The 72,089-nt window shown below is 39.4% G+C and overlaps 1 protein-coding gene across 1 annotated transcript; it reads left to right on the top strand.

Moving 5' to 3' along the window:
- Positions 1–39,157: 39,157 nt before the first annotated feature.
- On the top strand, positions 39,158–42,700 carry pou3f1 (POU class 3 homeobox 1). The gene has a single exon (XM_088327053.1). The coding sequence runs from the start codon at positions 39,200–39,202 to the stop codon at positions 40,361–40,363; it is 1,164 nt and encodes a 387-aa protein (XP_088183179.1). The 5' UTR covers positions 39,158–39,199; the 3' UTR covers positions 40,364–42,700.
- The last annotated feature ends 29,389 nt before the right edge of the window (positions 42,701–72,089 follow it).

Consider the following 72,089-nt stretch of genomic DNA (forward strand, 5'->3'; position numbering starts at 1 on the left):
AAAAGTATTTGTATTTAAGTGTTTGGAGTATAGTTGAGATCAACCCCAAATTTTCACTTTTATTTATGTTAAACTAAGTTCCCTGTCACCATGCAGATTTAGCATTCCAAAATGTAGCTCAAAAGTAAAAAAAAAACAGTGGCTATTATTATAAAAGTTAAGTTAACCAGTCCTTTATTTATGTTATTTAAAAAAGTAATGTTCGAATAAAATAATCACACAAAAATCTGACAAACTCTCTTAGTGACAAGGCAATACAAAGCCCCCCAAAAATCATATGCCCTTTGTTATCAGGCTAACGCCCCCCTAGACATCCCAATGAAGACCCCCACCGCCTCCCCCAAGTCTCCTCTGCATCCCCGTGGAATCAGCAAAGATTAAAAATTAGGGGATTAGGTCTCCCCGCTCGGCCTGTAATCCGAGCAAACAATGCTCCCTGCCCGACACCGAGTGGCAGCTCCCGAGGCGTGCCTAAATCCTCCGTGTCAGTTATTCCTTATGGAAGGTTCTCTCGGAAAAAAAAGGCGCGCCCGCCACCTTCTCTCCTCGCCGTACCCCCGCATGCCCTACGACCCCCCATTTATGGGCCGCCGCTGTAATGAGGCGACGTGGGAGATGGTATGGGGGGTTTTGTCCGCTAATAGGGTCAATGTGAATAAACTGTTTATGAGAAAAAGGGGTGTGGACGTGGGGGGTGGTCAGTGTTGGCACGAAGTTGGCGGATAAACGTTGGTCTTGTCTGGTCCAAGTCTGGAATTGGAATCGTGTTCCGATTTTGTAGCGCTCAATGTTTTACTATATTTTCTTATTTGAATTTTTAATAATTTTTATAGTGGCATCAAACGTAAAATGCAAATCTAGAGCTACTCCTCTTGGAAAACCACTATATTTGTGTATGTTGTATTTTAATCCTTAAGGAGACCTAACCCAACACGAGGATCCCTGATATAGTGTGTAACATGCAGGTTGCATCATTTCTTTCACTGAAAAGAGAAGTCCTCCAATTTAATTGTACCACTGCAGGGGTCGGGAACCTATGGCTCACGAGCCATATTTGCCCTTTTCATGAGTAGATGCGGCTAAGAGATAAAACTATACCCATGCAAATCTCATCTGGGGCGTTCCAATTCTGTTTAGTGTGAAGACGAGTCTATTCCGCGCATAGCTGACTTAGCTCGAATAGGACGAATGGTTCGGTCTAGTTTATAAAGAGCATACGCCCCACTACAGGCAACAGTCGAGGTGTCACACCAACAAACCCCATTCTGGCTGTAAGTTGCTGAAAAATCCTTTATATGGAAGCTCATTGAACAATTTAAGTTCATTGTTGAGATATCTTGTGATAAAAACCCACAGAAAAACCGTAAACAGCCAGGGACGCCAGCCAAGCACACAGAGCAATGAGATTGGGTGAGCAGTAGGGGTGGGCAGAGCTTTGCACACAGCGCATGTCTGTCTGCCCAGCGCCGTCTGCACCCAAGGTAAATATTTCAGTATCCTTGTTTGCAGTATTTTGTGACATTTTTACAAATGAACTCTGCTTTCACCCTTGTTTTGAAACCATTATTTATGAAAAAAAGAAGATCAAAATCTTAAGTAGCAGCAGGAGTTTCAACTGGTATACTTGTTAATATGGGACACAGCCTCTGGCATTATTCTTATTTCATAAATGTTATTAAAGCAAAGAGTGAAATAAAATGTGCTGAAAAACATATATATTATTATTATTATTATATTTTGCCTCAAGAGCAAAATTGGCGGCTTTGGTGAAATGTATCTTTCTCAATTGATATATTAATTGGCTTTCTCAAAAAATATATTTATATATTTTGCTATTATGGCTCTTTGGGTTATAAAGGTTCCCGACCCATGAACCACTGTATCATGACAGTAAAGGCCATTCATTCATTTATTCATTCATTCATTCACTCAAAGCCTACTAGAACTTGTAGTCTTGAACTAATCAAGAACGCTCTAAATAGAGATATGCTTGTGCTGACCTAGGATTAGTTCCTTAAAACGCGTGTACCTCACAGGCCCCCGATAATTCTCCCTTGCATTTTCATTGCAAACAACAGTGTCAGCCAGTAATAATGAGTCCAATAACAGCCCGAGAGATGTAAGGCCCTCGGAATTAAGGCCCCTCTTTTAAATATGTCAGTGTCGAGCGCTGGCCGTGGCGCACACTTCTTTAATTTCATTGCTCTGTCAGCGTTTATTAAAACCCATTCGTCATGAGTGCAGGGGGGGGGGAGTCTCATTGAAGGAAAATGTTGAGCAGAAGACACAAACGAAAGACAAAGAAGGATGATCTCCTTGGGAAAGATAACGGCATTGTCATATTTGAGGACGGGGCAGGTGGCTCTCACGCTTCGCCGTCACCTTGGGGAGTCTTTTGGCTTGAAGACGAGAGAGGGGAGTGTCCAAGGGGGGTAGCGGGAGTGATAAATGAGAAATCTTCCCCTCACCCCCCTTCGACTGTACTGGAGCCCTCGCTAACCCAACTTGGTGCCCATTTGTAACTGTCGTGGGAGGGGCCATCAGTGACCTCGTAGTGTGCCCCCCACCAAAGCCTCATTTTCCTGGAGAAGAAGCAAAAGAAGGGAATTTTGTCACATCTAAAGACCATCGTCATCATGTATATATTTTATTCATGTCTAAATTAACACAAATCATCAAACATTTTCAGAAAAAGCCTATAAGAATTTGTAGTCTTTACGAAATCAAAGACGCTCTAAATAGAGACACATTTGTGCTGGCTCAATTTGAACATAGTCATATCATTGATTGGGGACATTTTGAACAGATTCAGATGTAATTTATCATCAAAACACAAACACAGTTAAATAAATGCAAGACAAGTTATGAAACAAGTAAGACATGTGGAGACTTTTGAAAAGCGGATGACCTGGATCTACACCTCATGAAGAAGCATTACATTTGTGTCTGTTATGTTTTAGTTATCAAGAAGACCTGGCCCAATACGAGGATCCCCAAAACTGGCGTGCAACGTGCAGCTAGCCTGTGTTTCTTTACATCGCTTCTTACACCGAATGTAGAAGCCATCCAATAGTGTTGTATTACTGCATTGTTACAATAAAGACCAGCTCGGTAGCCTAGATGGTAGGGCGCCCGCTCCGAGACTGGGAGGTCGCTGGTTCAAGCCTCGGCCGAGTCACACCTAAGACTTACAACATTGGTACTCATTGCCTCCCTGCTTGGCGCTCGGCATTAGGGGTTGGAATTGGGGGGTTTGGTCACCTAATGACTCCCAACACCTTAGTTGGGTTGAGCGAGGGGGCTGGGATTCCCCTCCTCTAAATCAATCTCCCAAAAAGAGTCAGAAATGACTCTAGCCACCTCCCACTAGGGGGATATGGCTGTGGTATATATAATTTATCCATTCAATAGGCAAGAAACTGTCAAGAATAGCCCACTAAACCTAAGGACGCTCTAAATAGAGCATACACATTTTACTTATTGGAACCTTGTGAATGGATTATTGGTCATATTTTAATTAATTTCAAAACAAAACATTAAGCATATAAAATCTATCTCTCTACCCTGGTCATATCCCTTGGGAGGGGGTGACCGACAGCAAGACAAACACATACAAAAACAAAGAAAATACAAAAGGGAAAAGGTAGCAAAAAACACACACAAAAATACTCTTGGACCATGGCCAACACCCCAACAAGTTAAGCACCTCAGCACCCAAGTTGGTCATTCTTTCGTCCCTCCAGATGAAACGGGACCCAAGAAAGCAGCCATGTCACTCGGGTCAGGGTGACACAACACACTCTTCTGTTCAACAGCAGGGCCTGACAGCTTCCACTGGTTTACCCCTGCCGCATCATACAAGTGCCCTGCCCATCCCATAAAACGCCTCTAGATATCCCACTATACTTTTACAACACTTCTCCACTCATTTCTATCACCAACAAATAAAATATAAAATACCAGCATATAAAATAAATATTTAAAATGCAACTTATGCCTTTCATTTCAAGTGTATACATTTGCATTCACTCTATTTGTGCTATCCCTACTCTGGCTACAACCATCTGGATTTATCAAGATTATTTTAAAAATATTTTCTATAATTCAGTTGTGGTAATTTTGCACAATAATATTCTCTTTCCCTCTCAAATATCACCTTTTTTTCTTATTTTACCATTTTTGGAGTTTGAGAGCTGTAAGCAACTAAAAAAAATCAATAGAATATAATGTTGATATTTGTTTGTAAAATTGTACAGTTTTTGGTCAATTGTCTAGTATTATTGTTCCGATTATTGTCAAAAAAAGAGTTGATTTATTTTTCTTTTTTTTTTGAAAGATAAAAATAAAAAATAGTATTAATATTCAAAATGAGTAATTTTTTATTAAAGAAAATACTTCATCATTTTTACTGAAATAATATTTAAATCAACTTTTGAAATTGTTTGGGATGAACTTAAACAAGAAAAATATTTTAAATATGAATATTTTTTTACCAAGTACAAAAAAAGAAATATGCATAATCATTTCAAACCAAATAATATTATTATATCCTTTTACTTTTCAATGTTTTGAATAATAAACAAGAAAAGTAATATTGAGTTTTAAATCTATAAATAAAAATGTGGCATATTCATAGATAAATGTTAAGCTAAATAGTATTGAAGATAATCAAAATATATGTTTACTAAAGTAAAGGAAGTAATATTCAAAGTTAAATCATTTCTAATCAAAATGAGTATTATTTTCCTAAAACAGAAAAAAAGCTCTTGAAATAAATATATTAAGAAGATTAATTTTAAACTGAAATAATGTTGAATTTTCTCTTTCAATGCTAATCAACACTCAATTGATGATTTTTTTTTTCCAAATGTATATGTGTGTAGTTTGTGACCACTAGATGTTGCTGTAAATTGTGTCGTGCAATCAAAAACGAAGAAGAATATAAACTACAGGGACACAAAGACACCAAACCGCACAAATTTTTCTTCAATTGTTTTCATGCCCAGCCTTTTTGAGGTATTTGAGTACCTATAGCAGCAAGATGGCGGACATGTCAGCTCTCTATAGGTGAGGCTCATGGTATATGAAATAAATACACATTTCTTGACCTGCGAGTATTTTAATCATGTGCGTTTAAATGATAGTTAATGTAATTTTGCTTCATATTCAAATGAATATTGTTATTTTCTTAGTGAATTGTGTTTTTTTTTACGACATCAAGGCGCTAAATACAATGTTCCTTGTTTTGTTATTTTGGTATTTCCCAATCGTTTCCTTCTTTGGTTTGATCGTTGTTGTCAGTTTTCCCCTTTACTTCCTGTTATCACTAAATTTCTTGGGACGCATTATTACAAGCAATAAAACATACTAATTCACAATAAAACGAGATGCGGCCCCTCTCTAACACAATCTGGATGGCACTAATTGTTCAGTAAGAAGATAATTTGACATCCTATGTGGCCGTTATTTTCGTGTATCCCTAATTAAGATAAACAAATGTTGTATGTACATTTTTACTAGGCTTATTGCAGTAATTGTTCATGTGTAACAGGTGTCATCCTTCACCACGTGAAAATCACGCCATCAAAAACCTTGAAATCTTATTCCGAGACATCTTCAAAGCGTGTGGCCCACCCCCCTACCTCCAATCCCGCCCCCGCCCTCCGCACCACCTCCAATCAAAAGCAAATTAAATGATTTATCGCAACGTTGCCGCCTGCTTCGCAAAGTCAAAACATGAAAAATGAAAGACAAGAAAGGGCTTTCAGAAACACTTGTACCATGCATTTTACCCATTTGCCCTCCTTGCTCGCTCCCTAACTGAATAGTGCATGATAGTCCTCAACAGGGGTGGCAGAGGAGGGAGAGAAAAAGAGAGAGAGAGAGGAAATAAAATGAAGTGTGACAACATATGAATTTCAAATTTCTCGGGCGACATCAAAGTGCGCCGCGCGGGGCTTGTTTTCCGACAAGGACACTTTCTGATTTTTAATTCCGTCCTCTGATTGTATCGCCGGGGCCCTTAACGAAGGGGCCCCAGAAGCTGCCGGTGGCATCGGGTGGACCGAGATAGAGCGGACGGGAAGGGGAAAAAAAGAGGAGAAGATGCGAGATGAGAGGAGGGGTGATGGAGGAGGAGAGTAGAAAGGAAAGGATCATCCAATAGGCTTTGTTGTCGGGGCGATCAGAGCAGGGCTTTCATCACTATGCAAGGGTTGGGGGGTTGGATTCAGAAGACCACCATCCTGATGCGGACACTGGGGGGGCGAACGCCTCTCGACCTTCAAGAACTCGTAGGGGTCACGTCGTTATGGGTGCGGTCTCAACAAGTCAGATATTTCAATACTTTCGACATTCTTATTGATTTCGTTGCTATTTATTGGTGGTGCCTTGGCACCAAACCTGGCGAAAGACACTCACTGAGGCCTGAAGTACCATTGTGTCATATTTCATGAAAATTAGTTCAGCCATTTCGAAGCCTATGAGCCACAAACAAACACTGAAACACAAAGTGTCGATTTATAAAGAAGCTTATCTTAAACTGAAATCAAAGGTTTATTTGAATATTATTTTAGTTAAAAATAATAATATGTTCAATTAAAAATGTGTAAATCAATGGTAAAAAGAAATGGTCCTTTTTACACAAATTCTGTGAATATTATTTTGTCTTATCTTAATTTTGCTTTTATTGGATATTTCATCCATTTTCTGCGCCTCTTAGCAACACCAGGGTTGTGGGGGCACTGGAGCATGTTTTTGGAATGTGGGAGGAAGCCGGAGTGCCCGGAGATACCCATGCAGGCATGGGGAGAACATGAAAACTCCGCACGGGCAGGCTGCGGTACCTGGAAATGAACCCTGGACCTTTGCACCATGGGGCTGTGTGCTAACCGCCCATATACCTGAGATTATTTAGTTAAAAATGACTATGTATTTTAAAATAAAATCTTATAATAGTAAAAAAATAACTAAATTTGATTTTCTGGTTTCAATTTAACCTCTTAATTTTTTTTTTAAAATGTGTTTGTTAAAAGTTATTATGCTTCGAATCGGTGATTGAGTGGTTAGCGCGTCAGCAGCACAATTCTGATGTCATGAGTTTAAATCCAGCTACCAGGCAGTATTACAGATGACATATGAGAAAGCATTTGAGTTCACTCACAGTGCCAGAAACAAATGCTGGAGAATAGAGAAAATAGAAAGTCATCCTGAAAGATATAAATAGATAGAAAAAAGTGCGAGAAACAACTCTCTGCTATATCTGATGATGAATTGGACATTGCGTTTGTTTCTATCTTTCAGGACAACATTTAAGTTTTCTTCATTTTCAAAGTTTTTTACACTATGAGTAAAAAAAAAGTGTGAAATTGAGGTATAATGTAATGATTTTTGTTTGATATCAGTATCACTGCTCTAGTGATTAGGCGCACTCACTGCCGTGACCTGGGTTTGATTCCGGTTGTATTGCAGTTTTCGGAGAAATACTGTGTGCATTCCCAATTTTATCCACTGTATTCGCCTCTAAATGAGGTGCGCTTTCCCATTTCTGACTAATTTGGGGTTTTTAGTTGCGCCTTGTGTTCTGGAAAATATGGTATATTTTACTATCTCTTGAGTCCAAAATTGACAACTCACAATTTGATTTGACCCCAAGGTTTACTCTTATTCGTAAAGATAACCACCAGGTTAAAATCAGCACTCAGCTTCTTTTCCTTTTTCTCCTTTTCATTTATTTCGACTGATCGCCCGCTAGCGTTATCAGCGGGAGGCTACAAAGCCTCCGGCAGCACCGGGTGCCAGCGATGCCGCGAGGCCAGCCAGGGGTCTCCCAACCCTGAAGGGCCTCTCCAAGTCCCTCCGAGTCCCTCCCCCTCCGCACCCGCGGGGGGCGCTCCCTCACCCAGAGGCCCTTTTGCCAGCGGATGCCAAACTCCAGGAGGGAAAGTCGGCGGAAAGAACAGAAAGGTCATACGAGCAATTCGGAGATTGGCGATGAGGTGGATGCCCCGTGAGGGTCGCCTAGGAACCACGATGCAATCGGTTCGGGTTTGCCTTTTTGCTTTGACGTGGATAAAAACATCACAAATAGACCAACTTTTTCATCAGGACAATACCGAAAATATATTGAGACATCATAAATACCCATGCCAGACACCGATACTGCTACTCCTTTCAATTCCTTCCCAAAATAGGAAAAAATACTTAAAAAATGACTGAAGGTCGATCTAAAAGATTATTCATTTGCATGATACCTTTTATTTGAGAAAATAAGAACTTTAAATGAAGCATGCTGGGATTTAAGAAAAATATTTGTTTTAATAAAAAATTGGTAGAAAAATATTGAATTAGTATTAAATATTATTTTACATATAATCATATAATTTTGTATATATATATATATATATATATATATATATATATATATATATATATATATATATATGTGTGTGTGTGTGTGTGTGTGTGTGTGTGTGTGTGTGTGTGTGTGTGTGTGTGTGTGTGTGTGTGTGTGTGTGTGTGTGTGTGTGTAAAATAAAGTAAAGAAGAAGGAAAAATATTTAATTTGCATGGTACATAAAATAAATAATATTCAATGTTTAATGTTCAATGATGTGATTACAAAAACTAAAAAAAAAAAAAAAACTGGTCAATTTTGTCATGATATGTTTTATTTTAAAATCAAATATTTTTAAATATACAGAAGTAAGTTGGGAATTATAAAAGGTGCATTTGTAAATATATATATTAAAAAATATTTATTCTGCATCTTCGGAGGGTTAAGAGTATAAGGGTATGGAACACATTTTGTTGAAGAGAATATCATTTTCATTATATGCCATGTTTGACTGAAAACGGTCGGCATACCATGAAGATCTCCTGGGCCATAGTTTGGACACCCCCTAGGTCATGTTTAGGGAATCGAGATGGGATGTAATATTTTTCGAGTGCTATCAAAGTCATATTTTTAAATGTACTACAAAATCTTCTTAGGGCAAAGAAAATGGTCATAAACTATCAAATATTTTTCTTTTTTTAATTGCTGCATGCTGCGTTAAATTGCCTTTTATACTGCACTTTTTTATGTAATGCGCAATACTTTATTTCATTTGTTTTTAACTGCTCGATAAAATAAACTGACTTTATTAAAACTGTTTTTACCAGAATTACAAATTAAGACAGAAGGTCTCCCACAAATATATAACCCTTCCCCCCCTTGAACGGCCAAGCAGCTGAGAGCCTTGCCGCCACAATGGCCCTTTAGGGCGAGACGGTCCTAATCCGGCCCCCAAAACACTCGGTCGGCCCCCACCCCGTCCGTCCTACTGCGCCGGTGAAAGGGGGCCTGTCAATCATATTGCAGCACCCTCGGGTCCCTGAGATGAACGTGCACAGATTTGAGGATTTACTGTACCCCTTTTTCGCCCTGCCTGAACACCCCCCACCCCTCTTCTCATCTTATTAAAAACCTTCTTGCAGACGCTGCCCACAGAGAGCACGCGCCCTCTTCATACGAGTTGAATTCGTTCCAGGATGGTGCTCGTAGCTTGAATTCCTTGTGTAGCAAGAGAATTTTCCCGACATGGATTAAGTAAAACGGGTGGTTTTAAGTCCAGAGCTTTGTGGTGGAAAGCACCCAGAGTGTCTGGCTGGGTATTTTATTTTTATTTATTTTTATTTTTCTCCATTCTGGCCCCTGTGCTGTGGAAGGCTCTGCCCTTTGAGATTTGAACAGCAACCTCAGTTAAACCTTTTAAATCTAGGCCTAAAACACACTTACATTCTATAGTTTATGAAGGACCTATAATTCATATTGACGATGTCTGTGGATTACAACCTGGTCATTGCTTTCATTTTTATTTTTATATCATGCTTGATTATTTTTCTTATTTTAATTATTTTTTATTTTTTTATTAATGCAACATCCATAGCAGCCTGGTCATCTTAGAAGGGGGATTACCTCGGTCCCTTCTCAAGGTCCTTTCGTTTTCCTCATACTGAGGTTTTTGAGTTTTTCCTTGCCCTCATGTATGCTTAAAATTAGGGGTTGGTGTAATAATAGTTTGTAGTTTGCAATATTCTGTGGTCTGTGAAGCACTTTGAGACTCCTTGTGAGTAAGGGCTATACAAATAAACACAACTTGACTTGACTTTTACCTGTGATGTAGCAGGGATGTCCAAAGTCCAGTCCACGTAGCCAGATATGGCACATTGACAAATTTGACTGGCCTACGTCATAAAACTAATAACATGTAATAATAATAATAATAATTTCCTTTGTATTGTCATTCTGTGTAACAATGTACACAGAACGAAATGTCGATACACCTGACCCGTTGTAGCGAGCCGATGCAGCCGCAGCCAACAGAGGGCGCCGCCATTTTACCAATGTTATAAGTCTTTGGTATGACTCGGCCGAGGCGCGAACCAGCGACCTCCCAGTCTCAAAGCGGGCGCCTTACCATCTAGGCTACCGAGCTGGTATCATGTGGCTCGCCAGTAACTAAAGTAGAAAACAATATTTGTACCCCAAAAATATTCACCATTTCACCAGATGGTGGCAGTAGCTTGGCCATGTCCCATTTCCTATTAATTAAAAAAAATGAAAGTTGACTATGAAGGGCCCAGCCTTCAGGACAAGTGGAAATCAGAGTAACTTTTCAATGAAATCTGAAACAACTGCGCTTCCAAAATTTTAAACGGGAGCACACACATTAATATGCATTAAAAATCGGGTCAAGAGAACCTTAAACGTTAGCGTGCATCAAGCAAAGCATATGCAGCCAGTATTGATTATTTGGTACTTGAAATGAAATTAAAGTAAATTATTTTTATTTTATTTTTTACCTGACTGTCCGAATAACTGAATGCGGTTGCTGGATCCATCCATTCATCCATTATCTGCACTGCTTATCCTCACTAATTCTTTGGGGATGCTGGAGCCCATCCCAGCCATCTCCGGGCAGTGGGCAGCGGGCACCCTGAACTGGTTGCCAGACAGTCACAGGGCACACAGAGATGGACAATTCACTCGCTCATTTAAACGTAGGGACATTTTGTACCGGCTAATTAACCTAACATGCATGTTTTTGGATAGTGGGAGGAAACCCACGCAAGCACAAGGAGAACATGCAAACTCCACACAGGAAGGTTTGATCTCATGACCTCAGAACTGTGCCACGGACGTGCTAACCACTCATCCGCCGTGCTACCCTTGTTGGTGGATCCAATGAATGAAATTAAACCTATAGCAAGAGTTGTGTGGAGAAACCAAATAACTAAACACCGCTAGTCAAATGAAAATGCTACAAAGGCGAACTACGAGGTCGTGACACTGATCGCCAAGCACTACAAACCTTCCACAGATGGTGAATTTATCAAAGTTTTTCAAAATTTGATCGGCCCTCGGTTTACAAATTCTGGCCCGCTTTATGAAAAGTTTGGACACCCTCTGTGATATAGGACTTTCAACATTGTTCGGGAGTGTCACTTCCCATTTGGAAACATCACATTACACTTTGTGGTAAGCCGAAACACTATTCCTATGACATGCCCGTTTTTTTCTTTCTAATAGAGAACACACACACACACACACACATACAGAAGAAGAATTGAACTTATTAGACAACGACGCATTCTATATTCAACATTTTATAATTCAACCCTACACTTTACAGATTAAGCTGTGTCGCCAGACCTTTATGGTTGCAAACCTTTTAATAACTTTTTGGTGTTGCACTTGGTCAAGCACATCTTTTTCATTTGCCATCACAGCCAAACTCTGGAGACAGTATCTTGACCAGTGGTCCTACTAAGCCAGGTATGGAGCCGACATAATGCGCTGAAAGACCTTTTGCAGCTGCAGCTGTTTGTTAGAATTGTTTGAGAAATGCCTTCAGAGTTGGAAACATTGAAATATCCTATTTATTTGTTTAGTGTTTTTCATCACATTAAGGCTATTCTATCCTTTATCAAGGAAACGAGAGTTTTAAAATCTGGGGGGTATTTGGGTTGAATTTGGGGGTGCTTGGCCCCATGGCAAAAAACCCTTTCCTCGGAAAGGTATCTCTATCCCTTTGATTGCATCCATCGTACCTTTTTCAGCCGAGGGATAGGGAAAATGGGAAACATGGCTTGCTTGGGCCATGTTTCCTGGGTGGGGAGACGAGGCTGTAGCCTTCGGCCTTCTCTATCGCCATTGTTCACAGGCAGCCCACGCCAGCGAGGCCTCCCGCCTCTTCCAAGCATGTGTGAAGGCAGCAGGAAGAGAAGAAGAGACAGTTTGGAGCTTTGCACCTTTCTCTTATAGGTGTGGGAAGTCCCGGTCAAGAGGTGAGGTCTTGGCCACTGTTAATGCTTTCCCAAAATAAAGTTCTCCCACTGTTATGGAGAGTCAGGTCACTTTGTTTGAATGGATAGTTCTGTAGGTGGAGTCTGCTGGCGGCATTGTCTCTACACAAGGAACACTATTTTTATGATGGGGCGACAGCGTTGAACATGGGAAGGGACGGAGAATGATGATTTTAGATGTGTTTCATACGGTTTTACACGCAAACACACAAGCACACATAAACACACACTTGCAGTTATGCTTCAGCTGTGAAGGCAAACACACTCTGACCTACACAGAGTAAACACTTATTTAGAGGTGTCACACGCCGTGTGTAATATCCTTTGGCACGGGGGCAAAGTATATGTGTGTCTGTGTGAGCACTTGTGTGTGTGCACGTTTCTGTTAGCTGTCAGCTGAGCCGTGCACTGTCCGTCTCAGTTGTGTGACGGTGATCAAATCTAACACAAAGAGAGAACTCCAGTGCACTTTCTGCCTCACGGACATTGGGCAATTTGGTGGTTGTGGGGGCAGTGTGTGTTTTTGTGTGTTTGACACAAATGTGTGTGTGTTTTTGCAGTTAGGAGTGATTGGGCAAGAGCGAGCCCTCTGACCGCCTCCGGCCACTATTATCTTCTCGGTGCGTGACCGCCTGTTTGCGCCAGTGTGACAGTGTAGCAAACTAGTGTTTACTTGCAAAAATGTGTGTCTGCGCAAGAGTTTGTGCAAGTGTGTGCGATTGTGTGTCAGTTCAGGCATCAATATGCTCATGCAAGTGAGTGAGAGACACATACATAAGTTGGCGGGGGCAAAAGTCACGTCAGTGCATTGCCTGCAAGAGGCCTGTGAGTCATTGCATCCTCCAAACGCACACATGCAAAAAAAAGGGGGATAAAATAGCGGGGGGAATTAAATATCGTGCTCAATATCGGGTGACATAGATGAGAAATAAAACATTAATTTATTGATAATTGAGTTGCTAGCTATCTATCTATCTACCCTTGAGAGGGGTGACTGACTGCAAGACAAACACATACAAAACAAAGAAAACTAAAGGGGAAAAAGTAGCAAAAAACACACACAAAATATTTGGGACCATGGCCAAACCAAATGCCCAAACAAGTTAAGCACCTCGGCAACCAAGTCGGTCATGCTTTCGTCCCTCCAGATGAAACGGGACACAAGAAAGCGGCCATGTCACTCGGGTCAGGGTGACACAACACACTCTTCTGTTCAACAGCAGGGCCCGACAGCTTTCACTGGTTTACCCCTGCCGCATCATACCGGTGCACTGCCCATCCCTTAAAACAATTGAGTTGCACTAGTTGATTTTCAGGTTGAAGTAAATTCAGGCTTAAAGGATTCAGCCCGACCCGACCCGAGTCGCGGGTATATAATCTGATAGTTTGGCAAGCATTTTATTTATCGACATAATTATTTGAGTAAAAGAAAGTTAATGCTCTACAGATTCTTCATGAAGAGGAGAAAAAACATGAGAGAGAAGCCAGCCAGCCTGTCTTCATGATTGTCATTTTTAGCCCAAAATTCATGCCGGGTTAGGTCAGGTCCCAGGCCCAAAATCTCACCCCTCTTTTCAGGACTGTTTTTTGTGTGTTTCAAAAAAGGTATGTAAAGCTTGGTGAGAGAAGCGAGATCCACTAGTCAGGTACATGAGACCAGTGTCGGGCCCATTTCTTTAAAAAAGTAATCAGTTATAGTTACTCACTACTTCTTCCAAAAATGAACTAAGTTAGTAACTGAATTTCTTTGCAGTAGAATAAACTCGTTACCAGGAAGTGTAAGTATTAATCAAACAGGATAGGGTGCATGTCAACATGCTCAAATTTGCAAACTTTAAGTGCGCTCAGTGAACACAAAACTTGACGAGAGAAGCGGAATCAACTTTACAATTAGTAGTCAAGTAGAGCAAATATGTTTGGATAAACCTATGAGAGAAGGAGCTTCTGTATATATTAGGAGTTAGATTTGAAAAACAAAATATTGGGTCATTACAACATTAGATCATTTTTTGTAGATTTTTTTTAGATAAATGCAAAAACGAGAAAATGATACAATACAATGGTCTTTATCGTCATTACACAGAAGTACAATGAGGGCTACTCTTGTATATAATAACTGTTAATTGTTTCTGGGTATATTTTGTCAAATTGTGGTTATTTTAGACCTGATCCTGATTATTTCAAACCAGATGTTGGTTATTTTTTTATCTGTTATGGATTATTTATCATCCATATTTATTTATTTCATGAGTCTGATTATTTTGACCCAATTCGGGTCATTTGTGACCTATTCTAATTATTTATGAAACCATTTGGGTTATGTTTGACTGAAATTTTACTATTCATTTCTTTTTATCCAATTTGAGATTTTTTTGCCTGAATCTGTTTTTTACCCAATTTATTACCAGATTTTGATAATTTTACTATGTGTGGGTTATTTTCTACCCACGTGTTACCATTAAGTGTCAATTATAGCAAATCAATTATTCTTGTGAGAGAGAGAGAGAGAGAATGAGAGAGAGAGAGAGAGAGAGAGAGAGAGAGAGAGAGAGAGAGAGAGAGAGAGAGAGAGAGAGAGAGAGAGATGAGCAAATCAACAAATGGAAAAAAATATAACAATATTACCCACTTGATTAAATATAAAAACTTGCCTAAACAGTAATTGGTTGACTCTTAATCTTACCATTAACATCATACTTTCAATCTCCCCCCCAAAATAATTCAATATATAATGTGAAAAAGTGTGCATGAAATGACTTGACGGTAAATATAACCCAAAAAGTATACATTTTTATATCTAGTACATTATTTTTGAATGAATTTCGATAATGAGAACCAACAGTCAAAATTTGCCGAAAAATGAACGAAGTGACAACAGACTGAGTTTTTTTACCCTGAAGCCAGTGCACTTTATCTGCCCCATCCTTATTTCTTGCTTTTTGCCCCCCTTTCCCTTTTCTGTCTCCTCCTCAAACTAACCCCCAAACCCCCTCCCTCTAACATTGCTCCTTTTAATGGTAAATCAACAAAGGGCCAACATGAAAGAAAGGCTAGCTCTCTGCAGCTTTTTCTTTTTTTTTTTTTAGCGGTCGAATTATTCATCAGCGCCAGGCGCGCGTTGGCACTGCGGGCGAAAATCCTGCAGCGGCGGGCGCTCCCGTTTTAATTGCCAGAAAATGGCTGTAAATGATATGGGGAGGGGGCCGAAGGGGGTTAGAACAAGAAAAAGAGGAACGACATCCCCTGCAACCCCCTTCACCCACCCTACCACCTAAAAAAAAAAAGATTAAAAAAGTGGCAATCACAAGTGAAGTGGCTCTCTACCCCGAGCGGCCCCCCCGAATCGACAGATAGTGGCAGGGGGGCCATCAGAAAAAAGTGACGGGATTAGGTCTGAGAGACAGTTTACTACGCTCTTTTTGTGCGGCCAACCTGCAGGATTACAGATAACAAATGTTAGACCGGGACGGGCACCTGCTGTGAGCTGAGGAGGGGAGCGAGAAAGGGGTTGGGGCCCAGGAGGGGGGCACTAAAAAAGCAGAGTAAGGAGAGGGGACAAAGAAGGACGATGCTGCAAAAGGAAATCTCCTCTCGTCATGTCGCTGGAGGTCAAAGGCAGGTGGCTAATCGGTGACCCCATTGAGCTAGGGATATTCGATACCACTAATTCCATAAATGATACTTAACTTTTAGGTCGTAATTTATGACAATACCAAAGAAAAATAACACTAGTACCTAAAATGTCCTCTTGTCGCCCCTCAAAAAGTGATGTTTTATTTGTTTTTCCGATGGATATCGATATTTGCCAGTTATCAACACCGATATCACATACAGACCCAGACAAAGTCATTCTTCTTCTTTAAACCAATATCTAAACTCATCTCTTAAGTACAAAGGTACCTCTATATACGAGCGCCTCTAAATACGAGAATTTTGATACAACTTTTATTTGGGGGCGGACCAGCAACAGTGTGGTTAGCCCCACGGTGCAGAAATCCAGGGTTTAATTCCAACTATCCCGCCTTCAGTTTGCACGTTCTCCCTGTACCTGCACTCTGGTTTACTCGCACATTCTAAAAACATGTTAGGTTAATTGGGTGGTCCAAATTGTCCCTAGGTGTGAATGAGTGAGTGAATTGTCTGTCTCGTGTGCCCTGCGACTGGCTAGCAACCAGTTCAGGAGTTTCCCTGCCCACTGTCCGAAGATAACTGGGATGGGCTCCAGCACCCACAAGACCCTTGTGATGATAAGCAGTGCAGAAAATGGATGGATGACAGTTTTATTTGTAGGAAAGCAAATCCAAGCTACGAGCAGTCCCAGAGGCTATCATTAGAGACCGCTCAACGCCGGCATCAGCATTCCAGTTTGGGAATGCAAAATACTAGACAAAAAAAAAAAAAAAGTTCTGTAAAAAAAATTGGTATATATGTTCATTTAAACTTACAGTAACTTTGATTTTAAGAGTAAAGTAAATGTTCATGCATCAGTCAATCTCATACCTGTCAATCTCAGCCAGTTGCTCCCTGTATTAATGGTTACAATACCCCTTATTAAGCGGAATACACCTTACAAAAACAACACGGCACCTATTTACTCACATCAAGACAGACTATGTAGAATACCGCAACAATAGTAGCAATCAATGACGGCGATGTCGTCTACTACCATTGACCAAAACGGTCTAGATTAAAGCCAAAATCTTTTTTTTTTACATTTTTTCCCTATAGAAATTGTTATGCGGCATAGACAATCGTAAATTATCAAAAAGTTGACAAATATTCAATCACCGTTACTCTGTGTAACGAGGAATTTGACTACGTGTATGTAGAAGTCCCACTGTATGCACTGTACATAAGATTCACTTATCCAACCCCTAAAAACGGATGTTTGAAACAACATTTTCAGATCAATACCAATATTTTCTAGTCATCGATAAAAACATCAGATACAGACATGGAAAAAGTCACTCAACTTTTTAGGAACAATAAAAAAACTATCTCTTAAATCACATAAGCTCCTGAGCAGTTTTTCAATGGCCACTGAGATCATCTTGATAGAATAGAATAGAATAGAATATACCTTTATTGTCATTGTTACAAATGGGCTAACATATTGTGACAAAGAAATTGGGCATGACACTCCAGTTTTACACATTCATAGTGAGGTATGAGCAAGAAGATAAAGGAACAGAGAAGATAATGTTATAAGACAAGGGGGATAAGGCTATAGTTATAATTTACATGGTATTTACACAAGAAATGTCGGCATGTGGGATGTTACATACAGGGTTGTCGTGATAACGTTGGTATCGTAACGGTTGGGCAATATTGCATAGATTATTGTATCACACACAATTATTGCATATTTTTTCCACAGAATGATTTTTCTTTAAGAAACTATTGTTTATGGTTAGTTGATTCTTGCACTTGTTTGTTTTTTCAATACGGTTTGATGAAACCGATAAAAAATTGCAAATATATATATATATATATATATATATATATATATATATATATATATATATATATATATATATATATATATATATATATATAATATATATATATATATATATTTAATTTTTTTTTTTTTTTTTTTTAATTTATCCCACTTTTGCTCAAATAGAAAGGACAACATTAGCAATTAGCTTTGCATAAGCAGCTCGCATCAAAGATACTGTCACTAGCTGTGTTTGCATTATTAACTAGCATTGGCATCTAGTGTTGCTCAATTCAGAAATTGGAACATTAAATCGAATGCACTACAAATTAATTTTTTTTTTTAATTATTTTTCTTTGATGCTTGGCTGTTAGTCTGAATTGAGCACATATTTACCTTTAGCAGTTAGCTGATAGCTTTAGTATTGTCTATCATTGCTTTAGCATTCGTTAGCTGCGAGGAGCACAATATTAGCAACTAGTATTAACAGCAACTAACCTTTTAAACATTCAGGCCGGCCCCTCGACTTGTCGTCAAATTTTCGATTCAGACTTCCGTCCATTTGATTTTGACACCCCTGTCTGAAGTAGTTATTGACACTGATACCAGATGAGATACCAGAAGTATATATGATGTCTAAACCCCCAAAAACAATGGGCAATACCACTTTATTTGATTGATAATTATATATAGTCAGTGGTATCAACACCAAGCACGACATAAAACCCCCCCATCACGGTTCACAGATCCCTTAACCGCCTGGGTCTTCGGGGCACCACTGAGGATGCAACTCTGGACACCTTTCTCCACTACTGCCCTGAGTCTGGGTTGTAGCACCAGTCCATCCATTGATGTTGGCATCCACGCACAGTTCATGACAGTTTTTCGTAGGGTCCAATGTGCCCCCTGATTGTCTTCCACACCGTTTCGTTTGTCACATGGGCTAAGTATCTGATGCCTAGAAATTGCTTCTCCATGGCCTGGATTTTCTTTTCCTGCTTTAATATGAGAGTACAGCCAGCGCTTGTCTAATCTTTGACTTTACTGCAATGTTATTTTTCCTCCAGATAGGCTTAAATCTGGTCAGCGCGGCTGTTGAGCTATCCTGGCCATGATTTCTGGTATGACAGCTCCAAGATATTCAAATTTCGTTACAGGTTCAAGCTCTTGGTGGTTGATACTGATGTTTGTGCTGATACCTTGGAGGTTGTTAGTCATTACTTTTGTTTTCTTCGTGGCTGATTTTAATCCCATTCTAGGATGATGATGGTCTAGGCGATTGCCTAGATCTCTGAGTTCCTGTTCTTCTGTTAAGTCCAGCAATATTATCAGCAAAATGGAGGACTGTAACTTTATGTTGGTCCAAAACGTCTGTCAAATGTTGGAGAATTTTAGAGAGAGAACCGAACATTTTCTTCCATTGACTGTGGCTTGGAACCTCGCTCCAATGGTACCATTGATTAGAAGAAGAGAAGAAAGTTTTTAGTTTTATTGTCATTCTTTGTAACCATGCACACAGAACGAAATGTCGACACACCTGACTCGTACAGTTAAACTATAGCGAGGCGATGCAGCCGCAGCCAAACAGGGCGCCGGCATTTTTAGACCCGACTGCTGTGTTGGGAGTCATTACGTGACCAAACCCCCAGTTCCAACCCTTAATGCCGAGCGCCAAGCAGGGAGGCAATGACTACCAATGTTGTAAGTCTTAGGTATGACTCGGTCGAGGCTTGAACCAGCGACCTCCCAGTCTCAGAGCGGGCGCCCTACCATCTAGGCTACCGAGTTGATTAGTACTATACTGTTGGTATCGGCATACAGCTGGTGTGAAATAGTTTCTGGCCCTAACATATTTGTCCATAAATCTGCTAGTTATGTTCATGTGATTTTTAATTAGTGATTATCATTGGGTCATCAGATGGCAGCAGATATTGGTACTGCCCCTTTCTTTAAAAAAATGGGGGAAAAATATTAGACCTCCCTATTAAAGAGGGGGTTTTTAAAGGGGGGTTAAGAAAAGACTCAGACTGGTCAGTACTCAAGCTAAAGTCCGTCTGGAGCCACAAACTGGAGACAGGTGACCTGAACATACCCTATCTGGAGTACATGTTTGAGAACATGTAGTCGGGGCTTACGGCTCAAAAGTCATAACCCCCGAATGCCCCACCCACATACACAGACATGTCTTTTGCATCCTCATCGGCTTTCGGGCATTTGCCCACTTCCAACTTTCCTTTGGAGAATTTGTTTCAGGAGTTTCTTTTGGTGTGGGGTGGGAGTGGTCTCTGGAAAAGTCACAAAATACAAAAGGCATCCGATATATCTTTGGGGAGGGAGCCGTTAAACGAAGCGTAAAGACCCCGAGTGACCGAGGGGAATTATTTGGCTCCATTAAGCAGGCATTAACATGAATTACTATCTAATTAAAATTAAACAGCTCATTAATAACTTTGCGGCGGGGGCCTTAGTGTGTGTGTTGCGGGCCGAGAGAGCAGTCAAGTGGGATAAAAGCCAGCAGCTGCTCCGCGGGAGGTTCCTAGGGTCTTTTATGAAAGGGGGTCGCTCACCTGGGCTAACAAACGTGTCGCTAAGCTAATTTAGTAGATTTTTTTCTTTGTAATTGTTTTAATGAAAGTTTATTTCTCGTGCAATTTATCTTGAGTGCAAAACATATACCTTAGTTATTCGTGAATGACATGCACTCAAGTACAACGCACACCCCTAGTTTTTTATTAAAGGTTGACATAAAATATCTTTTAGCGCTTTCTCAGCTCAAACTGAAAATCATAAACGACAAACGTTGTTGAACACATGCGGCCATGATTAGAATAAGTTATTGACAATGTAAACTATGAACACAATACCAACAAAAAATGTACAATGTATTTATACACAAAAGAGTTGGTTTTCTCTGCAAGCTTATTTGCGTTCATTTATATCTTACGGGAAAACTTTCTGTATTCTTCATTCTATAACATTTGTCATTGGTACCATGAGTGAAAATAGAGTGATCATTAGATTATGTTTTTTTTATATGTCCTTTATATCACTGGTCGTCTAGTGGTTATTATTCGACTCGCTCACTGCTGCAACCCGGGTTCAGTTCCCGTTGGATTCCTTATTTTGCGGTAGTGGTCAGGGATATTTTTCCGACCGATCAATCATCGCAGAAATACGGTAATACCGTAAAACCTCGTGAATAATGAGCACCCAAGCTTTGAAGTTGTTTTTTGGGTATGAAAAAATGTGCATTATACACGAATATATATTGAATAGATATTCTTATTTTTCTCATGGATGAGCCTCCAGTGGTATTTGGAGGGGGGATTAACTAAACTAACTTATTGCTCTCTTTGTAAATTTTTAAAGTGAAAATGTATTTCTTGTGCATTTATTTTTAGTGCAAAATATTTATTTTTTTCCATTGAGAAAAATTGATTTTGTTCATGAGGGAGGCTCCAAAAGTCTTAAGTGGAGGGACAGTCGCTCCAGGAGGAGTAGCAAACATGCCTTCTTTTTACCCACTTCTTTTTCTTTTGTGCAAAAACTGTATTTTTTTTATTTCATTGGAAGATGTTGCTTAGCTGAGGTGGCCCAAAAACAAACTCAAGTTTGCATTTTACAAAAACAAAGATTACAAATTAGAGTTTATTTTTCGTGTAATTCATATTTAGTGCAAAACATATATCCGCCTATTTTTCCTTTGCAAAATGATTTTGCTCATTTTGAATATTGTTTGTCTCAATGTATTTTAAAAGATACTCCACAAGTGGTCACTTTAAATGAGTCAAATAATATTAGAAATTATATTATATATTGGCAAAAGTGTCCTTTTTTTAGTTATTTGTTTACTTTAGTGGAATGTACTATCTTATTAACTTTTTATTATGGTACTATTCTCATACAGTTTTCCTGGAAATACACTTAAGTAACAATTATGTAATACTTTGCATAGTAAAATTAAACATTCATTTAAAAAATGAAAAATCATAGCAGATGGCATATAGTTTGTATTTTATTTGTATTAAAAATATCTAATAAGTTGATTATTTTAGTAATGTGTTTTCTCTTATTTTTCAAAAAACATAAAAAGTTGATTACTGTAGTTAAAAAAATGTGTATTCTTTTGTTACTTTGTTAAATTAATGTTTTCGTTAATTTTTGTAAAGAAAAATAAAATTAAAATAAAATATTGATTTTATTAGTAACTATTGGTTTTACCCCTCTTTGGGTAAAAATACAATTAAAGTTGCATTATTATTATTAGTTGAGTAATTTTTTTCTTTTTTTTTATAAAAAGAAAAACTCAAAAGGTAATTATTTTATGAAAGTTTTGTTTTCCTCGTTTATTTCCCCCCAAAAATGAAAAGTAGTTTAATTTTGTAAGCTTTTTTTTTTCCTTGATTTTCACAAAGTAGTGATTATTTTAGTTATTTTTGTAATTTTATTTTTTACCTTATGTATTGTCTACAAAAATGTTATTATTTTTAGTAATTTTTTTAATTCATTTTTTGGGAGGCAAATATAAGTACAAGGAGTTATTTTCGTAAGGTTTTTCCAATTTTTTCGCAAATAAAGAAATTAAAGTTGGTTTTGTGAGTTGTTGTTGTTTTTTCTTTTTTTTTAATCTTGCCAAAAAACAGTTAGTTAAATATAAAATAGATTTTTTACTATGTATATTTTTTACTCAATTTGAAGAAATAGTAATAATTATAAAGGGTAATTATTTTACTACATTTGTCCCTCAATCTTTGGTCCCCAAAATGTTGATTACTTAATTAATGATTATTTTCCCTAATTTGATTTGTTCTCCAGGCATCCCGATTCTCATTGGTCCTCAAAAAGCAACGGTCGAACGGGTTTGGGCATCATGCCAGCTGGCATATTTCGGCAACGGGCATCGGATCGCTCCCGTTGAGTCCTGTCGGGCTTGTCGACTCGGCCGCCCGTCAGCCTGGCGGGATCTGTCAGCGGGAGACAGAAAAAAATAGACATCGGGTTAAGTCAGCAAGAAGACGCTATCACGAGAATCAATGTGGAGGATCATACCCATCTAGGTACTGCACTTCATATTGTTAGAATATCTTACTTCCCAATTTCACCTGTACCTCAGCCCTTCTAGGCAGTGTATTAGAAATGTGTTTTACAAAGGAAGTCTCCACTTGTTTTAATGGACAAAAAAAACAATTGCTTTTATTTGTTTAGGATGATTTCGAAAATGATCAGGATGATTCAGATGGTTGTTCAGAAAACCTTACTTCCTTTACAATTGGTACATCATCCTATCTAGGCAGCAAAAAAAGTCTATCTATTCCGTATCTCAAGACACTTAATCCCAAATGCCCCCAATAAGCAGGTTGGCGCCTTGCATGGCAGCATGGCCGCTATTGGTGTGTAAGTGTGTGTGTGAATGGGTAAGTGTGAAGCACATTGTAAAGCGCTTTGGGAGGTCTTCATTGACTTTAAAAGCGCTATATAAAGACTATTTACCATTTTCCCAACTTCTTTTTATATATTCTATAACTTTAGAATTGCTCCACGTAAAACTTTTTTTTTTAATTTCTTGTCTTGTTTCCTTCCCAGGTTCACCTCTACTGCAGCCCATTGAGGCAGCCGATTAGAAATGTGTTTTTCACAGTCCTACTCACAAACCAACATGCCTTTGGTGCTTTAGTGAATAAATGAAGCCAGCAAATGAACTCCACCTCTCACTGTAAAGTACAGAACTATTGCAATATTTTTTGTTCAGGGTGGCCATGTCATGCCATTTTTTCTATTATAATTGGTACAGCAGCCTATCGAGACAGCTCATAATTCAGCCATATTGCATTTCTGCGTAACCTGTATACCTACCTTCTATTTTGATTCTATTCTATAACTTTAGAATGCCCGGAAAAAATAATATTATTTATATTATATTTATATTATTGATATCATATTAATATTTCATTAGGGCAGCACGGCAGCACAGTGGTCATGAGATCGGACTTTCCTGTGTGGAGTTTGCATGTTCTCCCCGTGCTTGCGTGGGTTTCCCCTGGGCACTCTGTGTCCTCCCACATTCGAAAAACATGCATGTCAGGTTAATTGGCCGGTCCAAATTGTCCCTAGGTGCGATTGAGTTGCGTTGTCTGTCTCTGTGTGCCCTGCGACTGGCTGGCAACCAGTACAGGGTGTCCCCTACCCGCTGCCCGAAGACAGCCAAATGAGGATAAGCGGTCCGGATAATGGATGGATGGATAATATTTTGTTATCTCCCATTTTCATCTCAACCGCAGCCCATCCAAGCGGTTCATTGGAAATTTGTTTTACAAGGGGAGCCTACATGTGTTGTAATGTATCAATAGTTTTTTTTGTTCAGGTTGGTTCAGAAAAATATCAGGAACGTTAAAATGCTTGCTCGGAAAAGATTCTTTCCAATCGGTACGGCATCCTGTCCAGGCAGTCTTTTCTACACCCCTGTTTTACCGACCTCTATTTCTTATAATCGATAAGTTTAGAATTGTCCCACGAAAACCTGTTTTTTTTTATTTCTTGTCTCATCTTCCTAGGTTCACCTCTACAGCAGCCCATCGAGGCAGCTGATTAGAAATCTGTTTTATACAGTTCTTCTTACAAGCCAACCAGCCGCTTGCCTTAAGTTCTTCAGTGAAGAAATGAAGCCAGCAAATGAATGTGAAAAAGAAATGGATATTAAGTAAGGCCTCACCTACTTCCCACTTCCCTGGCCAGGAGCTGTTTACCGCTCTATCTTTTCTGTTTTCTATAAGTAGAGACCCAATCCATATTCACCGGCCTGAAATTCCTCTGCTTATCTTTACCTGACTCTTTAAAAAAAAAGTGCACGTTCTCACACATACACACTCAAAAACGAAAAACGAACGCATACATAAACATGTCTTTATGGAGGGAGGCGAGCACGGGGGGCCAGGAGGAGGTCGAGGATAAGAATCAGCTTGAATTCAAAGTAGAGGATTTCGCCTCCTCGCTGCAAAAAAGGACGGACATGCCGGCCACGCTGAAGGTGGACCCAGGAAGGCTTCCAGGGAGGCAGCATGCACTTGGCGGTATTTCGAGGGTTTGTTGAGCTGTGCTTTGGAGGAATTTAGTGTCAGGGTGAAAGATTTAGATTTAGAATTTATTTTGGTGTAATTGGTATGTAGGTTACTGTGATTCCGGAAAAAATGGACATCACTTGTTTGAACTGTTCCTTTTACTACACCCTTTAGGACCAGCAAATCTCAAAGTAATATATTGAAAAATAGCTTATACTCTAGGCAATAATCGCCCTCAACACTGCAAAGTGAAACACTGGTTAAGTCAAGTCAAGTCACATGTATTTGTATAGCCCTTAATCACAAAATGTCTCAAAGGATTGCACAGGTTACAATTACACCATCACCTGATCTTCAACCAACATGCAGGCAAGGAAAAACTCAAAACCTCAGCACGAGGAAAAAAGAAACCTTGAGAAAGGGCTTCACAAGTGGTAATCCCCCTTCCAGGATGACCAGGGTGCATGTTTGGACACAAATGTTCGATGATGACAAGGGATGATTCAGTTCTCTTTTTTTTATATCATGTTACTTATTTTTATACCATTACCTTTAACTTATTATTCAACTGTACCATTTTATATTATAAATGTTTTTGCACAATCAAGATGGAACTTTTCATTTCCATTGTGCATTTCACATGTTGACATGTCAAGAAATGTTATTATATTCTATTCTCAAACATTTTATAGGGCCTTTTCTTGAATTTGTGGCTCATGTTTTGATTCTAAATGTTTTCAATTTCGTTTTTTTGTCTCATCGGTCTCAAGAAAGAAAGTCACATCTCATTTTTTTGTGTATTTATTTGTACTTTTTTTTGCATTTTGGCAAGTTTAAAATAAAAAATAAAAAAATTGTATTTATATATATATATATATATATATATATATATATATATATATATATATATATATATATATATATATATATATATATATATATATATATATATATATATATATATATATATATATATATATATATATATATACCACAGCCATATCCCCCTAGTGGGAGGTGGCTAGAGTCATTTCTGACTCTTTTTGGAAGATTGATTCAGAGGAGGGGATTCCCAGCCCCCTCGCTTAACCCAACTGAGGTGTTGGGAGTCATTAGGTGACCAAACCCCCCAATTCCAACCCCTAATGCTGAACGCCAAGCGGGGAGGCAACGGGTACCAATGTTTAAGTCTTAGGTATGACTCGGCCGAGGCTTGAACCTCAACCTCCCAGTCTCGGGGCGGGGGCCATACCCCCAAGGCCACCGAGCTGCGGTACTGCACTCCCTTTGGAAAATTAAAATACTTAAATATTATTTTATCCCTGACATGTTAAAAATGTTGAAAAATGCTCAAATAGATAACGACAAAAAAATAGAAATACCTTACCATATGACTTGTATTTGATGTACAAAAATGGCCAAAATTTAAAAAAAGATTTTAAAATGGAGATGAGTCTTTTTCACGAAATGTGTTTATGATGCGATAAAAATGCAAAAAAATTAAAAAAGGCATTTTTCCAAAATCAAACAATGCAAACATTTACAAAATCAAAACAAATATATGCAAATAATAGAGATAGGTCTTTTCACATGACATATGAACAATGTAAAACAATTGCAAATATACAAAAAGTTACAAAAAATAACAAAAACATTGTAAAACATGAGGTTTTAATGATATTAATGACGTGGTTACAATGCATAAAATTGCTAAAGATAAAAAAAAAAGGTCTTAAATGGATATAGGTCTTTTTGACATTATACGCTTGTGGTGTAAAAAAATAACAAAAGTGAAAAAAATTGAGCTACAGTGGTTTTGATCAACCCTTCTTGCGAATATAAGTGTATCCGAAGTTTGCATCATACTAAAATTTTTCTCTTTATACAATTACTTTTCCAGTACTCGAAGTCAGAGACAACACCACGAAAGGTTTGCGCAGGCACGAACCAAACAACATTCCGTGTGGTTTATTAGCTAGGTGAGACCCTTGCACCGCCCCTGCATTAAACTGCCAAATGGTTTAGTCCGTCAATTCATTGGTTCATTTCTGCCATTACGCATTGTTAATAGCTATACTACAGTACAATTACATTTCCAGCTATGTGTCCTGCGTAAAGAGAGAAACAGGGCTCTACTCAGGGCCGTTGCCAGTCATTTAGGTGCCCTAAGCACAAATGCTGTATGGTGCTTTTTGGTCATTTTCTTCTTTTCTTTTTTTCAATTTTGTTGTAGTCTTGACTAAACCACAATCAAACTCATTTTTGTTTCCGGTGGGTTTTTTTTTCTTATATACACACACTTGTTTTGGTATCAAAGGCGGTTGCGTGAGACTGACATCCAAAATGCCAAGGAGAGTGCGCCCTTTAAAACAGTGCGCCAAATGGGTGTGAAAATACGTTACAAAAATGAGCTTTTTTTGTTTTAACATCGACTACCGGCGAGCGACACATGAGCTTCATCACGTTTCTTGTATTTTCTTTTCGCCGCTCCAGACTCTTGTTGCCGTTTCAAGGCCATGTTCGCAAAGGTGTTCACCAAATTGCGAACGAGGCATAATCAAACATACCCCTGGGCGGGCAGGGGGGCACCATTAGACTGGAGATAGGCCGGGGCACAAAGCAAATTCACCGCTTTTCTCTGGAAATTTGGCTTTTGCTGCTTTTGTATTGTTTAACCACATTAGCGCCTATTATTAACACTTTTAACACTTTACACTTTTTATTTCACCACCCTGATTTCTTTTGGTGCCCTCCTGGGCACTTGATGCCCTACGCAATGCATGTTATGTGCCTTTGCGGGGCTACAGCCCTGGCTCCACTTACGATCAAAAAGAAACAAAATATTATTGCAAAATAAGAATAAGCGTGAAGCCCCACGGTGCAGAGGTTCAGGGTTCAAGTCCAGCTACCGCAGCCTCCCCGTGTGGAGTTTGCATGTTCTCCCCGTGCCTATGTGGCCACTTCGGTTTCCTCCCACATTCCAAAAACATGCATGTCAAGTTAATTGGCCCGTCCAAATTGTCCCTAGGTATGAATGAGTGAGTGAGTTGTCTGTCTCCGTGTGCCCTAAGACTGGATCAGGGTGTCCCCTGCCCATTGCCCGAAGATGGCTGGGATGGGCTCCAGCACCCCCGCGACCCTACTGAGGATAAGCGGTGCAGCTTATGGATGGATAGAAGAAAGTGAGGGTAAAGTTGTAGGTTTGGCAAAAGAATACGGGTGAAGCATGTCCACGATCTTCTCCGTCTGAGGACAAAAGAGACCCTAAAGTCTGCGACAGTGGGTAACACTGCTTTATCAAGATGGAGGAGGGTAATAAATGAAGATATGGAAAAGCTTTTTATGATTTGGATATGAGAAAAAGAGCTCGCTGCATAAGCTGCACTCCAACAATGACAATGAACCATAGGAGCTGTTATCAACGGCACAAATTAAGGAAGCATTCGCCTGGTGGGAAAAACTGCAGGCTTTTATAACAAAAAGACATCCCGATAAAGCCAAAAGTGGACGGCCAATGGAAATGTTCAATGAAAACTGTCTCTAACACTTTTAAAAACCTTCAGAGATTCAGACAGAAACAACAATTGCTGGATCGCTATTTTGTGCGTCGAGCAATCGAACATATAACTGACTTTTAACACTTAAACATTTTTGTTTGTTTAGCCTTATTTATTGTTTTCACGTATACTCTTTGATATGAATTATGAACATTGACTCACCATTAGTGTACGTACAGGGCAGTTACACTTAATGTATTGGGGGTTTGGTTGCATTGAATTACCTTGGAACGGATTAATCCCATTTCAATTAATTTTAATGGGAAAACATGTTTCTGTTTACAACTGTCTCATTATACAACGTCACAGCTGGAACCAAATAATTTGTAAAGTGAGGACCACTGTTTTTCTTATTTAAAAATGCTAAAATAAAAAAGAAATGTTAAATACAATTATACAATTCGAAAATGGAGATACTGACGCACTAGCCACTCAACTGCCATTAAAAAACATTGTTCTTATTTTATCAAAGTGACACTTGAAAAGTTATTTAATAAAATATATACAAACACTATTCAACTAAAAATGTTATAGATGATTTAATATGGCAGTTGACGCTATCATGAGATTTTATTTTACCTCTTTTAGCAGAATTTACTGTTTGTTAATGCAACATCCATTGCAGCCTAGTTTTCCTGAAAGGGGTATTACCTCATATGCGGTCCCTTCTCAAGGTTTCTTTGTTTTCCTCAAACTGAGGTTTTTTGAGTTTTTCCCTGCCCTTATGTAGGTTTTAGATCGGGGGATGGTTTAATAATAGTCTGTAGTTGTCATGGTTGCCATGGCACCCAATTGGCCGCGCCTGTGTGTCTCACGGTTGCCGTAATGCCTAATTGGCCCGCCCGTGTGTGTCACGGTTGCCATTGTGCCCAATTGGCCCCGCCCGTGTGGTGCCAGCTACGGCTCGTTGAGAGATAGACTTTCTGTTTGTATTAAGCTCAGCGCTCTCTTGCTTCAGTGTCAGCCCGTCAAACAAACTTCTGCCCCACAAGACGTGGGTTCTGTCTTCGTCCTGTTTTCCTGTGATATCTCCAGTCCGGTATTGTTCCTGTTTATCGTTGTCCTGTTTAATTTCGGGTGCCAGTTTATTTTCTGTCTGTTTTTGTCCTGTTTATTATTTCCTCCAGTTTTTGTTCCCGTCTAGTTTCTCCTGTTAATTTTTTATATCCTGACCCGTTATCTATCCTGTCTGTCACTTCCTGTCTGGTATCGACTCCATTCGTCCGATATCAACTCCGGCAATTGGAATCGGTCTCGTCGGTCTCTGGCTTCCGGTCTTTTCACGCCAGACCGGCTACCTAACGTGCATGACTCCCCATTTCCCGTAAAATAAAGGCTTGTGTGAGAAAGTCACACGATTGGGTCCTATATCTGTTCTGGTTCTGACAGTAGTTTGCAATAGGCTTTGATCTGTGCAGCCCTCTTATACTCCTTGTGATTAAGGGCGTCACAAATAAACATGACTTGACTTCTTCACAGGATGTATTTACAATGTAACTAATACAAAAATATTTCAATAATGACATAAAAAAGCTTTTTTAACACGGTATTTGTAGATTTTTTTACATGAACTCCCCAGTGATATATGCTGCCGTTTTGGTAGGTTGTTTACTGTAAATTAAGACTTGTATTGATTGTAGGAAAGTTTTGTAGTAAATATGAAAGTAAATATAAGTAGAAATACCAACTTTAGAATTTGCAATGTAGGCCCCATTCGGAGGTGCCGGAGGTGCTTAATTGGATTAGGCCGATTCCCAACATGCCGGTTTACATCAAGTGGACTTGGGTGGGTGGCAGTGGTGAGAAGGGGGAATCTTAGACGTAAGCGTTCCGAGTGGGGGCGCCTCAAAGAGTGCTCGTGCCTCAAAGAGTGCTCGTGCTTGGGGTCTGTTGATGTAAGGGGGTGGAAGATTCGCCTCCTTGTTTGGAGCTCGGAGTTGGGAACTCTGACGACTAATTGCGCGCCGGTGCCTTGCATGAATATTCATGCTTGTGTGTTCAGACCTCCGTTTAATTAGTGGAGAGTTTGAGGGAGAAGAAAATCGCACCTTGCATGAGGGGGAGCGTGCAAACTACCGGCACAACCCACATTGAAACCCCCCCAGTCCTCTCCATCTCTCAAGGGAATGCTGGCAAAGTAGCCGGAGTTCATTAGTCAAAAAAAAGGAAAGAAAAGTTACCTGAAAAGCGTATATTTGGTCTTCAAAAATGGACGTGAAAACTGACTTTTTTGTGCATATTTGGGGGCCTATTATGCATGTCTATCAAAGAACAGCCACACACAATTATCTATTGGAGAATTTAAAAATGTAAACACGGGAAAAAGAAAACCCTGTGGGATTGAGTGATTTGGGCGGGGGGCGGGCGACTGCCGTTAAATATCTAATGAGACGCTTTCAACAAAAGTGTTACTTTGGGTGCACCTGTAAAAAAGTACTTTTAAAAAGTACTTTTGGAAAATATCTTTGTCTTTGGCATAATAATAAAATAAGGCCCATTTTTATATGTTTTGTTTCTGTAGCAAATAATCCTAAACTACTTTAAATAGACACTGTAATATATTGCTGTATGGTAAAGTTCAACTCAAAACGAGTGCTACAAAGAAGAAAAAAGAATATAAACTGAAGAGACTCAACGCGACCAAACTGCACCATTTTATTTATTATTTAATTGCCCAGCCTTGCCCAACGTCTCAGGCACTTAGGCAATAAGGTGTTTGTGTCTTTGGGGTACCCGTAGCAGCAAGATGGTGGACAACTTGTCTGTTCCCTCTAAGCGAGCCTCACATTATGTAAAATAAATACAATTTTCTTGATGTACAAGTAAAAAAATACATACAGTTCATGTATTTATGCTTGTTGTTCAAATCAATATTGGGATTTTTTCAAGGTTTCTAACCTTTTAATAGCCATTGATATTAAGCTCATTTTTTCTATATTCAGGCCACGAGCGGTTAGTATATTATAGTCTTTGCAATAAACAAAGAGTTTCACAACAAAATAACTGTTAATTGAAGTAATCAAGATAAGACCAAAAAAATATGCAATTAAATATATGTTTTTTATTGTTTTTAAATCACTCTAAATAATTTACAAAATTCAGTTATGTCTTGGGCAGCATGGCGGCGCAGTGGTTAGCACGTGTGCGGCACAGTTCTGAGGTCATGAGATTGAACCTCCTGTGTGGAGTTTGCATGTTCTCCCTGTGTTTGTGTGGGTTTCTTCCGGGCACCCCGGTCTCCTCCCACATTCCAAAAACATAAATGTTAGGTTAATTGGACGGTCAAAATTGTCCCTAGGTGTGGTTAAGCGAGTGAGTCGTCTGTCCCTATGTGCCCTGCGACTGGCTGGCAACCAGCCCAGGGTGTCCCCTGCCCACTGCGCGAAGATAGCTGGGATAGGCTCCATCACCCCCGTGACCCTACTGAGGATAAGCGGTACAGATAATGGATGGATAGATGGAGTTTTGTCTTTCTATTTGTGTGCAAATATTCTGTTGTTTCCTTTTGTCAATTATTGGTTGTTGTTGTGCTCTGCCCTAATTGAAAGCTGCAAATATTGTGCTAAGCGCTATACAAATGCAGTCCATCTACCTTTTACCTATGCTCCATTACAACGTTGAACAACGTGCCACCTTGAATAAAAATAATGTGTTGATGAAATGAAATCCAATGTCTTTTCCTGTATCATCGACAATCCTAATGGCCTGGCGGTCAGGATTCGACGCTCTCAACGTCACGATCCGGGTTAGATTCCTGTTGTATCCGATGCTGAGCAAATTATCTTTTCGCGATATTTGACGACTCATTAATCATTGCTTAGTTACGTTGATGTACTACTGTAAATCATCGGTTTAATGTTCACCCATACTTAGGAAGAGGAAAAAATGCGTGCACACACAATACGGTACAATAATCCCTCGCTTTATCACGGTTTACTTTCTGTAGTTTCGCGAATTCGCGCATTTTTATCGTGCATTGTGTTTTGCATTCTCACTGGCTGCTTGTCTTTCTGCGCGTCAATGACATTTCAGTCTGAGTTGTACACATGCGTAAAATAGCTTGAGGAACCTACATTATGTATGCGCAAAACTTTTTCATTTACTCTAAAAGCTATGATGTCAACAAAAAGCTTTGCATGGACCCAGAAAAGCACCAAAAGGCAGAGAAAGATGCTTTCTATCGCCAACAAATTTGTACTTCTCCACCCTCAAAACTTTCTCCAGACCATATGCAGGTCTTTGGCACTCAGTTTTATTTGTTAATCAAATATTTGAGCCTGTAAATTGGGTTTGTTTTTGAGAAGTAATTAAATAAATTAATGAAATATAAAGGTTTCTATGTTGCTGTCAGGACCAGAACGGAAACAGGACCCAATTGCATGATATTTACCAAAAGTTTTATTGAAAGAAAGAAGAAGGGCTGTGCCCACGATCTGGTGTTCGATGGACACGGGAAGCAAGTCGCTCTCGGATTCAGACTGGGATCAGAACACGGAAGTGGATCTTCCGTAGCAAGCGATGGCGGTGTCAGGGACGGAAAAACTGGTCGGTAGCCGGGACTGGGAGAGCAAAGCGTGGTCGGGGTCGGAAACGAGTCGTAGGCCAGAACGGGAGAGTAGACGTAGTCGGTGACAAAAGAGATCGTAAGCCGGGACGGAAGAGCAGACGGTCAGGATCGTAGCCCGAGACAGACGTGAGCAAAAACGGGACAGGTGGGAGTCGGAGTCGAAAAAGGCTTGCCTAGTATACACTGAGGTTCGCAGACGGACTGACAACAGGGGATTGACAGGACTGGCTTCGAATAGTGAGCCAATCAGAACCCGTAGCGGTTGGCGCCAAATGAGCGGGCACAGGTGAGTCATCATGACAGTTGCGGTTTGACTGACGTGGGACATTTTTGGAATTCAACCCCCGCAAAAAAAAAAAAAATGAAGGATTACTGTACAAGCAAAAATGAAGTCAAATTCTGTGCAGCCCGATACCAAACAACCCACGGCCCGGTGGTTGCCAACCGCTGGGTTATGGTACGGTTGTTACCTCGAAAATGCTCGAGGACTCCCCCAATTCTTTGGTCAAGGAATCCTCAACAACGCCCCATCCCTCATTTTTTGGTCACATCCTGCACCATGACCTGATGTCAAGTCATGTCATGCAAGAAGCTATAAATTGACACGATGGAAAATTCGCTCCAACAAAGAGGAGCTTCATATTGCAAGGGGGTTGTTGAAGCCTCATTCCTCAAGACTCACCATCACCCATCACCCCCCCCCCCCCCCCCCCTCTCTTTTTTTTAACTTCTCCTGCACGTCATCTTCCGGATTCGTAGTCATCCTCGGTGCACACGGCCTGTCATTTATCTCTCTGGGCTTCCTTTCACAATGTGCACCATAACAACGCGGTTGGCCATGGCAAATATTCACCAGGGGGGACGCGGGTTCGAGGCCGGGGGCCACGGTTTTCTCCACAAAAACACCCCCGACCCCCTCACCTCGCCTCCACCGAGCATCTGGATGTGGATTTTCCTTCCGCACACAAGAGTTACTCTGTGCCTTGTGCTTTTTATAGATAGAGACCCCCCCTCCTAAGAATGGGAGCCAGCTAGTGACCCCGAGATAAACCCCTTAAAAATCAATAAGCAAAATCGTATTTAAAACAGAACTGGTATGGGGACTAATTTTGGGAAATGCATAACGTTGATTAAAAGTTTTGTTGATCTCATATTTACTTAATTGCACAACAATTCCATACTAATGACCTACTGTCAAAAAGGACGGGGCCATAAACCACGCTTTTCACTGCATCATAAACACTCTACTTTCTCTTACAAAGGGCATGCACCAGCTTTATCTTTGTCCTTATGTGCAAATAAATTAAATGTTTTCTAAGTTATTTCATAAAAAAGGGAAATAATTGTTACTCGTTGTGGATTATTTTTAAATAAAAATAAATACAAAGTTATAGCAGGAGAGGCAAACACACACACACAGAAAATATTGTTTGAGATACAAAAATGTGAAACATAAAATGTTTAAGTCCTAAAACACTTTGTAATTACATCAGTAATAAGCATTAACAACCATTTTAGCAATTTCACAAATTCTATGATAATCAAGTCAAGGATGGGTGGCCATAAATGTCCTATACTCGATCCAGAGAGAGATGGGAGAAGAAAACCACACCATCAAAAAATAAAAGGTGTGTAAAAATGTGTTTGGATGCTTATAAATTGTAATAAATAACGAAAAATCATACAAAAAAACAATAAGAAGAAATTACAATAATGATATAATAATTAACTCAAGGGTGGGTGGTCAAAAAATATGCTTTTCACCACACCAGAAGAGAGGGATTGAAAAAGAAACACACAACTTCACTGAATATAATCGGAGTTAAGACAATGTTTTGAAGTCTTTAATATGCATGGTCAAAAAAATGTTAATTGTAAATGATTGCACATTTATAAAATAATCATACAATGGAACTGTGGCTATAAATCACAAATGTCACCAGATCAGGAGTGAAATGAAGAGACGAAACGCGCCATTCCAAAATAAATGTCAGTTGACAAACTCTTTTGAAAATAATTGTAGAAATTAGACAATTAAGTCATGGGTGGTTGGTCATAAATCACACTTTTTTCTAGATGTTGATGACATGAAATCTGTTCTCAAGTTGTATTTATCACGTACTAAGTGAACAAATTGTTTATTAGGTCCAAGAAATGTGTGACAAAACACAATGATAACTATACTCTAAAGATTAGTACAAATAGAAGAAGTTAAGGACGGATGGCCATAAAGCATTACTTTTGAAAGATAATGATAAGTACTTGTGTTTTCAAAGTGCGTTTACCAATTTATGCAAACAAGTATTTTTATTAGAGAGTCTGACAAAACTCTTAATAATGTCTGTACTATAAATATTTGCTAAATCGTGTGATAATTAAGTCCAATATGGGTGGCCATAAATGCCGCCTTTTCCTAGATGATGATGATGATGATGATGATGATGATTATAAGCACTTTTGGAAAATGTGTTTTCAAAATCTGTTTTGATATTTGTTTTTTTTACTTTTGACAAAACATTGTATATTAATTCTAATTAATAGTATGATCATTGATAGTGGCATAGATTTGGAGTGTTTTTTATGTCTGGCAAAGCAAATTAAGAGTATTTTTCTAATGTGTAAAAAAAAAAAAAACACTTGATAATAATTGTAAGAAATAGTACGATCATTAATGGTGGCCATTCATCACACCCTTTGCTCGAAGACTATGAAAAGCAAAGTGGGTTTTCAAAGTGTGTTTACAACGTTTTTGGAAACAAACCCTCGTTACTCGTTATAATTTTACAAACTTTTTATAACTATTGTAAGTAATACAGTGATCACTAGTGGGGGCTATAGATCACACCTCTTACTAAATCATGACGACCAGCACTTTTGGATAATGTGTTTTTTAAAGTGTGTTTACCATATATTTGTTAACAAATTCAGACTATTAGTTTTTAATAAAACACTTTAGAACTATTCTAAGTAGTAATATGATGTTCATGGGTTAACATGTATCACACTTCTCGCTACATAATGAAACTCGTCAAAGCTGCCAATTGCAACATATCAAGTCTATGCAAATAACTTAAATTGCCCCTCGAGCATTTGCACAGTCAAGAAGCAAGGAGGGGCCATAAACCACGCCTTAAACCAGAGGATGACCACCTGTAACCATCAACCCTCTCAATCCAGCCCCCTTTTGACACACCAAACAAGCACTCAGCCTTACCTTTTATAATGTCTCCAAAAATAATGAAGCGTGCGCCCCCAGCACACAAAAAACTGTTGGCGCGGGGGAAAAAATGAAATACAAAAAAAAAGATTTCAGCAGTTTAAGCGTCCGGAATGGAAGAGCTCGATGAGGGGAACATGCGGGCCCATTGCCGACTTTTAAGGCGAATGCAACGCCGGAGATGTAAGATTTGTTTAAAGCCCCACATTTCCATTTAAGAACGTGATTGTGTTTGCAAAAGATCCCTTTCAATCTTTGCACCCCCACCACCACCACCACCACAAGCTCACTCTCTCACTCTCTCGCAATGTGTGTGTGCACGTGTGTGTGCGTGTGTGTATACCCCCTCAGCGTCTCTGAGGCTGCTTTGCAATTCATAGAATTGGTAATTTGCTATTGGGACAAAACGTGAAGGGAAAAATAATCAGATCAAGCAGGGGAAGGAAAGGAGAGGTGTGTGTTTGTGTGCCTTGAAATGGTGTGTATGTTTGTGGGGGTGTGTAGTCATAAGACAAGTGAGTGTGTGTGGGTTGTGGAATGCAGTACCCCAAAAAACACAATCCCCAAAACATGTACTGTATTGTTTTTATTTATTTATGTTTTTGTTTTTTTGTTTTGTTTTTATTGTTGGTGTGTATTGAAATGACATCATCGGTTCTTGAATTGGAATATAAGGAGCTACTTGGTGTGTTGTAGTGAAGGCTCGAGACCCCCAAAAAAACAACGAAAAAACTATGCCGAAGTTTGAAAAATTGCACAAAAAGCACACGAAAATAAAAAAAGAAAAGAAATGTAACCTCATAATAAAGTGTATGCACTTTGGAATTGGAGGGCAACCATGGTGGGGTTTTAGTTGGGTAGGGGGTAAGATTTGTTGAATTTTTCTTGTTTATTTTTTCAGGACAACTACTTAGTAAATTGACATTTTTTATATATATGTACTGCACTGAAAACATATAAATAGACTTCTGGGGGGCAACCATTTAGTATTTAGTCATCTTTGTATTGTATTTTTAGTGCCCTGAAGACGAAGAGACGGACGGACGAACAGACATGCAAATGTAAAGAAAATTAGATGATAGCGTAGGATAGAGAAGGTAGAAAGAGATAATGATGGAGAAGGGGGTACAGAAAAAAATGGGCCTGTCGGCAAAACGAGAGAGAGGAGTAAAGGAAGACGGGAAGAGATAGAACAGATAGAGAGGTAAGAAAAAGCAGATAAAAATAAAGCTGTAAAATAATAAAAAGAGATATAAAGAAAAAGTAAAAGAGAACGAAAGGTGAGAGAGAAACAGAGAGAGAAAGAGAGAAAGATAGGTGGGTAAAAAGGAAGAGAGGGATATACAGAAAAAATGAGTGATAGAGAGATAAAGAAAGACAAGGAGAATATGGATGTAGTGGAAAGGATAGAGAGACAAAGAAAAACAGAACCGAAAAAGAGAGACCGAAAAATAGAAAGATGGTATGAGTGTGAGATAAAGAGGGAGACAGAGAGCAACAGAGAGAGTGAGCAAGAAAGAGAAAGAGAAAGAGAAAGCATGAGAGTGATTGAGAGGGAGAGAGAGAGAGAGAGAGAGGGAGAGAGAGAGAGAGAGAGAAGTGGAGGTTAAGAAAAACAGGTAGAAATAGAGCCTGAATAAGATAAAAAGAGAAAGATAGAGAGTAAAAAAAATAGATAGATAGATAGATAGATAGATAGATAGATAGATAGATAGATAGATAGATAGATAGATAGATAGATAGATAGATAGATAGATAGATAGATAGATAGATAGATAGATAGATAGATAGATAGATAGATAGATAGATAGATAGATAGATAGATAGATAGATAGATGGATGGATGGATGGATGGATGGATGGATGGATGGATGGATGGATGGATAGATAGATAGATAGATAGATAGATAGATAGATAGATAGATAGATAGATAGATAGATAGATAGATAGATAGATAGATAGATAGATAGATAGATAGATAGAAGGGTTAAGAAATTGTAATTTTTAGTACAAAATTAATAATTTGATGCACTAAGGCAGCCCCATGGTACAGAGGTCCAGGGTTCAATTCTATCCACCATAGCCTTTGGCCAGTCCAAATTGTCCTGTAGGTGTGATTTAGCAAATGAGTTATCTGTCTCTGTGTGCCCTGCAACTGTCTGGCAACCAGTTCAGGGTTTCCCCTGCCCTCTGACCGAAGACAGCTGGGATGGGCTCCGGCACCCCGGCAACCCTATTGAGGCTAAGCGGCACAAAAAATGGATGGAATGATTGATGGATGGGTGGATGGATGGATGGATGGATGGATGGATGGATGGATGGATGGATGGATGGATGGATGGATGGATGGATGGATGGATGGATGGATGGATGGATGGATGGATGGATGGATGGATGGATGACATACTAAGGTAATAAGGGCTTTTACATGCTTTAACTTTTAAGTATAAATCTTGAATGCCTACAAAAAAATGTGTGTTCTTGTGTGCGTGTGTGTTTGCACAGAATTGTGCTCCATATCATTTTTATTTAATTGTACCTTCCACGTGGCTTATAATCTCATTTTATGTTAATAAAATCAATTCATCTCCACACTTTAAAGGGGAGACAAACATTGTTGTTGACTGGAATCATATTACGCACAAAAAAAATGGCATTATCAACTCATAAAGTGCATATAATGTTGGTGTGTACATAAAGCATCACTGGTGCTCCCTGCACTGTTATTATTATTAAAATTAATGTAGTTAAAAATGTGTCCCCACGCGTTTGGAGTTCTAGAGTGAAGTAACGCTTATAGCGAAGGTGGTGAGGGAGGAAAGAAAAAAAAAGCCTGTGCGTAAAGAAGTTCACACCCCCTCGCAGAGCGCACGGAGAGGGAGCCAATGCTTTCCTCGCGGAGGCGTGTCCTCTCGCCCGGCCCCAAGACCTCCCAGAGCATCCGCCGACGCCGTCCGGGGCTCTAAAGCCCGCAGACCTCCGCGGCGGACGTCACTTCTCTCCGAGTCGGAGCCATGGCGACAACAGCTCAATACATCCCGCGGAATAACTCGCTGCCGTCCAACCCGCTCATGCACCCGGACTCGGACCGCATGCACCAGGGCACGACGTACCGGGAGGTGCAGAAAATGATGCACCACGAGTACCTCCAGGGGCTGGCGGCCACCAACACGGGACACCCTATGAGCCTGACCCACCACCAGTGGTTGCAACCGGCGTCCAACAGCGACTGGAGCAGCGGCACGCACCTGGGTCAACAGGAACACAAACCGGGTCGCGAGGACTTGAGTTTCCACCACCGGGCGCACTTGGTGCACCAGCAGGCACAGAACGCGCATCACGGCGCTTGGGCTTCGGCGAGTGCGCACCACCTCTCCCCGCTGTCACCCGCGTCTAGCGGAGGCGGGGGAGGTGGCGGCGGCGGTGGAGGCGGAGGCGGCCACCAGGCTCTCGTCTACTCGCAGCCGGGATACACGAACCTGAACGCCATGCTGGGTAGCCCCCAACCGGGCGCTTTGCACCACGGCATGCGGGAGACCCTCCACGACGACTCTACCGGGGCGGGCGTCCACGACGGTCATCTGGAGTCCCCCCAGCAGGCGTTCGGACACCACCAGGACCATTCAGACGAGGACGCACCGAGCTCCGACGACCTGGAGCAGTTCGCCAAGCAGTTCAAGCAACGGCGGATCAAGTTGGGGTTCACCCAGGCGGACGTGGGCCTGGCCCTGGGGACCCTGTACGGGAACGTCTTCTCGCAGACCACCATCTGCCGCTTTGAGGCGCTGCAGCTCAGCTTCAAGAACATGTGCAAGCTGAAGCCGCTGCTGAACAAGTGGCTGGAGGAGACTGACTCTAACACTGGGAGTCCAACCAACCTGGACAAGATCGCCGCGCAGGGTCGCAAGCGCAAGAAGCGCACGTCCATCGAGGTGGGCGTCAAGGGAGCGTTAGAGAACCACTTTCTCAAGTGTCCCAAACCTTCGGCTCACGAGATCAGCACTTTAGCCGGTACGCTGCAGCTGGAGAAGGAGGTGGTGCGCGTTTGGTTTTGCAACCGGAGACAGAAGGAGAAGCGCATGACGCCCGTGGGAGTCCCGCACCCCAACATGGAGGACGTTTATTCGCAAGCGGAGACCCCCCCGCTGCACCGCTCCATGCACAGCCCCGTGCACTGACTTGCCTCACTTGCATTTATTGACAAATAAAAGGGACTTTCTTGGAGTTTACACTATTTCACTTTCCTTGAAAAGACTTTTCGGGGCGAGTGGGGACATTGTGTGCAGTTTTTTTATTATTATTATTTAGAATTGGGACTAAATGTTGAAGGGGAAAACACAACGAGTGAAAAATGTTCGATTTAAAACGAAGCAAAGACTTATATACCAATTATAACGGAGGAAACGAGATTCATTATCTCCTTTTTGGGGGGGACCGTGAACGCACCACACGCCTGCAAAACAAAAACAAATACACTGGAGATTTGCCGTCTTTTATTTAGAATTGGGACTCAATGCTGGAAGGGAAAACACGCATCAATGGACAAATATTTCATTTTAAACAAGACAAAGATGTATTTACCAAAATCATAATGAAGGAGATGGAAAAAAAACACAGAAGAAGCGCAGTTTACTTGCTTTTAGAATTGGGAATACATGTTGAAGGGGGAAAACATACAGTAACAAATATTTCATTTAAAACTAGACAAGAATATGTTCACTAAAATTATAACGGGGTATATGTCAAGAATATCATCATCCCATACTTTTTGGGGACTGTGAACGCTGGCTAGAACCATCAGCAGTAATGAACGCTGTCCATAGTTGCGTCCTGGTTGGAACCGTGAACGCACCACACGCCTGCAGACACAAGACAAAAACACTAAAGACGTGCAGTTTTGTTTTTTGATTTAAATTGGGACTGAATTATGAAGGGAAAACGCACATCTAGTGACAGATATTTCATTTAAAACAATACATAGATTTATTAAGTAAAATTATATCAGAGGAGAATTCAAGTGTATAATCATCTCGGAGACATGAACGCACCACAGGACTGCTAAGACAAAACAAAAACGCTAGAAATGTGCGGTTTTTTATTTAGAATTGGGACTGCATTAAAAAACACACACGCCTAGGTGACAAATATTCCATTTAAAACGAAACAAAGATTTATTTAGCAAATTATAACCGAGGAGATGTCTGGAGATTCATCACCTCCTTTTGGGGACCATGAACGCACCACACGCCTGCAAAAACATACAAAAACACTGGATGAAAAGTTGGCACTGAATGAATTTTATTTTTGTGTTCTGTTTGTTATTCTTTTAATTCCAAATTTATTAAAACCCGCACAGTAAAATAATCTGTGTTAATTTAACACTATGTAAATAAAAAGCATATGTTCACAGAGGTCGATTATTTTAGTGTTAAATTAACACCTTTCTTGAGTAGACTACACCAAAAATATCTATCAAACGTGTAGGTCAAAACACGTCTTTCAAATAAACTCTTACTTAGTACGTTTAGAATAACTAACACAAAATTAAGAGTAAACTTTTAGCAAAACCTTAGTGAACATATAATATTTATTTACAGAGTGTTGAATTAACAGTGGTTATTTTACTGTGTGCGTGTTGTGTTTGAGGGGCTTCGGAAAATTGCAAGGTCAAAATCTGCAAGGAAAACGGCGAGAATGAAAAAGTTTTCCAAATGCGTCAGGACAAACATGTTCTAAACGCATGCCTTTGAACGCCACATTATCACGTCGCAGTTTGTACACGCAGACGCTAAAAATATTATATTTCTAGGTTTTCTTCCATTTTGTCTTTTTATTCCTTTCCACGAAGCACTTATTTCTTTTGTCAATGCAACTTTTTCTCCCCCCCCGCCACCATCACGCGAAGTTGGAGCAACTCAGGTAACTTTTAGTGCCCCCCAAATGTCAAAACATCTCTTTCTCCGACACATGAAGAGGCCGCGAAAGGCAACGCGGTTAGGGGATTGTTTTATTTATTAGACGTTTTTTGTGTGCCATCAATCCAAAAAAGAAGAAAAAAACAGTGCTGTTCAACAGACAGTTGAGGGATTTTCTCCCATGAAAAAACATGACAATTATTTAAAAGAAAATGACAAAAAATATTTTAAAAAAATGTTGATTTTAGAAAAAAAATGTGTAAATATGTCCAATATGTAAACTTGTATTTGTTCTGAAATCAGTTTTTCTGTTTTGTTTCTTTTCCGGGCAGTTTTGTACACTTACTAATAATATCCCAAAAGATATTTTAATATGATTTCTTGATGACTCATTTATAAATATATATTTATTGTTTCTTTAAGTTGTTTAGCTCTGTTGTTTGATTTTTTTATATCTATTTGTTGCAGTGGATGATTTCACTCTGTTTTCTTCATTGGTTGTACGTTGATTGCTCTCCAAAATGTGGACTGCTATGTTGCATTTCTATTTATGTTATAGTAATATTTTATTACTTACATAAAACATATATACAAAATTGTCGTCACTGTGATTTCTTTTGTTTGGGTTTGCACCATCACAGGCTGCAGTTCATGCACACATATGAGCACAATAAATTATAAATAAAATCATTCTTGGATTGTGAATATGTAACCACTGGGACGCAGTTTTAAATGGCAGGAAAATTGTATCATATTTGAATATTTTTTTGTGATGATATTTGTGATAAATGCTCCAAATACGGTTTTTGGACAAGGCATAAAAATGTTCGATTTTTGATCATATAAAATTACGTTATTAAAACTAATGTAAAAGTACTTGCTGTCATTTTTCTTGAAATAAGAACATATCGAGATTTGCTGGTTTTAAGCCTCAAAAAGGCCCCAAGGTTGAAGGGAATCTCGGCCTTTTAGTTTTTTATTTGCTCTGAAAAGTCAAAATATTTGATTTTAGTCACTGCTGAATATTATTTTGAAACGATAGCTGAGCATTTTGATTTATAGGTTTGCATACTTGGAGAAAAAACGAATTTGTAATGCGTTGCAAAATGCGCATCAAAAGGCAAAACAGAGTAAGTGTGAACGAACATTTGATTTTAATCCGATTATATACAAAATCTTACGGTGAAAAAAATCATGAAAATTAAGAAAAAATCATACATTATTTGGGTTTGTTGTAAAAAAATTAAAAATCTTTAAACAGCGGTTCATGTGTGTTTTCCAGATTACACCTTGTGTGCTTTAATCAAGATTAAACCTTTTTAGAAAAAAACAATATATTTAATTGTATTCATTGTTTCCACACGCATAACAAAACAAATTAATGTTTTAAAAAAAACATTTTAATAACCATAAATAGCTCGATTTACACCCTGTATTCTTTATTGTTCTGCACATATTCTTCGACGAGAAGAGATTATATGGCAAGTAAAATTGATTTACTACACTTACCGGCAAAGGGGCATTAAAAGGAAAAGTTGACGGGATAAAAAGAAGGGGAGAAGTGTATTTGTAGAAGCTTAAGTATCCAAACTCCACTGAGGCAGTGGGCCCAACTCACAAGTTATTATTTTAAAAGCGAACCACAGACGTCACCTGCTGGTATAAAACTGTACTGCACGCTCATGTGCCACATGGGTTTGTAAACGGAACAAAATCAAACACACTGATCTGGTGTTTGTGAAACAAAAAAAGAAGAAAAGTGTCATTTGATCGGAACGATTTAAGGTAAAAAATTCACAACAGATTGTGGCATCAAAACAAAATAATGCAATTACAGTAAAACATGTTTTAAAAACGAGCACAGTGAATGTAGCGTCTTTAACAGATATTTTTCCAATAAAACCAGAAAGAAGGCTAACTATTGGGCTGTTTTATGAGCAACCCCTCCTTTTACAATTAGTGCATGCTTCCTATCTCGAGCGCCACCCATCTGCCAGGAGAGACATTGCAATCTCCTGCACATTCCGAGATGTGGATTAGTGCTGATTAGCAGGGATTATGACTGGTTAATGGTGGGAAAATACATGAGGAATCATTGGCTGTGCAGCAGGGGGGTTGCAAGGAGTGCATTTCACTCACACTGGCGGATTTGCATTGATCCACAGCAAATGAACGGGGATTAGCAGCATCCAGCCATCCGCCGACAGATAAATAACATTAAACCCGTTACGCGTCATCACCAGCTATTAATGACTCGACAATGCCGGCAATTATGGAAATTATGGAGAAGAGAATAACGGAGGGTTGCGCTCACCTCACTGGGATTTACAATCATCATCGTGTTTAAGGCTTTTAATGTATTTAGGTTTTGTTAATTACTGTATGAGTTTTGTACATTCTGATTTGACATTGTTTATTGAAATGGAGCTATTGTACATTTTCCACAGTGTATTATGGCAATGCTAGTAAAGGTGATATGTTTAAAAATGAAATCCAAGGGAACAGTGTTATACGGTTGAAATTACCTTTTCTTAACTAATTCACTGCCATTGACGTCGTTAGTCGTTAATGGCAGTGAATGAGTCAATGCTCATCATGTTTATAGCCGTCAATTGCAACTAATTGGTTCAACTAAAGGTTTTGCTCTCATGCAAAAATATGTCTCTTTTTTGTACTTTTTTAATGTATTGAATGATTTAATTGGTAATGTTTCATTAATTATACATACTTTTTACCTGACAGCGACAGATTGTAAAAATCAAAGTATAAAATCTACAGAAGTAAATTCAAAGTTCAAATTTGAATTCCGAGGATTGTTTTTTTCAGCGTTAGCAGAATTTTCTAACCTTCAATTAAAAATTACTCATTAAATTTTAACGTGTAAAAAAATGAAAATTAAAAAAACAACAGTTCAAAATATTCACTTAAAGCAATGATTTAAACAAGATCATTGGGTAGAAATAATAGATTGTGTTTAAAATTAATAGAAAAATGTTTTTCCTGCAAAGAAAATGAAAATGTCACTGTCAAAAAATTATCTTGATGTAAAATGAATTTAACATAATAGAAATACTGATGAAAACACATGTGCTGCAAAAAATTAACATAAAAAATATCTCAGGGTAAAACAATCAACCCTGCAAAAATATGTTTGCTGCAAAAAAATAAACAAAATAAAATCTGTGAGAAAAAAATGTCAGTGTCAAAAACTTCAAATAAGAAAATGATGAAAAAAAAAATCCTGAATAAAAATAAACGTAAAAGAAAATCAGTGTGGAAAAAAATCGTGTAAAAAATTAAATAGTATCCACTGATAAATAAACTGTAAAACATTCCCTAAAAACAATCATTGTAAAGAATAAATTAGTTACAAAAATTTGCTGCAAAAAAATATATAAAAAAAAAAGTAAAAATTAAAACAAATAAAAAAAAATCACATGTACAATATTTGCTGCAAAAATAAATGTAAAAAAATAGGGTAAAAGTTGATCTTATATTACCATATTTTTACTCACGGTGCCAGAAACACTTATTTTCCAGTAATGCTGCTGTTAAATATCTATACTTACGTAAATGAGATTCTACAGTTCATGTTTTGTTAACAGACTTTCCGTTTGTTCCATTTTCTAACTTAGTTTCTGGCACGGTGTCGGTTCTCTGACTGCCACGACTCGGGTTTGAATCCTATTGCAAACAATGTTTTACGATTTTGGTCAGCAATGTTTATCGATTGATCGATTGTTGCACAAATACGGTAGAATACCGTAAAACCTTGTGTTGTAACACACATATAAATACCTACCTATCTACCCTTGTCATACCCCTCGAGAGGGGTGACCGACAGCGAGACAAACGCATACAATTTTATTTATTTTTTTTAAATGAAAAAAGAAGCAAAAAACACACACAAACTTTTTGGACCATGGCCAACCCAAATGCCCAAACCCCAAAACAAGTTAAGCACCTCGGCACCCAAGTTAGTCATGTTTTCGTCCCTCCAGATGAAAGGGGACACAAGAAAGCGGCCATGTCACTCGGGTCAGGTTGACACAACACACTCTTCTGTTCGACGACAGGGCCCGACAGCTTTAACTGGTTTACCCCTGCCGCATCATACGAGTGCTCTGCCCATCCCTGAGAAAGCTATTCTTTCACGACACCTCTCCACTCATTCCTATCACCAACAAGAGCTCTAGCTTCCATAATATTTAGACCTCTTTCCTGCATTGCACTCATAACACTATCCATCCACGTCAATTGCGGCCTTCTTCTTGGTCTCCTTCCATTTACTTCTGCTCTGGAGATTCTCTTCAACATTTCTAACCTTACCCTATAATAATAATAATTATAATAATAATACATTTTACTTCGAAGCACCTTTGAGGACACGCACGGTCGCTGTACATATGAGTAGGACCTATACTGCAGTATGTAAGGCGCACCGGCTTATATGGATTATAAGGCGCAATTTTAAATATCTGGTATTTTGGGGGTTTTCAGGTGCGCCTTATAGCCTAGAAAAGTATAAAAAAAAATTGAAATCTTTGCAAAACATTAGCCGATAAATGAGAGTAAAAAAAAAATAATCAGTGACACCGATTTCAAGCGGTACCTATTATGTTCAGTGTCATCAGAATGGACGTTTAGGTGCTGCTGTTTCTGTCAGCAGCAACGTTTAAAGCAACCACCGACTGTGAGTTTGTTACCGTAGAACATGATCGCAAGTTACACCCGAAACACGATCGATATGATCTCAACCATAAACGAGGGGAAGATAACTCTATCTTCTCCTCCCTCAGTTCCCCTTTTTACCGTTTATGTAATAAATATTGGAGTCCCTCCACAAGAAGCCAAGGCGGGCGAAATGGAGCCTCTTGGAAAAAAGAAAGAGTGGAATAATACCATTTTTTTCATCAAAAATTCCCTCTCTTCCAGCACCTCAAGGTTTCCTGCACTTGAAAAGACGGGCAACAATGTGGCCACACGGAGAAACACCTCGTTACCATATGAAACGCTCCGGCGGTGAACCGGAGGAGACGGTGAGAATGGAGACCCGAGCGCTCTTGTGTTATTTATGATAGCGGGCCTTGTAGCCATGTGGGCCACTACCCCGCCCTAGACTCTCCTTCATGTGCTGGGGCCTCCTGAAAAAAAAAATAAGGGAGGGGGATGAGTACACAGGAGAGCATCTTCACAAAGTTGTGGCCCCTGTCTGAAGAAGAGAGGAGTTCCTGTCTGCTTTTTCCACGCCTTTGAGGGACATTTTATATCGCCTCAGGTGTCTGTCAAGAGTGACTTTACGCTTTGCTTGCCTCCCGGCAGCTGCGCACAGTTTTCTTTTTCGTTTTTTTACTTTTACGGGACATTCTGAATGGGGCGGATTAGCTTCAGGTTGGTGCTGCTGAACTAGAGCGCCGAACACTGTTCGGGTAAATAATTGATCGCTATACAAAAAAACCTACATTTTTTTACAAATATTTTAAAATCAAATATATATTTCTAAATGTAGGTAAAAGTTTTAAAATAAAAAAGAGCTCTGTATTTTAAAAATAATCAACATTAGGTCTTCCTATCTGGTTGCTCGCCTTGTCCACAAGAGGGCAGTTTAATTTGGTAACTTCTAGTTACAAAAAGAAGTTTTACTACTAAGTGACTCAGAAGAAAGTAGTCAAGTCAAGTCATGTTTATTTGTATAGCCCTTAATCACAAAGCGTCTCAAAGGGCTGCACAGGTTATTGCAAACCACAGACTATTATTACAGACTTGTATTACACCATCCCCTGATCTAAAACCTACATGAGGGCAAGGAAAAACTCAAAAACCCCAACATGAAGAAAATGAAGAAACCTTGAGAAGGGACCGCACCTGAGGTAATCCCCTTTCCAGGATGACCTGGCTGCAATGAATGTTGCAGTAACAAATAATACACAGAAATGGTCAAGATGAAATATAGGTTATTCATATGCTATAGCATAGCAGTGTGTTTTAAGCCTAGATTTAAAAAGTTCCATGAGGTTGCAGATCCAATCTCAGGGGGAAGAGCATTCCACAGCACCGGGGCCCGAATGGAGAACGCTCTCGAACCTGCGGATCTCTTCAAGTCCATGCATGATTTTGTATAATACCAACAGAACCTTAAAATCACATCTTAAGCTAACAGGGAGCCAATGCAGGTTAGCTTAAATCGGCGTAATGTGATCAAACTTTCTGGTCTTAGTTAAAAGCCTTGCTCCAGAAGAAATCCAATGGTGAAACCATCAAAGAGCAGTGACTATGTTATTCTAAGCAGACTTGTTGAGAAACATGGCAATAGTTTTCAAGCATTTACAAGCATATCACCCAAGACTCAAGCACTTTTTAATCCCTAATAACGCAACAACAAAATCCAACCCTGAATTGTGATCATCATTAAGGTTTTTCTATCAGTGCGCTCACTTAGCCCACCAGAAGGCATCATAATTGAGTAATATCTAAATTCAAAAAGGAGCGTTTCACTACTAAGAGCCTCAAGTGAGAGAGTAAAATTAGTAATTTACTCAGCAGATCACAAAAAAAGAATCACTGTTTTTTGATAGTGAATATGCTTCCCTTTCAATGAGCTTGCTTTCTCCACCAGGGGTCAGTGTCATAGAGTAATATCTTATCTAAAAAAAAAGAAGAGTTTCACTCTTCACAAGTGACTAAAAGAAGGAAAGAAACATTTGCGTTTTTTAGCAGAAGAGAAAACTAAAATAAAGAAAATAGTACCCTTTATTTTAATAGCAATCGATGTCAGTGTGCTTGCTTAGCCACCATGGGGTAGTGCGATCGAGTAACATGGAATTCAAAAGTTTCACTACTAAGCGGCTCAAGAGAGTAACATTTGTAATTTTTGCAGAGAATTAAAAAAAGAAGTGTTGTGTTTTATGTTTTTCAATCAGATTGCTCATTTTGCTCACCAGGGGGCCATCTAATTGAGTAAAATTTAATTTAAAAAAAGAGTTTTACGACTAAGTGATTCAGGTAAGAGTAAAAGTAGTGATCTTTGCAGAAGATGAAAACACGTGCATAACGCTTCCTATCACTTCTCTTCATTTTTGGGGCTTATTATACTAAGGTAAAGGCAGGGTTGGGTAGGGTTACTTTAACTTGATTACTTTCAATTACTTTTGGATTACTCCAATACCAAATATGCTAATAAAAGACAAAATAAACTAAATATGAATAAAATTACTCAATTTTGTGCAGGCTTGGTGAGTAACGGAGTACATGGAACGGCAAAAATGATGTTGGCAAGTTGTTTGGATTTATTTTTTATTTTGTTTCTGTTGCATTTTATGTTAGTTTTGCCGGAGATCAAAGCGATCAAAGCCAGGAGAGAAAGCTTAGCACGTGTTGTGAGTCATAATTTTATTCATATTTAGTTTATTTTGTCTTTTATTAGCATATTTGGTATTGGAGTAATCCAAAAGTAATTGAAAGTAATCCAGTTAAAGTAACCCTACCCAACCCTGGGTATAGGTAGAAGCGGGGCAGAGAAAATGAGATTTGTCAATCTCATTGACCAATTTTTTATAAAATCACCTCAAGTTATTTTTCATAAAATATAAAATAAAGATTATTGTATGATTATTAGCATTTAGTACTTTTGCAAGCACGCGGCGCAGCTGACAAAGCATTTTAGAGTCGCCCGGCACAAGGTTGCAGAGTTAATTGGTGCGTCGAAAAGAACATGGCGCACCCCCGTGCTAAAGGTTGCCCACCCTCCTTCCCCTTTTCTCTTCTTTCTCCGTCGAACCTAGCTTTTGTCAGCTATAAGGCAGAAAGCGCTCTCCCGTCTTCAATAACAAGGTTGTTCTTCACAGAAGAGGGCAACGAGAGGGAAAGAAAAAAAGAAATGATAAAAGACAAGAGGCCTTGTAGTTTGGTGCATTCAGGGGCATCGCGGGCAGCGGGATATTTTATTCGGAAAATTGGCATAATTTTGTGTAGAATAAAATGTCGTTTTATACATTGTCCTTATTAAGTGGAATTGCATGTTTTCAGTAATTGGTGTTGGTTGGTTTATATGTTGAAGGGACAGTGTGTAATATTTGACCACTAGACGCTGCTGAAAACATGTGCAAAAAACGTTAAGGAAGAATACAGACCAAAATTACATAATTTTTGTTGTCATTTTTTTCCCCAGCCTTTAACGAGGTTTTCTGTTTTTGGGGTTCCCTATGTCGCAAGACCATTTTGCTCATTTTAAGAATTATTTCAGCCCACATCAGTATAAAAATTGCAGAAAATAAGCCAGATAGCTATTTAAGCATTGCTAACAAAGCTACGTTTGTTTTTTTAAAGGGACATTGTGTAATGTTTGACCCCTAGATGTCGCTGTATTGCAGGGGTCTCCAAAGTGGTGCTAAGCTAGCATCTACTTGACAGTGGTTTAAAAACGTTAAAAAACATATGCAGTTCAATATTTGTTTTTTCAGATTTTAGAGTGATGACTTTTTAATAAAATAGGGTTTTTCTAACCTATAGGAGGCGCTAATTTATACACAACATGTCCCTTCAAGTTAAAATAAGGAAATTTGAATAAATAAATTAATGAATATATCATTAAAAAATAAATAAATTATAAAATAATAATAGATTAATAAAATAACTTAATATTGGGTAAGATTACTATTGTAGGGGCATACTCCAACAGTGTAGATCGACCTTTTGCCTTGTTTCAAAATCAAAAAATTCTCACCATGAGGGAATAGAATCAGGTTGGACATAGGGCGAGGGGCTAAGCGGGGAGTTGTCTTGGCGTTAATCCTTGGGACGCTCGGTGACCCTCGACCCTGCCGGGTGTGCAAAAGTCAGGCGGGCCCCGCCCGGTAATGATTTATGGGGCAGGGTGCCATCGACACACGCTGGGCCCCAGGGATGAGCCTAAATGCTAGTTTTGACACGTGGGTTAAAGGTGATCAATAACAAGCCGCTGAAGGAGACCCGACAGAAGGCTGTTCGGGCCGGAAGAGGGAGGGAGAGTGGAGTAGGAGGAGAAAGGTTTGTTTATTGGGATCTGGTCGTTAGATGTTCAAGGCTGAAGATTGACTGAGGTTGAGTGTGATGACGCAAGGTTTGATTTTCTTCTGATTAGGATACTCTTAAAATCCATCCAATTTCATCTGTTCATCCAAACACTTTAGTCCAACCACCTGTCCATCCGCTCATCAATCTATTTATGCCTCCATCCATCTAAATCCCATTAATTAAACAATTTATCCATCAAACTACTTATTTATCTATCCATCCAGCCAGCCATCCATCCATCCATTGTTTCATCCATCCATCCATTCATCCATTCACTTCCATCCATCTATTAACTTCCATCCACCCATTCATCTCCATCTACCTTTATCTAACCATCCATTTGTCCACCTCTATTCAACTATCCAACTCCCATCAATTGAACCATTCATCCAACAATCTATTCATCCATCATCCATCCATCCATCCATTTATCCATTCAACTCCATCCATCTATAACTTCCATTCACCTATTCACCTCCATCCACCTTTATCCAACCATCCCTTTGTCTACCTACATGCATCTATCCATCCTTTCACCTTCATTCACTTATCCACCTCCATGCACCCACTCACATCCGTTGACCTTTATCAATTCACCCACCTAATTACCTCCATCCATCCATGCACCCATCCACCTATTCACCTCAATACTTCCATCATTTCATTGACCTCCCTTCATCATCCATCCGTCCAATAACCTACATAAATTCAACGACCACATATATCCATATATACATCCATCCACCTCCATCCATCAATCCACCTCCATCCATCAACCCACCGACCCTTTGACCTCCATCCATCTGTCAATACACTCATCCACCCATTGACCTTCAGCCATCGACCCATCCTTTCATCTATTGACCTCTATCCATCCATCCACCCATCTATCCAACCATCCATCCAACCATCCATCCATCCATCCATCCATCATCGACCTCCATCCATCCATCCATCAATCCAACCATCAATACATCCATCAACCCTTTTGCCACCATTCATCCATCATTCTATTGACCTCAATCCATCCCATTACCCATTGTGATATCAATCCACTGCTTCATGCATCCAAGCATCAACCTCCATCCACTCATTGACCGCATCCGTCCATTCATTCACTGACCTCAAACCATCCATTTCCCAATTCATCCATCATTGCTTTGAAATAATTCATTCATGCATCCGTCCACTCATCCACCAAAGCGGCAGTAGCTCAGGAGGTAGAGCGATCGTTTTAGGATTAAGGGATCCCAGTTCGAATCCCGGCTTGTCCGTGTTACATGTCGAAGTGTCCTTGGGTAAGACACCGAACCCTAAATACCCCTTACATGGCTGCACAGATCACGGCCGCTATTGGGAAATGTGAAGCACAATGTAAAGCGCTTTGGGAAGTCATTAACTTGAAAAGCGCTATATAAATGCAGATCATTTCATTTCATTTCATTTCATTTCAATTGATATCAATTTATCCTTCCATCCACTCATTGCCCTCCATCTATCCATCATTCCATTGATGTCTATCTGTAATTTATCCATCCATTTGTTGGCATTCATCCATCCAACTATGCGCTCATCCGCCCACCCAACCATTGATTTATTCATGCACCCATTTACTGCCATCTACTCATCTGTCCTTTCGTCCGTCAGTAAATCCATCCATCCATCCATCCATCCATCTATCCATCCAACCCTCTTCCCACTGACCCACCCCCACTTTAGAAGTTTCTGCGCAATATGTGCAAGGTTTACGTTAGCAGACATCTTAGCTGGAAATGTAAACAGTGATTTTTTTTTCTCTCAAAGCCTGAGTCACAAAGTTGAAATTGTAAATTATATGACATCAAAAATCTATTCACTTCGTAAAAGAACTAATTATGCCCTTCAGACTTCGAAATTGCACCTCAGCGCGGCTGCCTGAGTAATGGCTGTGAGTGTGGCAAAGACTTCAATCTCCTTTTTCCTCTCTGTAGCCTTTAATGAAGGATGAAACACACATTTGGAGGAGCACATTTCTGGATTTAGTTCTTTCTTATATAGGTATAGTTTTTTTTTCTAAAACGAGTAGTACTACTTTATGTTGATATATAATTAATGCTGCTACGTAACGAGGGAGGAGGCTTCTGCATAGCCACATGAAAGGTGATGCGTCAATGTTGTGGGGAAGGGGGAGGTTGAGGTTGAGGTGGTGGGACTCATTGTTGTCAGTGTATCTCCCCAGGCCAGCAGGACGCCTCTGCCGGGTACAGGACGCTACTTTGTACTAAAGCGATTAATTGGTGTGGTACCTCTTTTGGTGTGCGTGGAGGCCAAAGCAATTAAATGGTGGCCGCGGGGTCTTCACTTTGCCATTACCAAACTAAGCAAGTGACAAAACAGCGTTCTGCCCATATGTGTGCTTTATGAGCTGTGCATATAAAGAGAGAAGAGTCAGAGATGAGCATGCCCCAGAGATGCTATAAGGTCACTTTATGGACATATGGTAAAATATGCACAAGCTGTGTTTGCACTCTCGCAGGTCACAACATAGGTACACGGCGGTCAAAATTTATCGAAAATGTGGTAGAAAATCAAGTCATGTTTGTCAAGTCATGTTTATTTGGATAGTCCTTTACAACAAAAAGTCTCAAAGGGCTGCACTGACCACAGGTAATTGCAAACCACTATTATTACACCATGCCCTGATCTAAGCCCTAAATGAGGGCAAGGAAAAATTCAAAACCTTGAAAAAGGACTTAATCCCCCTTCCGGGATGACCAGGCTTCAATGGATGTTGCAATAACAAAAAATACACAGATATTGGCAGCACGGCGGCACAGTGGTTAGCGCTTGTGCGGCACAGTTCATGTCATGGGAACCTCCTGCGTGGGTTCAAATCCAGCTCCAGACTTCCTGTGCGGAGTTTATATGTTCTGCCCGTGCTTGCGTGGGTTTCCTCCGGGCACTCCGGTTTCCTCCCACATTCCAAAAACATGCACTTCAGGTGAATTGGCCGGACCAAATTGTCCCTAGGTGTGAATGAGCGAGTGAGTTGTCTGTCCCCGTGTGCCCTGTGATTGGCTGGCAACCAGTTCAGGGTGTCCTCTGCCCACTGCCCGGAGATGGCTGGGATGGGCTCCAGCCCTCCCGCGACCCTAATGAGGATAAGCGGTACGGCTAATGAGATGAGATGAGACACAGATATTGTCAACATAAAATATAGGTCATTCATAATCTATAGAATAGAAGTGTTTTTCAAGCCTGGATTTGAACAGTTCCACTGAGGTTGCAGAGAACATTCCACAACATCGGGGCCCGAATGGAGAACGCTCTCGAACCTGCGGTTCACTTCTTGTCTCTTGGGATCCTTCAAGGATAAAACTCAAGCATTTTCAAAGATTTCAAGCACACGTTCAAACACTGTTCCTTATAAAATACATTTTTTTTGCAAAATTCTAACAGAGCTTACCTAATTTCAATTTATGTTTGAAACATAGAAGAGTTTTTCGACAACCGGCTTCTTCGGCTTGGCTCACTAAAAGGAATCGGGTCCTAAACAGCTCTTCTGGTGGTTTTTGCTTCTTTCCCCTATATGATCAAATATTTTGTAAAATTATGCACAAAATGACTTGACGGAGGCTCTTCAAGAAAGAACTGCCTCGATTAGGTCAGAAAATAGCATTTCGATTGGAACTAAATACGATTTTGACTGGGCCACTGCAGAACTTTCATTTTGTTTATGTTTTTTTTAGCCATTTAGAAGTGGACCTGCTGTTGTGTTTTGGACCGTTGTAGTGCTGCATGATCCAAGAGCGCTTGAGTTTGAGGGCGCGGACTGATAGACGGATGTTCTCCTTCAGAATGTTTTGTTAAACAGCAGAATTCCGAACACCAGAGAAAGTTGTCCTAGTCCTGAGGCAGCAAAGCACCCACAGAGCATCACACTGCTGCCACCATGCTTTACTGTTTTTTTTTTTACGCCAGATATAGTGAGCTGCACATTTTCCAAAAAGTTTCATTTTTGACACATCATTCGACAGAATATTTCTCTAAAACTCTTGAGCTTAATCCAGTTGCTTTCTGGCAAATGTGAGATGACTCTTTATGTTCTTTTGTGACAGCAGTTGTTTTTGCCTGGTAACTTTTGCATGGATGGCAGATTGGCCAGTGTCTTTCTTATGGTGGAGACAGTTTTTCGAGGTTCTTTTGTAACCTCAAGAATGACCCGCAGATTAATCTTTGACGAATCTTAGTTGGTCAGCCATTCCTGGTAATGTTCACCACTGTACCCAGCTTTCTCCAATTGTGGGTAATGGCTCGGGCAGTGGTTCGCTGGAGCCCTACAGCCTTGGGAATGGCTTTGTTGCCTTTTCCAGACCGGTAGAATTCAATCACTTTTTCCGAATTTCTCCAGTTTGGATTTTTTTTGTGCCTTTATATATGAAATCATAGGAAGGAGTGGAGAGGTGTTGTGAAAGGACAGTGGGATTGTGGACGCGTTCTTAAGGATGGGCTGAGCATCCGTATGATGCGGTAGGGGTAAACCAGTGAAAGCTGTCTGGCCCTGCTGTTGAACAAAAGAGTGTGTTGTGTCACCCTGACCGGAGTGACATGGACGCTTTCTGGTGACCCATTTCATCTGAAGGGACGAAAGCATGACCAACTTAGGTACCGAGGTACCCAACTTGTTTGGGCAATTGGGTTGGCCATGGTCCCAAAAAATTTGTGTGTGTTTTTTGCTTTTTTTTCCCCTTTTATTTTCTTTGTTATTGTATGTGTTTGTCTTGCTGTCGGTTACCCCTCTTAAGAGATATGACCTAGATAGATAGATAGATAGATAGATAGATAGATAGATAGATAGATAGATAGATAGATAGATAGATAGATAGATAGATAGATAGATAGATAGATAGATAGATAGATAGATAGATAGATAGATAGATAGATAGATAGATAGATAGATAGATAGATAGATAGATAGATAGATAGATAGATAGATAGATAGATAGATAGATAGATAGATAAAATCAACATTGTATTTCTTTGGGTTGTCTCTGTGTGATATTAAAAGTAGTCTGATGATCTGAAACCTTTGTAATAAATATGCAAAAAACAAACAATTGGAACAGGGCAAATACGTTTTCACGGCACTGTAAATGGACATTCAAATGCGCAAAACACTTGCAAGAATCCCACTGTAACCCTCAATTAGCGTGTGTGGTGCTTGTGTGGTTCGTGTGTGGTGCAGCGCGAAGGTCTCAGTGCCTCCTCACATTAGCTTTGTTGTGGCACCGGGCATGTTTGAAGACAGAAAAGACAGGAGGCAGGTTGCACGGGCTCCTCTCTTGGGTTTTTCTCACCGCCTGCCTCACTCCGCCGACCAGCGAGCCAGCAAAGCCTTCAAACGCAAATGAAAACCTTGAAAAGAGCGGCCATGAAATGCAGGTCCCATCAAAGATAAAAGCTGGAGCATCACTTCTTATAGCGCGGCATGAACTGAACATGATGTGTCCTGTAAATGAACACTCTATGGCATTGTTTTCCTCTTAGATTCAAAAGTTTCTAATAGCATTTCAATGCACCCGAATACAAATGTATGTTTCAAGGTCATGTAACATTAATTGCTTTGGATTGCACAACTAATATGCTGCTAAGGTTTTTTGTTTTTTTTTGCGTTTGTTTCTGCTGAAAATATTTCCTCTAAATAAATTACCATTTAACATTTTTTTTAAATCTTCAGTGTGTATTAAGTTGCAATCCCTAGTGGAGTAAAAATTCTGAATTAATTTCTATAAAACAGTAAGGAGTTAAATCATAAGCAGAAACACATGTACTCCATCATATCATTTTTCTTAATAATCTAAGGTTTAGAACACCCTTTGGAGAAGTTGACATGTTTGGCTGCCATCTTTTTACCACGGAAGCTCGAATAATGGTTTTGTAGCGGTATTTTTTCCCAGTGGTGCTTTTTGCACTCAATGGACAATTACCTTCCAGAACTGAGTCCTGCATTTGATGGTCGCTAAGTCCCATGATTCAGGCATGTTCCACTTCATTTCCACTGTTTCCTTCTCGAGCCACTCTTGGTAGCCACTTGGCTTCAAGCAATTGCTTGCCGTTATTGTTAGCTGCTCTGTGTTGACATCACTAGCCTAGTCTGTGGATCAATTCAATCGAAAAGGAAAAAGGAAATCATCTATTTCTTGGGCATTAGTTATACGAAACTCAAACTTTGAAATCCAAGCACTGTGGAAAGAGATACTCAGCTAAAATAAAACTACTAAATGGAACAAAATCGTGTTATTCTGTAGAAAACGAACTATTTTATAAGAATTTAATCACATCTTTCTTCTGTTTGTAGAGAGTAATGTAACCAGCATGAATGGGGGCAGTGTGGTGCTACGCATGCATAAAAGAATAAAAAGTGCAGGAATTTAATCTTTCTCAGTAAACTGTTTTTGTTTTTTTTTACTTTCTTACCGATTTGATTCCTCGCTGTCACTTGAAGTGACGGTGATTGATATTATTGTAATGTCTGTTACGTTAGTTATTGTTGTTTTTGTTCACACATGGGCGCTTTAAGATAAGACATTACTCGAGGGACGGGGGAGTCGACAGATGCGGAGGTTTTGTGCTTAAAAGTCAGTCTGTGTGTGGATGCAAACGGTGTAAGTTACGACCAACAATAGCTTTTGTCTGAATGTTTATACTGCCTGTTTTTTTGTTATTAGATTGGCAACGAGACATTGATCACGTCGAGGGGCATTACATGCTCCTCCGTGTTATATGTCGACGTGTCCTTGGGTAAAACACTGAATCCCTCATGCCCCCAATAAGCAGGTAGGCGCCTTGTATGGCTGACCCCCTATTGGTGTGTGTGTGTGTGTGTGTGTGTGTGTGTGTGTGTGTGTGTGTGTGTGTGTGTGTGTGTGTGTGTGTGTGTGTGTGTGTGTGTTTGTGTGTGTGTGTGTGTGTGTGTGTATGAATGGGTAAGTGTGAAGCACATTGTAAAGCGCTTTGGGAGGTCTTCATTGACTTGAAAAGCGCTATACAAATACAGACCATTTATTATTAATTAATGTGTTAAAATAGATGGTGTTCAACTTCAATTGTATTCAATAAAATGGGACTTATTCTTATTATTTTGGTCAAATATATTTAAATTATATTAGAAATTAAAAGATTAATGACAGAATTAGAGTTAGATCGATCAACATTTTAAATTTCTATTTTTTTCAATGCTAACAATTATGTTTTGACTTTTACAAATACTCACCAAGATACAAGATATTACGTTTTTTTCATCATGTTTTCGATGGAAATGGGAGTCGTGTCGGGGGGCTGAATGATTCATCAAAAATAGAAAAATACAACAAAAAAGTAACAATGACTAGTCCGCTGAGTCTGCATTGAGGATGTTAAATTGAAAAGTATGTGAAAGTTTTGAACAGTATTGTGTTATAGTTTCTTATTCTAGTATTATTGCATTAAAATAAATGTTTAAAGTGTGTGAGAGAGGAGGTTGTAGAACACGCAAGGAGATTTAATTGTAATGTTTATTAGAACATCACTGAAGAAACATCGCTTTGACACAATGAAAGGAAGTACAGTATGTAAACAAAGGCCATGGCTTACTGGAAAGATATCCTGTGGTCTCATGAGACAAAGATTAATTTAATTGGCTCAGATGGTGTGAAGCATGTGTGGCGGCAACTAGGTGAGGATTACAAACAAGTTTGTGTCATGCCTAAAGTCAAGCATGGTATTGGGAAGGCCATGGTTTGGGGCTGCACGAGTACAACTGTAATTGGGGAGTAGCATTTCATTAAGTAAAACATGAACTCAAACATGTACTGTGAAATACTGGGGCAAGGGATGATCCCTTCCCTCCAGAAACTGGGTTGAACGCACTGTTCCTACCTTTCAATAAACCCAAATACACTTCTAAGGGGCTGAGGGTAAAGGGGATGGACTTGACAAGCATGTCTCCAGATCCAAACCCAATCAAACATATTTAGGACATCCGCAAGCGGAAGGTGGAGAAGCACAAGATCTTGAATACCCCCCAGCTCAGTCATGGTGTCATAGAGGAGTGGAAGAGCATTCCAGTGGCAATTTGTGAAGCCCTGGTGATAACCTTGGCCAGGATGATTAAGGTGGCTCTGCAAAATCATAGTGGCCACACAAAATATTGGACTTCAGGAACTTCCTTTAGGGTGTACTCACTTTTGTTACCAAGGGTTTGGCTGCAAATGGCTTTATTTTGAGATTTTCGAGGGGGAAAATACATTTACACGGACAAATTTTCACTGTGGCAAAGTGATGTTTCTTCAGTGTTGTTCAATTAAACACGATGATGAAATCCCTGCAGAAATGTTAGGGGTGTACTCACTTTTGTGATACACTATATAACATAAACGTGCATTGTTTTAAATATCCAAAGGTTGACAAATTTGCATTTATCTTACATAAAATGTGCCTCACAAAGTGGGAGCTTACATAATCGTCGGACAGCTTACTGCTACGGGTACCTGACAAAACTAAATCCTCACGCTGGGCGAAAAAGTTAGAAGAATAATGGTACATTTAGGTAGTAGTTTTCTTCTTTGCGCTTTGTAGCACTCGTTTTCAGATGCACTACACAAGACAGCGACATCTAGAGGTCTAATAATACACACCTTTAATGTAGTGCAGCCCACACACTGTTGTTCATTGTTGCTATCGGCCAATCATGTTGCTGTTTTTTGATACCCCCATTCTTTAAGGCTGGTCTGCTTTTAGTAATCTCGAAGATTTAATAAAAGAGGACGTTCAGGGAAGAGCCTCATCGTGGGGAAAGAGTTCCTTATCTTTCCCCCTGTTCTCCTTGCAAGGTCATGTCTTCACTCTTTATTTTAAGTGTCTACTAAAGATTAATATTCAAAAAACATATTTAAGAATGGTGGGATGTTTTTAATCAGAACTTTTCTTGTGGAAATCTTGACTTAGCCCAACCTCACCCAGACCCTGGTTCTGACAGCCCCCAAATCAATTGACCTTGAGAACCCTGCTTTACAAGGTGCTTGTTGAAATATTTGTAGGACAATAACCCAGCTAACGTATAAAAGGCGATATAAAAGCTCAAGATGAACCCGTGGGTGTGAAACTGCAGCAGAGGGGTCACATTGTTGAGGCCGATGAATTCCGTCCATTCATATGACTTGAGTGCGTAGGCTAGGCCTCCAGCGCATTTCCCCATGACCATCACAACAGATTCCATTCATGAAATGCTTTCTAGCCGAGGGGACATCTGCACCACAGCGTTTGTCACCCTGCTGTGCCAACGTCCGTGCACACGCACTTGGGGCTTAAAGTTCTGGTGTTAAATGCCAGAACTGAGAATCAGAAGGGCATCAGATGGTTGTCGTGAATGGGATTGTTCGAGGTTGGGTTGGCAAGGGAGTTGTTGCATAGCCAAGCATGCCGGGTGTGTCATAGTGGCCGTGTGACGAAACCCCATCCAGTTTTGCACTCAGGAGCGACCCTGTTGGCATTCCACAATGGTTAGTGATGTGGTGGCCTGAAGGAGAACTCTCCTTCCTGGGTTTATTGTGCCAGGATGTGTCCATTTCACACAAGTGAAATAAACAAAATACCTTTGTCGATGGTATTTGCTTTATCTTGTCAGGTGTGTGAGGAAAAATTTGGTCACCACCATTTTTATGTATATTAGATAGATAGATAGATAGATAGATATATACTTTATTCATCCCCGTAGGGAAATTCACACTTCCAGCAGTCTACCCCGTTGTTTATTAACAGATTAACATGATGCCCGAGGGTGCTTGTAGCGGAGTGGATGACGTCAAGCCAGTCCAAAAGTTCGACATTCCTGCGGCAGATGGAAATCTTTTCTTTGTGAAAATCCAGGGATACACCACCTCGTGTTAGCAAGTCCGCCTCCTCTCCGATTCCCCCCGGCTTTCATGTCTCTGTTTAGCGACGTTGAAGCCGGATTTCTCCAGGTGGCTCCGGGTGGCTACACGTTAGCGTCCGGAATGCTAAACGTGAGCCACGTTTCCGCAAAACACAGCAACTGCGCTCCCTGTGCGCTTCGATGTTTTCAAAAAGCACTCGATGATCCTATTTGGTCGTGAGTTCGCATTTACCATGATTACGGATGGTACCGAAGACTTATAACGCCGCTAGCCGCTTCGCTAGCTTCGGCTTTTTTTCCACCATGGGCCCCTTCATTACGCCGGCACGAGAATTCCTCAGGGCAAGGAGTTGAAATACACGCATTTCTTGTGCGTTAAAACCCATGTCCATAGGATAGAAGTAATCCATAGTGTAGTTGTCAAAACGGGAAGAAAAAACACCGAAGATAGGAGCAGACAATAAAACAGTTGGGCAGCTGCTGGAAAAGGCAGCCGCTCGTGGCAGCGCCGCTTTGATCAGTATGTGCACCTTCATAAATATTCCTTTGTAAAAGGATTTTCCATATATTTAATTAAATTGTCTTTTTTGTCATTGATATCAACGTTTTGAAAAATTGTATGCAACAAGCTTAGACATTTCCCTCCAAGGTAAACATTTAATTAAGATTTCAAAGAGAAACAAATAAAAGTATGACTGTCAGGATAAAAGGCAAAAAAAATATTTACAACATAGTGCTTCGAGACTGGCCTAATTTCTAATAATAGTGCAATATCAGTGAATGGGAAAGAATAGTGCATGGCAGAAAAAGTGCAATGAGCAGCAACGAAAAAACAAAAATAGGTCACAAGTTTTATATTTTCACAGTTTCATTTAGCAGCAATTATGATATGTTTTCACAGTTTTGTGCGCCATGGGGAAGAAGCGATCTCAGAGCCTGTTTGTCCTTGTTTTGAGGGACCATTACCACCTACCAGTGCAATAATTCAAAGTGTTGGTGGCCAGGGTGGGAAGTGTCTTTTTTAATGTCGATGTTACTGCTACAGTATCGCAAGCATATTTAAGGTGTACCGGATAATAAGGCGATAAAATTAACAGAATGGTACGAAAGAGGTTAACTGTGAAAAAAAAATCAGGAAACAAAATAAAAAATTAATAGAAAAGAAATATTAGGAAATGATAGTTTCATGACAAGAATGAATGGATTCATAAATGGTCACTTTATGTTCAAGAATTTTGGTTTCAATTAGGAATTTCAGATTTTATTTACTTTATTTCGGGTCTGTAAGGCGCACCGGATCATAAACAATGTGTTTCAGCAGCAATCCGCTTCTTCTTGACCTTGTTGTTTTTTGTTTGTTTTTTTTATATTTTTTTTTCTAATAAGGATTTTTTTTAATGTTAGATAATTTTGCTATTTTTTCTATATCATATATTTTTCCTTTTGGTCATGTATAATTGTATTAACTTGCTACTCCAGTTTAAAGAGCGTTTCTTCTGCTATATTTCAAAATTTATAGTAAAATAAACGTCTCGTTTTACAAATATGAAAAAAATGAAACATGAAGTGAAATAATTTATGGTATGGTGTTTAAAATTAGCAGTTTATTTTACAAAAGTAATCATATACAGTGGAACCTCGATTTTCAAACGCCTCTCAGTTCGAACAAATCGGAGTCCGACCAAAAATTTCGAGAAATTCTTGCTTCGCTGTTCTGTCAAAAAAATCGGAGTTCGAACGCCGGTAATGCGTGAGTGCGTACGCTAGGGTGCGATGCTCAGCGGCGTACGGGTGTAGATCGCTCTTTTCCTGACCAACTGTTATCGCGTGCGGACGTGCTTCGTTTTGTTTTCGCTTTTAATATAGGTGTACGAAGTGTTTTAGCCCCTAAATATGCCTCAGAAGAAAGTCAGTGCAAGCAGCAAAGTTGCTACAGGTGAAAAAATAAAAGTAGTGCGTACAACTATTGCAATTAAGAAATAAATAATAGCAAAATATGAAGGAGTTGTGCGAGTGTCTGATCTTGCCTGCGCCTTCTGCTGACCACCACAAATGTAAGAAATCCTATTCATAGTTCTTTTCTTTTTTTAATTTTCACACGTTGATGTTAGCGTAATCTTTCGTACGGAAGATTACGATAACGCGAACGTACAATTAGCCTGGGTTAGCTTTATGTTTACGTTAAACATTCAAGGTAAACATTCAGGGTGTTGGAACGGAGCCCAACATTCAGGGTGTTGTAACGGAGCCCCCTTTCCAATCAACCGCTCACCACTTGTTGTGGAGACCCGGGTGCTAAATGACTTGTAAACGACCTGTTTTTTTTTATTTTTACATGTTCATGTTAGCGTAATCTTTCGTACGGAAGATTACGATAACGCGAACGTACGATTAGCCTGGGTTAGCTTTATGTTTACGTTAAACATTCAAGGTAAACATTCAGGGTGTTGGATTAAAACGATTTACATTATTTTTAATGGGAAAAATGATTTCGGTGATCGAACAAATCGGTTTTCGAACAGGGTTCTGGAACGGATTATGGTCGAGAACCGAGGTTCCACTGTAGACAAAATAGTATACCCCTAAATGGAGCGATACTGAAGAACTATGACATTTTGCACTGTTATTTCTTTATGTTTTAATTTTTTTAATATATTGATTTTCTTTTGACAACATTTGAGAATTATTATTCTGATAAATGTTTTGGAGTATTATTTTCTTTCTCAATGTAAAATGCAAATGTAAGACGAGGACATGTCCAAACTGTTCTGAAGGTGCATGCGGCCAAGTGGCTCTTTGGCACCTCTGAATGGCTCCCTGGCGCTTTTTCAACAAACCATGGCCCCAACAGCCTTGGCTCAAGAGAATGCCCAGAAACGCCGGGCCATTCTTCATGTATAGTATAATTTTATAAATACTTGATATGAGAATACTTATCAGATGATTGTGCCCATGTAGGGTTTTATTTCCCTCGTGAAATTTGAAAAATGTAATTTCATTAAATTAGCATAATCACAAATGGACATAGCAATCTTGGCTCAAGTCCATCTACTAATCTAAATCTAAATATTTCAAAATCTAATCCAAACTACTTTATAAATCCTTAATTGGGTGTGTGGGTGTTTGTATGTGACTTATAGGCTCTGAAACAGTATAACTGTATATCGTAAAAATTTACACAGGTGTATTTTGGGCCTCTGTGTGTGTGTTGAGCTAAGTTCCGTGTCAGAGCACCCCCCAAAAATAAAAACAAAATTGATAAACATCTGCTTTCGTGTGGTCTGATTTTGTGGGGTCTAACGCCCTCTGGAGGCCAAATTGGGCAATGCAGCTCAAATCAGCCAAATGCATTCTTCTATCGCCGGGCCATTTTGCTTATCCTCTCTAGTTCCTTCCATTGCTATGAACTGATCTCGGACTGAAGTATTCTTATCTGACACTCATCACATTCAGAGTGAGATATAAACAGAGAGCATATTAACCAAATCCGGAAGACCCTATTCATTGGATGCCAAGGCGTGGGCACCCAAAGCACGGGGAAATATTATCTCTCCAGTTAACAACACACAGTCTAGTTCTTACTAGCCCATCAAGGTACTTGGTGTTCTGAGTGGCTGTTGTCTCCCATCAGAACAAAGTGAACACTTGTTGGCGTGACTCCCCGCTTTCTTCCCATCATCCCCCCTTCGGACTAGCTGGCGGAGTTCAAGCTCGGCCACGTGCCGCCTATTACACCCCCACCATGACCCTTTTGAGCTCAACATTTGGAATCCCATAAAAACATTATTGTCCCCCTCTTGGGATTCATTGGTCTACAATTACAAAGGCTTAGACAAAAATCAAAATGTTAACCACTACAGTTCTACGGAGGCAAATATTTCACATTTCTGCACCCACCCCGTACCACATAGTGCCCACGATGACGTACTCAGTCATTTGTGCCTGTATTCATTTATTGAAATTACCTCTTCTCGTCTGTTGTCGTATCCCCATTTTCCCGTATCTTTTTTGCGTAACTACAACGAGGGCCCGGAACTGCTGAAAGTCCCTAATGGTCCTTTAGCCTTTAAATGCCTCCATTTCGCGTCGTCTGGGTACTTTTACCTGCGGAGCAAACGGGCAAGGTCGTGCCAGCCGATTAGCCATATTAAAAATCAGCCATTATGGTAATACGGGAGGTCTAATGCATGTACATGTTGCTTAGCGCCCGCACATTAGCGCTGATAGATGACTCAGTGATGAGCTTGGTCGGGTTCATCGCATTTCAAATCCCGTTGCTCTTCGCAGTGACCTCTATGGTGGTCATTTAGGCCCGCTACGTTCGTTCCTGACCAGACATTGGCAACATTAGGGCACAAGGACATTTGCAATTCACTGCGACAATAAGGGAGATTTGTCTTCGAAGGTTGGACGCCGGATAAAGGGTTAGCGCTGTCGCCACACAGAAAAACTGGTCCTGAATTTTTGGGTTTTGTGTTGGTTTTCTACCCTTTGTTTCTAGTCTACTCTAGACAAGACTGGCAGTGATGCTAAAGGGAGAAGCCAAAAGGTGATGACAATGTAAACAAAGCCAAAGTTAATGAATAAAATACAAAGGAAGCACACACATTGCTATGTATGAATACGTAAATGTGTCACTGGATATATAGCCATTGTTGTATGAATTCATTTATATTTTTGTGTTTTTCAGTGATTTATAACTCCCTCATATATTTAGTAATACCGTATTTTCCGCACTATAAGGCGCACCGGGTTAAAGGGCGCACCCCGAAAAAATAGTTTTTGGTCCTATATTTTCCACACATAAGGCGCGCCAAATTATAAGGCGCTACAATGGAAACGTCGACAAAACAGTCAGATAGTTTAGTCAAACTTATTACCCCCTTAACATTCCGAAAGCTTGCAAGGAAGTAAATACGTGTCTCAGACATGTATGGAAACAGTGTCTGTACGATGTCACCAATCACTCAAATGCATCGTTCCAAATACCATTTGGAGGGTTAAAGTCTTGGGATTCAAGAAATGCCAAACATTTCTTAGTTTCCATTGTATTTTTTGCTGGCAACTGTGTGGACAGCAAAGTACGAATTTTATTGTGCAGGGAAACGGGGTTCTTTACTGTGCATATGACAATAAACACTTTGAATTGAATTTAGTTTAAAAATCAGACTCATCACAGAAACATCAAGATCGTTCTAAAACAAGATACCGGGAAAATATAAAGCCGCATAGCTCACCTAAGTTCTCTTGCAGCCATCACGTTCAATAATGATACTTAACCATGGTCTTCTTACAACCGTGAGTGTAGTAAATCCAGGAGGGTAAAATATTTACAAATACAGAATAGTAAAAAATGTTTTCTCTGTGCCGTAGTGCAACCCAACGTGTGATTCACATTCATCTTTTTCAGCCAATTGCAGGCTTTGTTTTGCCCCATTAGCCTATGCGAGCCTGTAAATGATAAAAAGGATCCGCCCCATTTACTTCCGAATAACTTTAGCCAATAGTGACTGATTCAAATGATGATTGACACATTGGTTAGGAAATGAAACGCCGGTATATAAATCCCAGCATAAACCGCAGACTACTTCGCCTTCGGGGGAAAATCTAGTCGGCGGCTGCTTGCCTTAGTTGCAAGACTTTGCGACTTAATATTGATCCATATATAAGGCGCACAGTATTATAAGGCGCATGGTCAGCTTTTGAAAAAAATAAAGGCTTTTAGCTGCGCCTTATAGTGCGGAAAATACGGTAATTAAAAACACTTCATCATTATTCCTTTATTTGAGTGTAATTATTGTTGTCTGGATAGAATTGACTTGTTGATATACCCTTTCATTCCGTTGTTATTCATTCTCTATATTGTTTCAAGTATTTCTTTTGGTTTGCAGTTAGAATAAAGCTTTGAGTTTTATCAGGATTTGCTAGATTCAGTTCACAGTTTTGACCTAAATGTTACGTTTTTGTCATAGCTCACACTCCTGGTATAAAAGTGATTGTCAGCCATTTGGTCTGCACATTTTGTGACACAATACCGCCTTGTTCTATATATCACATTACCCAGAATACTCTGTTTCTTTGTAATAAATACCTCAACAGAACTGCACGAATCCAGAGCTTGTTTTAGCTAATGGATATTTACAAAGATCATCACATTTGATGATCATTTGCGATAAAGTTAAAAATTTCGCAAATTTTCTAATTTACTTTGTTTGAAATGGCAAATAATTCAATTATCAGCCAAGACCTATTTCATTCACATTCATAAATTCAATGCAGCTGCTGAGAAAGCGCTGTATGAATTAAGATGAGTTGATTGATTGTTAATTAATTGTTAACACTGTAATGAGACATGGTTGTCAACGACATGCTTTAATTAATCTAAGTACGTTTAAATCTCTCCATAATTGCCGATTTGATACACTTTCCGATGCGTGGGCTGATAAATGATTCGAAGGGGCTTTGATTAGAAAGAACGATTCGATTCAGTTCAACTCAGCGGGATTATGGTTCGATTCGATATGGTAAGACTCCATTCGCATAGCCATGATGGAGTAACTTTTTTGTTGTTATCTTAGAAATATTGAAATTAACACGCCATGCTGTAAATGTACCATATCCATTGATTATATCTCCTAGCAAAATAGAAAAGATTTGATACATATCTCAATATATTTTCAAGCGGGCAAATTTGATTCGATTTGGACGAATTCCGGAACGATCACAGAATTTGAATTAAGGAACGGGGCTTAATTGTTGTTTGTATAAAACAGTGTTTTTTTTTAAATAATGTAACATGTATTTAAGGACATTTATATGCAGCAGGGGGAGCACGGCGGCGCAGTGGTTGGCACGTGTGCGGCACAGTTCTGAGGTCGTGAGATTGAACCTTCCTGTGTGGAGTTTGCATGTTTTCCTCGTGCTTGCGTGGGTTTCCTACGGGCACTCCGGTTTCCTCCCACAGTCCAAAAACATGCACGTTAGGTTAATTGGCCGGTCTGAATTGTCCCTAGGCGTGAATGAGCGAGTGAGTTATCTGTCTCTGTGTGCCCTGCGACTGGCTGGCAACCAGTTCAGGATGTCCCCTCCCCACTGCTCGAAAATAGCTGGGATGGGCTCCAGCACCCCCGCAACCCTACTGAGGATAAGTGTTGCAGATAATGAATTAATGAATTTTATGCAGCATAATAAAATGTCAAGAAAATTCCAGCTGAAATGTATTGCAGGCTCTTGCAAGGTTTGAGGATGTCAACAATGAAAATTTCAAAGTACCGGAAAGTTCTGAAAATTACAGTACTGAAAAGTATTGACAATCACTGAAAACTTTAGAGTACTCAAACATACTCAAACATAGTAAAAAAGTACTAAAAGGGAGATTAAAGTACTAAAAAGTATTCCAAAAAACTGAAAAGCATTTAAATGTTCTAAGAAGGAATTTTCACTGAACATTGCGGAAAGAATTCTAGTCCAATTGGCAAATCATTTAGCCAATCGTTTTTCTAAACTTACACTTTTTTAAATTGCTTTTCAAGAATTTAGTTATTTATAACTATTTTATTTCTTATCTTATTGATTTTATTTTGATATAACAAAACGTTTTAAATGGGTGTGCTATCTTAATTAGAAACAGCCCTAAAAATAATATAATTAACTGATTTGAAGTATTATTTTAAAATATGACAAAATACTTGAAAAGAACACATTTTTAAAAGTACTTAAAAACACTTAGTCGATAAAAAGTTATAAAATGTATTGAAGAGCAATCAAAAGTACTGACAAATACAAAAAAAGCTCAGAAAAGTTTTAAAAAAGTAGTGAAAAGCACAAAAAGGTATTAAAAAGAAATCTCTGAAAAAAAAAAAGTCAAAGTCATTTAAAGTTTTTAAAAGAACTAAAAAAATATATATTTTTAAAAAGCACACACAAGTATTAAACTGTAATGAAAATCACTAACAAATACAAAAAAATCGAATTATTTTAAAAAATACTGAAAATGAATCAAAAGTACCGCAAAACACAAGATGAAAAAAAGGAAAAGTCTTGAATAGGGCTGAAAAGCACAAAAACAAATAAACAAATCTATCGAGAAGTACTGTGAAAAATCACTGAAAAACTTTTCAAATCGCTGAAAAGCTCCAATAATGCAAATAAAACTTGAAATGAGTAGTTTTTTTCGAAATTATTTGAGAAGAAGTATTGAAAAACACTTAAAATCAATGAAATTGTATAAAAAGGACTGAAAAGCTATCAAAAGTATCCAAGCAAGTTTTTAAAATCATAGAAAATAATTAAATAGCTCTTAAAAGCACTAATGAGTGTCCAAAAAATCTCCAAAAAGTACTGATAAGCACTGAAGATTATTTTAAAACTATTTAAATGAGAAATAAAAAGTACCAAAACAACTAAAAAGTACAAAAATGTCCAAAAAGTCCTGAAAGAAATAGGTGAAAAAAATACCAAAAAGTAATGAAAAGTATGAAAATGTACTAAAAGTACAAAAACTAATGAAAATTATTAAAAAATATGGAAAAACTGAAAAGTACTAAACACTGTGAACTAAAGAGTCTTCTTTAAAATAATCTGCCATCTTGGGGGGAGAATTCTTATGCACTGTACTATCATATCATGATAATAGAATAAATACTGTAGATGAGTTCTTGTATAAATAATCTAATAAAATACACCAAAATATAAGAACACTAGTTGACTCCAAATGCTATTAAAAAAAATCCCACTATGAGTCCAAACCTAAAGATGTTAATCTGAAAAACTGCCAAATGCCAAGATAGCAAGCATCTCTAGTGACGACAGCGCTAACACTCTTACAAGGTTCTAATCTCAACATCCACCAGGGGACAAAACCATGTGAATGGTGCGTCATTAAATCCTGCCATCTGTTTGCCGCCATCTCGTACCCCATTACAAAGTTTTCCCCTCAGTCTCGCCGGCAATCCTGTCCTGGCCTGGGAAAAGGGAGCGCCTTCCCCCTTTCATCCGCTCTTAGAGGACAAACATCAGTCCCATCTCACCGTGCATCCATATTTATGAGACGCTTATAAATATCTGATAGCGGCACATGCTACAGCTGTTTAGCAAGGTATGGCACAAACAACGAGAGAGTTTTACGCTAACAACTGGTCTGAGGCCCCTGTCACCCCCTGGTCTTCCGATAGCATCGGCTCGTTACAAGGATATCTGCAACTTTAATTAAAGCATGAGTGCAGGAAAAAAGAGTGTTATCAGTGCGGCGAGATAACCACAGTGAGGAGAAAGTAACTTCCCAAAAGGCCTGACTAATTGCTTTGGCCTTAATATTAGGTACACATGAAGTTTGATCACATTACCCCGATTTTAGCTAACCTGCATTGGCTCCCCTGTTAGCTTCAGATGTGATTTTAAGGTTCTGTGGGTAGTATACAAAATAATGCAAGGACTTGCTCCCTCATATCTTTCAGATTTAATTCCCCCCTATGTTCCGGTCCGGAGCCTTCGCTCTGAAAATTCTGGTCTACCAGTGATACCAAGAAAAGATCGCAGGTTCGAGAGCGTTCTCCATTCGGGCCCCGGTGCTGTGGAATGCTCTTCCCCCTGAGATTCAATCTGCAACCTCAGTGGAAATGTTTAAATCTAAGCTTAAAACACACTTCTATTCTATAACATATGAATATCCTATATTTTATGTTGACAATATAAGAGGATGGTGTCATAATAGTCTGTAGTTTGCAATAGTCTTTGAGACTCTTTGTTATTAAGGGCTATACAAATAAATATGACTTGACTTGACTCCCCTAGAAGGTGTCATATCATGAAAAGTTGATTTTTGATTTATCAACATGAAAATACTGTCAACATTGCGGGAAACAACAAAGCTTCTGATTTTCTGGTAATATTCCCAGATTGGCATGAGAAGAACAGGAACTCGGAGATCTGATCAATTGCCTGGAAAAACCATCAACCCAGTGTGGGATGGAAATCAGCACAGGAAAAAAAACAAAAGTAGTAACAACCGCCAAGAGCTTGAAGTAAGTAAATTTAGTAAATTTAAATATTTTGAAGCGGTCACATCACAAAAGGGGTCAGAATCAGAAATCATGGCCAGGATAGCTCAAACCACAGCTGCACTTGCCAGACATAGACCCAACTGGTTACTTCCGTCTTCCTCTACGCTTGTGAGATATGGACTCTCACTGAAAATCTGAAAAAGAAAATACAGGCCATGGAGATGCAATACTCTAGGAAACTTCTAAGTATCAGCTACACAGCCCATGTGACAAACAAAACGGAGTGCAACACCATCAGATGGCATATTGGACCCTACAAAGAACTGTTGTCAACTGTGTGCGGATGGAAACTTCAGTGGTATGGTCACAAATTATCAGGACCAGCCAAGGTAATTCTACAGGCCTCAGTTTAAGGGGGCAGGAGAAGAGGAAGACCAAAAAGAGCTGGGTCGTCTTCATTAAGGAATGGACTGGATCCAAAAAATAGGCCAACAACCATTAACAGTTGAGAAAGGTGTCTGGGGCTGCGTCCTCATTTGTGCGCCGACGATCCAGACAGTCAAGAAATTCATAAACCGTGAACAAAGGTGTATGCAAACGTGACTTGGCAGCACACCAAAGCTAAAATATAAGCAGAAGTGCAATGCATACTCACCAACACTAACGTTTTATACTCTACATTACCACATTTCTTCCCTTGAAAATACCTGTTGATTTTTTTGGTTTTTTTAAATGTACATTTTTTTTGCTTTATTTGAACAACAACAACAAATCTTGACTCGAGACTAGTATTTTGATCTGCGACCAAGTCCTGTTTTAAACTGCTCTCATGGTCACATTAGATTTCCATTTTGCAACCCTCCTGGTATTGAAGTGATTGTCAGCCATTTTGTCTGCGTAACTTGTGAAATCCTAAAGCTTCGTTCTTTACACTACATTGCCCGGAAAATTCAGTTTCTGTTTAATGATAATCTTTGTGGAACTGTATAGATCCGGTTTGTTTTACCCGTGTCACAACCTGGATGTTAAACGAAAACACAGGATG

The sequence above is a fragment of the Urocampus carinirostris genome, chromosome 2, assembly GCF_059441175.1.
Source record: "Urocampus carinirostris isolate Australia breed hairy pipefish chromosome 2, RoL_Ucar_1.0, whole genome shotgun sequence".
Taxonomy (NCBI): Eukaryota; Metazoa; Chordata; class Actinopteri; order Syngnathiformes; family Syngnathidae; genus Urocampus; species Urocampus carinirostris.

Bases quoted from the DNA above. Each gene is read 5' to 3' on its own strand.
- pou3f1 (XM_088327053.1), top strand. From the start codon at position 39,200: ATGGCGACAACAGCTCAATACATCCCGCGGAATAACTCGCTGCCGTCC.